The sequence below is a fragment of the Kryptolebias marmoratus genome, linkage group LG18 (genome assembly GCF_001649575.2).
Source record: "Kryptolebias marmoratus isolate JLee-2015 linkage group LG18, ASM164957v2, whole genome shotgun sequence".
Classification (NCBI taxonomy): Eukaryota; Metazoa; Chordata; class Actinopteri; order Cyprinodontiformes; family Rivulidae; genus Kryptolebias; species Kryptolebias marmoratus.
The window spans coordinates 14,872,489-14,923,396 of record NC_051447.1 but is presented as its reverse complement, the minus strand read 5'-3'; the positions used below and the strand labels follow the sequence as shown (position 1 = coordinate 14,923,396).

General features: G+C 39.8%; 1 protein-coding gene across 1 annotated transcript; it reads left to right on the top strand.

Annotated features, from left to right (window-relative positions):
• The first annotated feature begins 17,960 nt into the window (after positions 1-17,960).
• Positions 17,961-41,301, top strand: mdfic (MyoD family inhibitor domain containing). Its single transcript, XM_017424898.3, has 5 exons — positions 17,961-18,271; positions 18,560-18,737; positions 20,510-20,620; positions 33,841-34,227; positions 38,682-41,301. Exons 2-5 carry the CDS (start codon positions 18,644-18,646, stop codon positions 38,930-38,932), a joined length of 843 nt encoding a protein of 280 aa, XP_017280387.1. The 5' UTR covers positions 17,961-18,271; positions 18,560-18,643; the 3' UTR covers positions 38,933-41,301.
• The last annotated feature ends 9,607 nt before the right edge of the window (positions 41,302-50,908 follow it).

Below are 50,908 nucleotides of genomic sequence, written 5' to 3'. Positions count from 1 at the left end.
CCCCCCCCCCCCCCACCCCACCCATTGGATGTTCTCTCACATCTGGGAGAAGCAGATAAAGGTGAAAGTATTGGTAAAACCGTTCAATGAGATTTAACTCTTTACAAGTCTAGCGTTTGTTTAAAACCAACCATTAAAAAAAAGACTTGTTCAAACATTTAAAGCTGCAGTCGTTCCTATTCAGTGTTAATCATCACCCGCTGCCATGGAGGGTTAGGGTTAGAACGATCATGTCTGTGTGCGTTTGTGTTCATTTGTCTGTCTGTTAGCGAAATATCCCCTAAACCATTTAGCAGATTTTCTTGAAACTCTCAAAAATTACTTACTGAATGCATGTCTACAACTGATTCACTTTTAGAGTCGACTCGATTCAAGATGGTCACCACAGCTAATCAACCTTATGAAATGCAGAAATAACTGTAACACAGTCCATTTTACAGATATTGAGTTAAAATTTGGTGTGGTAGTAGCCGAGAGTCTAACTAATCGTTTTGTGTTAAATTTGGGTGCGAGGCCTTTCATTTCAGCACACATTCCAACCCTGTTTGCTGCAGCTGCTGCCCTTTGACTGCTTGACTTTCCTTCCTGACTAAATCTGTTTACAAGAGTTGTTCAGGCGTGGGGAGGATGTTTCTGGCTGCGCGGGGCATCATGCAAACAGGCCATTAAAGTTGTCACACATGAAGTCAGTGTCAACATGCAGGCGGGGGGAATTTGGCGTTGCGTCGTGAGGAGGTGTGTATGTGCGTGTGTGTGTAAACTCCACATTCAGCGGCTGATGGAAAAGGCTTTATAAACGCAAAGAAAAAGAGGGGTACAAAAAGTACTGTAAGCAGAAAGTAAATTACTTCCCAGTGTACTGTATGTGTTCTAACCCTGGGAGGAGGGAAGCAGGGGGGTGGGGGGGCAGTGCTTAAGTGCAGGTCAGCTCCATTACCTGAGTCCAGCATGTCTCTCTCGTATCCTGAACATACACATATAACCCCAGCTTGATGATATTCTCTCCCAATCTTCCTCGTTTCCATTGCAAACCTCTTTGATCTGTGATTTGCATTTTAACGCCCAGGGGGTAAAAATTATTTGGATGAGATTTTTCTCTCTCTCTCTCTCTTTCTCTCTCCCTCTCTCTCTCTCTCATTGCCTTCTTTTTGCATCTTCTCACTAACCCATTCACCGTACCTGGGGCTTGTAAACTCCTCCCTCCCTCCCTTCTTTCCTCTCCTCCTCCCTCTCTGATTCCCTCCTTCCCCAGCTCCCTTCGTCCCTCTTTCCCCGCTGCTCGGGATCTCCTTTTAATATCAGCTATGCCCCAGAACGAAACAAACAAATTAGCTGGTGGGAGGACTGTGTGATCCTCGGGGTGAAGCGCCAGTTCTGAACAAGGCATTCTGACAGTGAGAGCAGGGGTAAAAACAATTGGGAGATGGTATGAAGGTACCATATGTCTATTTTTTTGTGTGCTTTACCTGCTTGTTTCTGTCCAAGGATGTATCCACAAGAGCCCTTTGTACAGATGGCATATGGTGTGGCGAGACTCAACACAGAAAGGTCTCAAGTGAGACACCAACTCTATTAAAAACACATTCACTGAATACTAATAAATAACTTTATCCTGTGTTAAGACACAGCAAACTTCATCGGAGGAGCAATAACTTTATTTTGGTGATTGGCAACAAAAACTCACCTTTGTTTGTTTGTTTGTTATGCTTTTGACTCAGCTGTAAACGTGCAGCAGAGCCACTCATACGCCTCCCCAGGCCTGCAACTCAAGTAGTCACAGAGCTGAACTGAAGTGTGTGCGTGAAGTGCTTTTTGAAGCACGTGGCACACCACTCTTACTGATTTGCCGGCTTTCTGCGTGTGAGCACACAACGCTGTTGACCTGAGCCACTTCTCTTTGGTCGGAGGGGAACAGCAGTGGATTTGTGCTCCTAAGCCTCAACCAGTGTGCAAAAGGAACTATAAAGAATGTTCTCATAAAATCCAGTACAAAGGAAAATCGTTTATAGTGTCACGGTTTGAATCTTTTCTGGGTAGTGCTACTCTGGTTTTCCTTTGTGTCATTGTCAGTTTTAGTTATTCAGCTGAGGTTTTGTTCTTGTAACTGTCTCAACCACCGGAGATCCTCGGTTCTGTTCCTATCTCCTTCGATCACCATCTTTTCCTAATAATCAATAGCGTAGAGTTGCATAGGCTTGTTTTTAAAAAGTAGCGGCCACTTTAAGTGTCCATTTTATCTGCCTTGAAATTACTACCAACAATTGTTGAAACTTTTGAGATTAAACACAGAACACTGATAGTCTCATGAAGCCAAACTCTTGATTACAAATGACTTGGTTTTATTTTGAAAAGACTATTTATGTAAGTGAGTCTGTGCCTCATTAAGGGTAGTCAAATGTAAAGATAAAAAACAAGGCTACGTGGACAAAAGATACTCATTTTTGCAAAGTTATTTTACCTAAGAGCGTAACTTCATTGTAACCCCACTAAAACATGCTTTGGCTCAAACAAAAAGCCTGCAGAAAAACATTCCTATGCTCGTCTATGAGCAACAATATCGCCTTCTAAACCACGACAATCTGCTTCCGTCTCACTCCCTTTTTGATGTTTTGAAACAATTTATATATTTTTAATCATATCAAAGAAAAGGTGTGTGGCCATCAAACACGGGAGGTGTTCGCTCTCAGCCACGGGGCCCTCCCAGCCAGCCGCGCTGCATTCCTTATTCTATTTTATCTCTTTTAGTTTTTCTTTTTTTTTTTTTTGACTAATGTCAGTAACAGCTACCGGTAATAAAATGCTTGTTAGAGTTTGTGCCGTTGCCTCGCAGCGTCAGCTTTGATACATTGTCAGGCTGTTTTGCCAGTGTTTCCTGATTACCTCGCCGCCAACCGCATGTTTATTGATTGGGAGTTAATAAAGCAAGGGCCGCCGCTTATTTCGTCTTTGCAGAAGGTGAGCCTTCTTTTGATGTGAAGGCCCCTGTTTGGCATTGTGCGTGCAGCGCTGTGTGTGACGGTTCTTATTGTCATTGTTGGGAATTTAAAAAAAAAAAGAAAAAAATCAAGGTGTAAGAAAAATACAAATGGTGCCAATTACTTACATAACCTGCAGGCAGTCTAGGTGACTTCATACAGCTGTCTGTAATGCTGACGTCTTCTTCTACAATATATCTTTGCATCTGGCTGTCTTTATGTGTTCGTGCTTTCATGTCTTTATGGTCACAGTAAGCCTGTCATCTCTGAATCTGTTTCTACCTGCTTCTTTCTTTCCTCCCCCCTTCAGTTTTTCCATCCAGTCCATCCCCTCGGCAGTCAGTCTGGTGATTCAGTCCCTCACCAGCTGATTGTCTTTTGTCTCTGTCCTGTCCAGCTTCTCCCTCTGCTGTTTATTTCATTCCTTCCCCAGATGCAGGCTGCCTTGGATGATTTTCTGTCTCCTCCTTTGGGTGCCTTGTATCCCCCCCCTCCCCTTTCCGTCCCACCAAAGTGCACCAAGCCGCCGGTCATGTCAAATCAAAATAACATCTTTAAAAATTCAGTCAACGTTACCCCCTACAAACAGCCGGGGCCTCCTTGTTGTCTATTCATGTATTCAGGTGTACACTGTATCATGGAGGACATGCATTCTGAGCGCCAGGGACATGCGAGTTCCATCAAAATTTGATATATTCATTCATGGTCGCCTTTAAACTCTGTTTGTTTGCAGATAAGCGGCGTGTTTACCAGGGGATGGGGAAGCAGGCAGGCTAATGCAGATCGGTTTCTTATCGGACAAGTGGTGGCCCCCCCACCCCTGCTGGCCGTGTAGCCCCTGCTGGGTCCCCTGAGGAACGTAAGCCGTGCAATACGACAAGGTGATTCTGTCTTTCTCCCGTCCATCTCATCGTGTTTATCTTGATGTGCGCATGTGTTTATGCCGCTAATATATATATAAATATATAATATAAGTTGTACATTATATGTCCTCTGTCCAAGAATTCCTCCTGTCTCCTCCCTCGGTTTGTTGCTGTAGCTACATCACTGTTTAGTGTCACATTCTTGGGGTCAAACCAAAGTGCTATAGCCTCAGGCTTGCTCCGAGGCTTGTGTATCATTGTGTTTGCTGATCGCTTCCACATTCTAACATGGTCCGCCATGTTTTTTGCAATTTTTTTGTTGTTGTTGTTATTTATTCTTTATGATAAAAATGCCCAGAGGTCTTTGAACAGGAAGCTCAATCTGGAAATATAATGTAAAAAGCGAGTGCTAAAAATGTGATGTGCTGCTGTCGTCCTTCCTCTTTACCTTCAACCTCTTTCCCTATGTGGAAGTTCAAACCCACCCCCCGTGAATTTCGCCCCAATCTCTCACAACCCTCGTGCTCAAAACTATCCCAAAAATCTAATCATGTCAAAATGCATTATGAACATCAAAATACTTCTGTTTACAACATCACATTGGTGTCAATTAAATCCACTAAATTATTCAGACATTTATCCTCTTCTCCCCTCCACCACCCCTCTATGCCTGGGGAATTTTTAATCAAGCCTCTTATTTGCTTTAAATTAGCGCCGTCAAGTGTGTATTTGTGTAAAATCCCTGATATCATTAAAGATTTATCAATAGAAAATCTGTTTTGGTTGATTTTGCTGTTAATTGGCGTCTGCAACAAGTGCCCGTGTGTTGGTTTGGAGCTGCAGAGCATGAAGATCAAAATCTTTTTGGTTGCATCGAATCAACAGTTTAATCTGAACGCACACCAACAAGCTCCTTAATAATTCCTGAGCCGGCCTTTCTTTTCCTAACGCATTTACTTTGTTACCAGTGGAAGTGAGATCGTGATGAGTGGAGGTGAATAAAGGTACCCGTTGCGAAGTTATGACGACTATGAAAACAGCTGAAGTTACTGAAAAAAGGTCAACAATGACAACGTTCACGTAAGAGGCTTTTCAGATGGAGAAGTCCAACAGTTTTGATGCATTGGTGCATATTTACACTCATATTTATTGAGTAATGTATGCAGATAAAAGTATTTTGTTTATATTGAGTGCATATCCACATTTCAGAATTGCACATCAATATATCTGAAAAATTATTGGAGTAACCACTTCCAACCTGCATCATCTGATATTTCCATGCTTTTAAAGAATTTCACATAGAAAGTAAAATGATTACTTTTCCAGTATCTCTTTAGTTGATACAATCTCCTTCAACAGAATTTTTCTTGCTCTGCCTTATATCTTTGTTTCTTCCTCAGTGTTTTTTTTTTTTACACCAAGCTGATTCTGGACAAAATACAGTTAGTTGTTCCAGATTTGATGAGTCTTAACCTTTGCATTCTTGCAGATACAGACTCTAGACATGCCAAGTTGTCATCCAGTGCTCAGTCTGGATGGCTGAAAAGAATATCTTGCCCTCTTTGTTGATACAGATCTTTTGCAGATACCAGCAGTTAGTCTTACTGTTTCCTGTTTTATTTTAAAATTGTTTTTTCACACTTTTTCACACCCACTTAAGTCGGTTTCCTTCCTGCCATCAGAGTACTCTTTCATTTAGCTCATTGTCTTGCAAATATGGTTCATTGCTTGATTCCTATCAGCCTCAGCAGTTTTTCTTATTACCTACTAACTTAATATTCTATAAGTAGAGAGATGTTTTTTAAATTGAAATCTATTTTACCAGAGGTCTTTTGGCACAAAAATGCCTTCAGTGGTATTGCAGTGGTAGCAAAATTGACATGTTTTAGTTTTTAAAGCTGCCTCCATCATTTCAGTAACATTGGAGGACATGTTTGCAGCGTATGTACCAAAATCTTTTGGTTCTAAAAAAAAAAAATCATTAGATCTGTCCCATCAGTTGGTTTACTTTCACATTTTTTTCATATTTTTTTGTAAAAAAAAGGGTTTTTTTTAAAACAGAAACTAGTTAAATAGTGAAATGCTTACAGAAAACTGAAGTACATGTATGTGAAATAAAGTTTACTGCTTCCTGTTTTGAGGCACTTAGTTTGAATTAATATCAATTTTATATTTTGCTTGTCTCAAATGACCACAGAAACAATGAAAGTTGAAGTGAAGCTGAAGTGTGTTTCAATTTTTTTGACTTGTTATGATTGGGTAAAAGTAAAACCATTTTTAGCACTCAACAAACTAAAGTGAAATCACCCATAGCAGCATAATTGAATTAGCAATTAAGAAATAATGGTAGACCTGATGACAACCATATGGTTCTTTAAGGTCTTTGGGAGGTTAAACTCAAGTCAAAGGACAGATCCGTAAGCCTCACAGCCCCTGTTAGCTCAGTTTCTTCTAATAGTGTCAGTTTTGTGAGCACACCTCTTTTTCTTTTTCTTTTCGTCTTATGGATGTTGTATATCCCTTAGCAAAAAAGCAGAAAGAAACGACAGCAAAGCCATTTCTATTGTCCCATTTGCTTTTGAGTCGCTGTATTTTCGGGGGCACGTTTGAAGCATTTTGAAGTCATATCACAGATGACATGTTTTGTGAATATTTTCAAACAGCTCCCTTTTGTAATGGAAATGGCCGCGACTCTGTCAATAAGCAGAAAAGCAGATGCGTGCTGAGCTGGATAGCCTGAAACTTTTAGTGGTGCCGAGCTTTGACTGCTGTGAAGGATTGTAATGTTAACTGCTTGTGATGAGGGGTGGTAGAGGAGGGGGCAGGTTGTTTTAGGGCTTCACTGACTCGACTCAACCACACTCGATTTACAAATAGTCACACACACACATCTTGTGGGTTCTCACATTTGTGCTCCTTCACAACTCAGCCCCCCAGCATGTACACACAAGCTCGCTCGCATGCTTCCAGGCCTCCCCACAGCCCAAAAGAACCTGCAGCACATCTGTCTATGCTGCATCTCCTTCTCCTCCTCCTCCTGACGCGGCTCCTGCTCTGCTCCTCTAACCATGGCCAGGTGTTTGCCCACAGCCACGCAGCTCTTCATCTCCAGGCCGCCAGACCGACGCTGATGTAATTGCTCTCTCCGCTGATCCGTGAAAACAGGAGGGGAGAAGATGGAGGGGAAAAAAATTGAGAAAGAAGTTGTAAAGCCCAAAACAGGAATAAAAAGAAGAAGAAGAAAAAAAAACGGGATTCTGTAACATGCTTGCCCAGAGGTGTGGGTGTCTAGAAAGGATCGTGTGTGTGAAAATTTTAGAGGGTGGAGTGTGAAACTCAGCTTGTGTGTGTTTACGAGAAGGTCACTGTGAACTGCGCTCCAGCACAGCACTGATTTTTGCACAAATCTATCTGCATGCAGGTCTGGAAAGCAGCTCAGATGTTAGCGTGTACATGGTGTGCTTTTAAAGGTTCTGTTGTGATTGCAATGTAAATTAATGTATTCATGATATTTATATATTTAAATATATTTATAAGGGGTTAAACCCACAGGGGGAGGTGGCTTCCCTTTTTCCTAATGATATGCAAATGGGGTCTAACGTCATATTTCATCTCAAGCCCATATCTGAATGTTCTGTGGGAATTATTGCCTGGTACTTGATATAACTGCCAAGAAATCGCAAATAAGTTTGAAACTGAGGTTAAAAAAAAATGGGAAAAGTTTCGATGATGACTGGCAGTCAGTTTTCAGAAGCTACAAGTGTCTCCTGTTTCAAACTGTTATTCAGTATCCCACACAGCTGAGTTAATAATTCCACATGAGCATCATTTAAATTTTCCTCTGCAAAGCAACTAATTCCTCAAGCGTATCCCATTTCATCATGAAACAAACAACAACAGTAATGAGCAGAGAGTGCAACACTTAGCCGAGATCCCCCGGAGTTTTGAATCAAGTGTGAGATTAGATTAATGTCTTCCTCCCTATGTGGCTAACCTGTGGCTCGGTGATGAGACGACGCTGTATCAAATTAGAGAATCAGAGAGAGGGATAAAAAAGCCCCCTGCTGTTAAAAATCTAATTATTGCAAACACAATAAACAGCTTGATTGTTTTTAATGTCTGCCACTTATGCACGCCGTGGAGCGTCAGAGTCTGAAAGCATGTTTCACTCCGCTCAAAGATGTTATTTTAGGACTAAATGATGTTATTTAATCATTTATTTATTTGTGGCGAAAACTTGAAATTAGCACAACTAGCAACTCCAGTTAGCATATGCTGCCAAACCGCTTTTATTTTGAAGCCAGACTTACTTAAAAATAAAAGCTTTGATCAGTTTTAGGGCTGACGACATGAGGAAAAAAAGCACAAGTTTCAGATGATTTTGTTACTCTCAAAAGATGGCACTCTAAACTCAAATCTTAATTTCCACAAAGCCAGATTAAAATCTTTGCCTATTCAAAGTGAGAAAATATTTATCTAGACATAAATTAATTCTCGATTTTTAATTTGTATGTTCACTCTTGAAGAGAGTCCGTGACTTTAGCCTGGCTCCTTTTGGATGTCGGAACTTCAATTAATTGTCATTATGCTCTCATCGCGGTCCAGCTGATTGGTTTGCTCTCCGTTTACAGTACCCTCTCCCCAAATCTCACCCTCTTCAGCAACACTGACATTTTGGAGAATTCTTGATTAGCATAATTAGACAGCTTTGATGGGAGATTTACAAAATCCCCCTTTTCTTCTGTCCTGACTTGTTTCCATAGACGTCTTGCAATTTTCACATTTATGCTTTGAGTCCATGGATTAGAGGTGACATTTATGAGGGTATATTTAACCACAAAATACATAAATAATATCTTCACAGCTGTCTCAATGTTTACTGTATCACTGTAATATATTTTTGACCTTAATTCCCAATATGATTTAGCTTTTTCCCCCCCCTGTATTTGTGTTTTTATTAAAAACAAAAGCTGAAGATCGAGAGAGAGTGGGTGCATTAAGAGATGGAGAGGAAAATAAAGAGGTACAGACTCCGGCATGCTGTTATTCCTCTATGAAGGAGAGCTCCAGTAGTTTATTGATTTTCCAGAGCTGCTCTGCTCTTATTGTTATCCCAGGGTGCCGAGCGCTCTTCATCGGACACACGTAGCACTTCGGGCTGTGATCCTTGTCTGAGACACCCCAGCTCTCACCACAGGCCCAACCCGGCATCCCATTCACAGCCATTCATGCCGATGTCTCAATAGCTCCCACTCAGGAGGTAGCAGCCAACCATATGGGGAATAAGGGCACAGAGGCACATCCTCAGATCTTTTGAGCTCTGTGGTGCGGTGGAAGACGGGGAATTTACTCATTTTTCCAGATGAGAGAATTCCTCTGATTCCACTGTCTCATGCTGAGCAGGCTCTGCTGTGTGTCTTTGGTGGAGGTGAAAGATTTCACATCAACAAGTCATTTACCTCAGGTTTCTGACGGTGCTAACTCTTGCCACAGCAGTTGAAGAGGTTTGACATTCTGAATGTTTACCCAGCATGCATCAGGCCATGCTAGCAGGAACAAACAACCCCCCTTCCACCAAAAAAAACAAAACAAAACAAAAAAAACTGCATGGATTCATTGAGAAAAAGGGGAAAAATTACAAATCAAAGTTCTCATGTTGTCCACTACCTCTTATTCAAACCAGGTCTGAGTGAAATGATGTCAAGGCAGCGTCTCACCTTTAGCTTGGGTTTGTCTTTAATTATTGTCAGGGAGGAACACACAGCCCAGCTCATCAACTGGATAAATATTTGACCTCTATTCTATAAATTGGCATGGGGGGGGGGGTTTAACGGTGCTTCCTGCCCAAAGCCAGCCTTCATGCGCCAAGCGATGCACAGTGAATTGGCTCTCTGCAGGTGACTGCAGCTAGGCTCGGCATGAGGTAAATTAAAACTCACATTTCTGCTCCAAAAAAGACACAGTTCATACACTTCCCGAATTTGTCTTATTTAATTACAACCTATGCCAAAGCATAATTTTCGAAGCTTAGACAGGGGGACCAATTAATCAAGGAATACATATGTCTGTTGTCTGCGGGGTGTGTATGTGTGTGAGTCAAAGGAGGGTTTTTTTGCACCGATATAGGAGAATTGTATTTTTTTGTGTATTATGTATGTTTGGGTGGTTTTGCTAACAGGGCTCGGGGGTATTTGTTGGTAATATTTTAAAAAGCTCAAAGCAGGACAAACAAGGAACGAGGCTTTAACAAATAAGTTTCCCCACTGTGAGCTTTAACCACTGTTGCTTTGGCTGGGTTTATGCTAATAAAAACTCTGCGAAGGATCACAGAAACCCAAACCTCATTACATTTTTGATTTATTTCACATTGGTCAAAAAAGTTATCAAAGGACAAAAAAAGAAGAAAAAACATGTACCAGGAAAGAATCTGATAAACATCAAATTAGTGAACGTTTCATGAAGGCCAAATAAAAGTTACAAAGATCAGAAAAGTCATTTTAGATACAAGTTTGTTTATTACAATAAATACTTTTTATTGTAGGCCTATATTTATATGATGGGGAAGGTTTTGCCAGATTTCCATCTCCTAATGTTATCCTTACATCTTGGTACTCTTAATTTAAAGTTGCAAAGAGTAGTAACAACCCAATCAAGAAGCTCACACATCATCAGTTGTCATTGATTCCTTTGATGTGACGTCAGTATGCCCACATTTTGCCCATTTTCCCATCTTAAGTAAGGCTCAGGTGGCCAAAATACAATCAAATAAGGTTATTTGTACACAAATGGAGCTATAGTGTGATACACTTGTAAAGTGTTTTGGAATATGCCAGTTAAAATCATGTAAAACTAAGTTTGCAACACAATTTTTCCTGCATGTTAAGGCTGGTTAGCCACAAAACCAAACATGATACAACAGAATGCACTTAACTAGAACGAACGACAGTTGTTTTTTACCATAAAATATATTTTTTTTACAAAGAAATATGATTCTGTTGTAGTTATGTTTTATGCTTGTTATGGTAAATCAAGACAAACACCAAATGCAAATCACCAGAATACACCAACCTCAACATGACAATGGTTTTGGTGCAAGTGAAAAATTTTAATTGTGCATTTGCAAGTGCAGTTCAAACCTTTTTGTTTTAAATGTCCAAAATGTAGAAGTAGGGCTCCAAAGTATGAGGAAAGATGAAAGGGATTTGGTTTGTGATACAGTAATTTCAGTGTCAAAAAGTTCAACAGTGTTGAAGAGTAAAAGACGTGTCTGCCTTCAAGTGTATCCATGTCTGAGTACTTGCGTCCAACACATCAAGTGATATACATTTAAGGCCGCTGAAAAGCAAAACTTACCTTTCTTCACTTTCAACACATCAGTGCACGACGGGGCAGTGAGCCTGAACGATGGGTCAAACACTGTTGCTGTCTCAGTGGCTTTCAGTGATTGTCAATAAAGTTAAATTCATCTCAGATGGGTGTCAGCTTTGATCTCGAATTCTTTGACGAGCTGGCGGAAGGCATTTTGAACTCTCTCGAAGGCTGCGGCGCATTCAGACCTCTCACATGTGGATTTTCGCATCGCCTGGCGCATGTTATTGTGACCGCTCGCCGAGTTTTGTTTTTAATGTCAGTTTTAATTGTCAGTCACCTGCTATTCTGTTTCTTCAGCTGACAAATACATATTTATGAGGTCTGGTGCTTTTGTGAGCACATTTGTCGTTGATTATGTTCGCCCCTCTCACTCTGTGGTTGGACTCCAGATGTGTGGCTTTACAAGCACAAAGTTATCCACTCTCCAGCTCCCACAGTTCTCTTTTTTTTTTTTGGAGGGCCAGGGTGTTTATTTGCATTGAGACACTAATCAATTGCAGCAGGGGGCTTCATTCCGATCACAGAGAGATTTATCTTTAACGAGCCAATCAGTTTATTGCATGTTCCATCCATGTTTGCTTTGCATCCAAACAGAATACTTCCAAACCCAAAGTTCGATAAAAGGTTTTGATCAGACAGCCTCAAACAATCCTTTTTGCTTGAAGGTGGTGGTGGGGGGGAAGGCTTAACATAATGCTATTAATCATGCGAGGGCGGCAGGGTTCAGCTGGTGTAATGGTCAGCTTCTAAAAGCCTTACTTATTAAGTTCTTCTCACTCGGCATCGACTTCAGTGTAAAATCTTTGAAGGTTTGATCAGGTACAGGTGCTGGTTCTCGCTGTTCAAAGCGACACCCCAAACTCTTTCGCCTGGCCATTAAAGTCGACGCGAGGGCAGGTTGGGTCAACTTCTGCATTTCTATCAGAACCACAGCCGGGGAACAGCATAAGCTCATTAGGCCTAATTACAAATGTTCTGTCCTGAAGCCATTTCTCATTTTTCAGCTCTTTTTTTTTTTTTTTAGAAAAGTTGTAGCTGGTAACAAAATAAAAGTGAAGACTTGGATCCCATCAAAAAAGCAGATTTACTGGCAAACTGATACTGACTGCTGAGGCCTTGCCTAACATCAGCCTTTTGAAAAGAATAAATCAACTTTTCAGCATTCTTAGAAATAATCTTTTTCTTGTCATGTATAAACACCATCTGAAGCTGGATGGTTATCTCAGTTTCAGTATCAAAAACTTGGGCATCCAGCCAACATTGTTTCATCAACAAAAAAAAATTGGAATAATGTGCAACAGAAAGTTAAATCTCATCTTTTTGAATCTTAACTGACCAAAAAAAGAAATTCTGGGATTTTTACTGGCCATCTTAGTGGGTATATTGGTGGAAGGATGTTAGAGATGCAGCTGCCAAGAAAAAGACAAAGAGGACATATATGGATGCTGTTAGAGGACATGGAGGTAGCTGCAGTGAGGACAGAGGACAGAGTGAGACACAGAATGACTCGTTATGGTGACCCCTGAAGAAGGAACAACCAAAATTTGATTTTGCTTAGGCTGACTTTTTTATTTATGCCCTTTGTGGCACGTGATAATGTTTTTGCTTATGCCCATGTGTTGACTTCTCTGTTCTGTTAGCAAAATATCTCACAAACCACTGGAGGGATTTTAATGAAACTATCAGACAGTAAATCACTAGATGTACCAGTTCAAGATGGCTGTCGCAGCCAACTGACCAACTAACCCCACAAAAATGGCTATAACTCAGTCAATTTGACAGATATTGAGCTAAAACCTGGCATGGTAGTAGCTGAGCATCGTCCCCAATACATACTTAGAAGGCTACACATTGTGCAGTATTTTTGCTTAAAACTTTAGCATTAACTGTTGGCATCAACCATGTTTGTTCGTTAGCAAAATACCTCATGAAAGTTTCAAAAAGTAATCACTGGGTATCTGCAACTGCTGAACTTTTGTTGTCACACTAATACAAGATGGCCACCAAAGCTAACTGACCTTAGCCAATACACACACAAAAAAGGATGAATATTGAGTTAAAGCTTGGTGTGGTTATAGCTCCAAGTCGTCCCTAACAAATAATCTGAACACTAACATACTGTATCTTGCAAGATTTCACAATTTTGCATGAAAACTCTGATTTGAAAGGCAGCGGGTGACATGCATTCCTTGAAGAAATGCTTGCCCTTTAATTTTACTAACTGGCACCTGGCTCCATCTTGGTTATGAGGTAAACAGTTGTCTTAAAGTCAAACAAATAAAGCTGTTAGATAAGCATAACTAGGATCACAAAATGTATTTGAATAAAAAGAACACACAAACAATTTAAAAGTTTAATCGAGGAACATCATGGGAGCTTGCAGCTGCATTGTTTGTTTGGAGCCCGATTCCCTCTTTTTTTTTATTTCCAGGCAAAAGAGGATTAGGCTTGTCGGTGTTGTGTGCACCGACTGAGTTCCTCTTCGCCACTACACACTCCAGCAATCAGGCAGGCTGCCAAACAAACAGATGAAGTCAACAGAGAGACGCTTCCTCGTGTCTTCTGAGATGTGACTGCAACAGATGCGATGCTGACACCGGCGCTTGACACAGTGTGACAACCTACTGTGTCTACACAGCCAGCTTCACTTTGACTTATTCTGAAAAGACAAAAAAAAAAAGAAAGAGAGAAGGAAAAAAGGGAGGAGAGGGAGCAGGAGGGGATGACACTATGCACATGATCACACACAAGATAATGTTTGTCAGCAGCAACAGCAGCGTCGCTATGCAGGGTACAAAGGCTGACAACAGGGGTTGATTTCACGGTGCAGGCATGTTGCATGTTTTGTCCTTGAAAGATTTATGTTGGTCGGGGTGAATGGCGGGGAAGGGGGGCTCTGCCACAGAGGTTTGCCCTAATCCTGATCATCATCCACCATAAAAAGGTGAAAGGCAAGTGATAATGTTTTGTCCTGTCTGTCTGTGTGTGTGTGCATGTGTTTGTGTGTCTGTTAGCAGACTATCTCATGAAGCACGAGACGATTTTTTTACGAAACTTGCAGAAAGTAATTATTGCATGTAAATCTACAAGTGATTAAGTGTAGAAGTCAACCCAGTTTAAGATAACTGTCCCAGTCAATTGAACTTAATTTAACAAAAATGGCTACAACTCAGTCAATTTGACAGATTTTGTGCTAAAATGTATTGTAGTTGTAGATGACAGACATACTTCAAGTGCTACTTGTTGCACAGGTTCTTTGCTTAAAACCTTCGCATTACCTGTTGGACTCAACCCTTCTTGTCTGTTAGCAAAATATCTCGTGAACAAATGGACAGATTTTGATGCGACTCTCAGAAAGAAATCATTAAATGTACATTTACAGCTGATTAACTTTTTGAGTCAAACCAATTCAAGATGGCTGTCACAGCTAATCGACATTAGCCAAAACATAAATGGCTATAACTCAGTCAGTTGTATAGGGTTTGAAATGTTGAAATCACTGAAAGGCGTTTGCAAACATGTTCTGAGTGTGACATCATGCAATATCACATACGATTGTGCATAATCGTATTTTAAAGGTTTGACCAAAATGGCTACAATTTCATTATTTCTCAAAAAATTATGATCTTAGTTTCAAACTTTATGAAAGGTGGAGGGCAATAAGCATTCCTTCAAGGAGTGCTAGGCTTTTAATTTGAGAAGAAACCTTCATAAAGGTGAAAATCCAACTACCTAAATGCATTTTTAGCATTTTTAACCTTCCCCAGTCTCTCTTTCACATCTCCTCCCTGCCACCCAAATAGACCAACTCAAAGCACTGCATGCTGGTTAATGGAGTTCTTGAGCTCATGGGGATGGAGTGAGGGGAGGATCTGTATCCAGGTAATTACAGTCTGAGGGGCCACAGAGGTCCTCTGTGATTACACATCAGCCCTGTAATGGATTCAACACTTACAGATGTAGAGCGGGCTGCATTCCTTACTTTTCCCCCCATTGTGACAGCAGGGGACGGGAGGGTGGGGAGCCGGCAAGGTAGGGTGGGCTAGGTAGGTATATCTGCAAGATGGATTACGTGGGGTTTGCCGAGTTCAACATTGACACAGATTCATCGTAAATCATTATGCTGGGGACCCGGAGTGATTTCTGCATTAGGAGCAGAAAATGGAGTTCATGCAGTCAATGAGGGAGGGCATATTTCACATCAATCACCTCCACACTCATGTTACCGAGGCTTAAATCTCACTTATGCTGCTACCAATAGGGTTCAATAGCTATGATGACAATCAGCAAGACTCTGCGTTAACAGGACCCCACTGACTCTAAAGAGGGCAGAGCACAGGGCTTTGCTGCTATTCATTTTGAGTAAATAATATATGAATTGAAATTGAGCAAGAATGTTTCTGATAACAAGGCTTGGCATTATAATTCTGGCTTCGTTTTTTTTTTTTTTTTTTTTAAAGAAACTTCAAATGTCAGTTGCCAAACTTTACAGCTCTAGTTCAAGAGTTTGAACCACCTAAATGCATAGATTCAACCAGAGGATTTTCACTTTGTGAGGTGATTTAAATAAGAATACTTCGGAGGCTGTGTCACAGAAGTGAAGTCTCTTTTGAGCTGAAATGAAAGTTTAAGCTCTGGTTTATTAAAACTGGCGATGCCGAAGTATATTTTTCTTTGCCAGAGAGGAATTGCAAATGTTGAAAATGGAAAAAAAAGAAGCTCAAAGAAAATACTGTTTAGTTTATTTAAATATACTTAATAGTTTATATATATATATATATATATATATATATATATATATATATATATATATATATATATTTAAAATATTTACAAAGAGAATAAAGGAGGGTTCTATACGTAACAGCTATTTTATTATCAAACCCCATTTCTGAAGAAGTAGGGGCACTGTAAAATGTAAATCAAAACAAATGGCAGCGATTTGTAAATCTCGTAAACCCATATTTTATTCACAATAAAACATAATAAACATATCAAATATTTAAACCAACACATTTTACCATTTTTAGAAAAAAGACAGTCATTTTGAATTTGATGGCAGCACATCTCAAAGAAGACATGGCCACGCCACATCTAGCCTGTTATCAGGTCTCAGTTCAAAAGTCAGCCTCTCTGATGGTATGGGGGTGCATTACACATCTGAAAAAAAAACACCTTCAATGCAGAAATGTATATCCTGGTTTTAGAGCAACATATGCTTATATCCAGACCACCTGTTTTTTCAGGGAAGGCCTTGCAGATTTCAGCAAGACGATGCTAAACTGCATACAAACATCCATTATAACTGCATGGCTGAACTGAGCTGCCTGCAGTCCAGACCTCTCACCAATAAAAAAACATTAGACACATCATGAGATGAAATTTTCAACAAAGACACAGGACTGTGGAACAAATAGAATCCTCCATCAGACATGAATGGGACATATTTCCCTGTAAAACCTCCAGCAGCTGCTCTTCACAGTTTCTAGATGTTTACAGGCTGTTGTTAGGAGAAGAGGAGATGCTTCACAGAGGGAAACATGGCCCTGTCCCCATGTTTTTTGTCATGTTTCTGAGAAAATTACAGTGTATTAATTTAAACATTTGATATGTTTATGTTCCATTGTGAATAAAAAATAGGTTTATGAGATTTTCAAATCATTGCAGTCTGCTTTTATTTACATTTTACACATCTTTTCCAGAGTATATATAATTTTTTTCTTCCCACTACCACAAAGTTCTGTGACGTCTGATAATGACACAAATAAAACATGCTACATACATATTTTGGTCTGTGCTGTAGTTCATAAATCATTTTACATGTTAGAATAACTGTCCACCTTGTTTATTCCCTAAGAACTTGGAAAAAAAAGTTTTAAAGACTTCTGAACAAACTTTAACTATATATAAATGTCAGTATTAAACATTTACATTAAATACATCAATTTTCTCTCATTTCAGCTTTTTAAAATGTTGAATTTTGTCCATAACAATCATACAGCAGATGGTTTGCTGCGTTCTGTCTCAGTTTGGTGGAACCAAACATTTCGTCAATAAGGTTAACTTTTTTTAAATTAAATATATCCTTGAACAAAGTTAATTTATTATCGCATATTGCAATACCACTGAAAACACATTAAACCAAGCAAATGCATAATGTAGGTGGGGGGCTTATTAGTTATTAGAGGGAGAGATTTCAGGAGCAAAGTCAAAAGACATTTCATACTTTTTCCTCTTCTTGTCTTATCTGCTTGTTTTTTTAAACTGTTTTAATTGTTTTTTTTAATGTAAATTGTCCTTGTGAGTTTTGAAAGGCAACTATAAATGTAAGTTATTATTATTATTGCAGTTCATTCGGTTTGACATGCATGTTGGAGATGTTTTAAGTCATTGTCTCAGCAGTTCTATAACACATTTTAATTTATTATGTTTAATTTGCCTGCAGTTGCAGTTGTTTGGTTTATATGTTATGGTTTAACAGAGTCTCATTGGGATCCTGCACCCATGATTTAAAGTGTTTGTTCAGTTTTAAACTATCAAAGTTGGGTGCATCAAATCCATTTGGACATTGTGCTGAATTGTTTCTTTTTGCACCCTTTAAAAAAAACCCCAATTAACACAGTTTAGACTGAAAAAAGCTCCAATACATGCGTTTCTTTTTCAACTTTTTACCCCCTAATATAATTTTTAAGGAGGAAAGCTTCTTCAAGGAGGGCTTTGTTTTCCTCTCTGCCGCCAGGGAAACAGAAGGAGAGGAGAGAGGCTTCACTGGTTCCTCTGCAGGAATCCGGATATGATGAAAAAGTTTGAGTGTCCTGAGTAAACTGCCGCCACTGAGCGTCGAAGGCGTCGGGAGAGATCATGTTTTGGACTTTTTGGGTGTCAAAAAACAGCTGGAAGAAGTGAAACCGCAAACTTCGAACAACTTAAAGACTTAAGGCAAACTGTTGGACGCCGAGTGACTCGTTCACAAAGTTCACATTTCGCTACTCCTTCCCTGTCGAGTCGAGGGAACGAGGATGGGAGTAAGTCCGATTTGAAGGGAGTTGACATGTTGGAAAGGTAAGTTCTGCGTCACAAACAAAACAAAACTGCTAGCTTAAAATGTTACTTCGCACGCGCTCGTTGCTTTTTGCTCAACGGTGCGAACGAACTGGCGTCGTGCTGAGCCTTGTAGCAAGTTTACAAAAAAGAAGAAAAAGAAGAAAAAAAAACAGGCGAGTGAAGGGAAATTTCCACCAACTCGAGCTCGACGTCACTTTCTCGAGTTTTGCAACTTTTTTTTGTTTGTTTGTTTTATGTATGTGTTTGTCGCTGAAAATGACTTTTTTTGGGGGTTGGTTTTCACAGCGCCGAAGGCTGAGGAAGACTACAGGGAGGAACTACTTCTTCTACCGCGTGTTTCCTTTCCTCTGAAGAAGACACGACTGTCTCATGTCCAAGGAGACTGTACATCCATCAGACGGGCCAGCGGGGCCAGAAAGGGGCCCCCGGCAAGAGACAAGTCCCCTGCTGTCAGTGTCACACGGTAAGAGCACACAAGACAGGCCATTAATCAGTGGCTTTAGATATATATCAGTTAAATGTAGGTTAAAGTCAAGTGCTGAGGGTCCCAGAGGTGGTTTGTCAAGGTTTAATTTATATTTCATTAAGTTACAGTGATTTTGAAAAAAAAGAAACACCCAAAATAGGTGTTTCTTTTATTCACAGATTAGATTTTTTTTTTTTTTTTGTGGTTGGCAAGTTGAAATGTGTGAAAGAAGTTCTTGCTTTTTGCACATGAAGTTCTTCTCTTACTGTTTTTTTTTCTCTTCTTCTACTTCATGCTGCCAGTGTACAGCTAATAAAGCTGTGCTATAAATACACAGTGACTTATTCCTTTAACTCATTTTGATTGCACAGCACAACTTGGGGAACAAAAAAAAAAAAAACAACCCAAAAAAAAAAAAGAACAACCCAAAAAAGGAAGCTTAAACTGAAAAAGACTAATAGAATGCGGCATATCAGCGCTTATCAGTCTGCTTGCGACAATCTCTGTCTCGTTTTTTCAATTTTTTTTTATTTTTAAATTATATTAATGCAACTTCATCAGGATCTGTGCTTTAGTCTTAAGCCTTGATAATGTTTGTGCTTCCCCCCCGCCCCACACACACACCCTCAATAAAGTCTGAAGAAACACCCTCATGACTATTAACAGCAACCACAGCCAATTATAGTTTTTAATTAACTTTCCAGTTGCCCCTAAGATTATCACATGTAAAATAAGCTTACCCCCACACCCGCTTTTCATTTTTCTTCAAACAAGCAATGAACCGTTAACCGAGCATCATTACGGCACTGTCAAAAAATATCAAAGTAGGACAAAGTAAGCAATCACAAGGGCTGTTGGATTGTGAATGGATTTGTTTTAAATTTTCTTTTCTTTTTTTGGTTTGGCTGGACTTTCAGTTGAGCCTCTTTCAGAGGACCGTGGAGGTTTTGAGAAGAGATTAAATTATACGTACATCAGCCCCAATCTGAAATATGCAGTTTCTGTCCAGAACTTCTGGCCTGCACCTTTGTTCCCCTCCTTCATCTGTCAGTGCTTACAAACAGAGTTGCAGTCCTGCAAAGCTAGGGTTATAAGGGTTTTTTGCTAACTCATTCTGCTTTTATTTTTCGGCGGGACCTCGGCGTGTTCACTCTAAAACATTTAAGTGAAACCGTTTCAGGCCCTGAGAAAGCTGTGGGCTCCTGGCACCAAACCAGTGAATGAAGTCTTTGTGAATGGTTTATTTACAGAGGAAAGCTGCAGTGTGCATGGAGCAAAAGCATAACCGAGGTTTGAAGTCAAGAAGAGGCGAGTGCCTCTTCGTCGGGTCTTTGCTATCAGGCCGAGTGTCTTTTATTTTTTTTTGTTTTTAGCTTGCATGCTTTTTCCAATTTAGATGAATGCAGCCTTTATGGCGGCAAAAGAATTTTTGGCAGCTCGAGCACACCCGGGAGCAGAAAGGAGAGAAAATGAGATCCAGAGCTCTGGCAAGGCCTTTACCTGAACCGCCCCACCATGTTGAGCAGCTTGAGCAGGCGAGATTGTTTTCTCTGGCAAAAACAGACGGCGCGCACTCCAGCTTGACCCTGAGATTCTGTCCGCTTGAACTAACCCTGCAGCGAATATTCGCGACTGTTGTTCCAAGTTGAGTTGTTGGAGCGTAAAATGAAATAGTAAAAAGAAAAACAAGGCCCCGCTTGTTGGTCACTGTGCAGTTTTGCTGCTTAACTTTCTAATCAATATTTAACATCAAATTCTTGTGACCCTAGATGCTCGTGATGGTGAATCATCAGAACGAGCGCCGTCTCCCAGGAAACCACCCGCCGATGGAAAAAGTCACATGACCACAGAGATGCCTAATTATTGCAAGCCTGTAAGAAGTAAGTTTTATTGACCTGGGAGGAAACTGTGGGCGGACAGCGGCTCATCTTTGTGGTATTTTTTTTACAGATAAACAACGACCTGTTTAATTGGAAAGATTTAAAACAATAAACAGGTTTCACTATCAGGTGATTGAGTTTAACAGCAGCAAGTTGCAATGTTACTTTACATTTAAAAGGTTGTGATTATTATCACCTGCTGCTGAAAGCCAGGCGATGAAGTTTTTGTTTGTGTGTGTTAGCAATGAGCATCTGAACAGATATGAATGAAACTCTCAGGAAGTAATCCCTGGATAGACATCTATAACCGATTAAGTTTTGCAGTCAGTCTGATTCAAGATGGCTGTTACAGCTAAGTGACCTTATCAAACAAAAAATGTTGTACCTCTGATAATTTTACAGACACTGAGCTAACTTTTGGTGGGTTAGTAGCTGACAGTCATTCCCAAGATGTACGCTGAGCGCTAACTGATAGCACAAGTTTGTTGTTTAAAACTTGAACATTCAGCATTAACTTTTTAGTTAACCCTTTTTGTCTGTTAGCAAAAAAAAACCCTCATAAACCACTTGACGAACTATAATAAGACTCTAAAAAAGCTTTCAGTGGATCTGCATCTACAACTGATTACTGTTTAGAGTCAATTCAAGATGGCTGTCATGGCTAATCTACCTTAGCAAACACAAAATTAGCTGCAGCTCAGTCAGTTCAACAGATAGTGAGCTAAAATTTGGTGTGGTAGTAGCTGAGAGTCATCCACAACAGGTCACGTGGCCCTGGTGGGATTTTGCTATAACGTTATTTTCAGGGTTTGACCAAAATGGCTCTACTGCTGTCCTTTTTCAACATAAGATAACTTGAGTCTAAAACTCTACCAAGAAAGGTGGCAGGTGATTTTTATTCCTTGTATTTTATTTAGTCCTTTTTTAACAGCTGCAGTTTCACAGCATACATCTGTGAATCATGGTCGCTTAGACAACAAAAATAGTAGCTTTACTGTTTCCTGTTAAATAAGTTTTTAAATAGCAGTTCGCTCTTATTCTGAAACGCAGACCACGATCAGGTCGGGTTACAACGTGGCTCGTTTGGTACTTTTCTACTACTTTTTCCAAATCCACAGCCGTGTGTTTTGGAGGTAGGGAAATCCGGTTAGTCGTTTTGGCTCTAGCTGTTCTTCTAACTGCTGAAGGCTTTTTTTTTTTTCCTGAAGAGCAGCATCTTTACAATTGTGTCCTTCCATCAATCTGCCGCCTAACTATTTTTCTTGCAGACTCTGTCTTGGTTTTCTAATTATTTATTTCTTTATACTTTGAAAACTTTCTCATGACTCTGAACTAATCACATTGTTTTATGCAAAGTAGTGCACAGCAAGGTTCTGCTAAACAGCAATTCAGCATTGAACTCCTTGAGTTAGCAGTTCTAATTAAATCTAGTTGCACGGTAATTCCACTTGATGCTAAGATATAGATTGCAGGTCATGAAATGAAACGGACTAAAAGCTTTGTGTATGTGTGTTTCATTGTTCCTAAGAGGATTGAGATGTGTCAACATGGACTAATAGAGGCTGATTGCTTCCGTAATAATGGCTGTGTTTTCATTTAACACCGTTCTTGACAACAGCTTCTTTGTTTCTAAGTTGTTAACTTTTCCGGAGTACCCTTTTCCTCCTCCTTTCTTACTTTTTTTTTCCCTCATCGCTGGTAAGCTTAATTACTGAGCAGTGACTTGTTTACTGAAGTAGCACGGAAGGGAGAATTTTTAATAATTTAACAAAGTATGTTTTGAGCTTTTCTAGATTAGGTCAAGTGTGTTGTATAAAACTCCTGCACACAGGTATGCGTTTCTTTCGTTTCTGTTTTGCGATTCATGTCACTCCCTGTTGTAGAAAATCAAAGTTAAGTTACTTTATTTATGCCCTAATCTCTCATGGGCATGCTGCAGTTTTGCTGTGTTAAGGGGCCCCATACTTTTTTCGAGGGGTAATTGCGAGCCCTTCTCAAGAGGAACAGGAAATCAATAAGAAATCATCTGCCTGTCCACATGTCAGCCTTCATGGAGTTATTTCCCCCCCCTCGCTGATTTAAAGCTTGTGTACTCGATGTGGACGGTGAATTTTCTCAACAAGAGGAAGCCCATTATGATGTTTTGATAACGGCACAGATCGTATTTCAGTTACGATAACATTGTTTTGACAAGTTGTCCGTTTAATCACGCGGTCCGCCTGAAACTGGAACTCAGACATGGCAGGGGTTGCGCAATAACGAAAGTGGGCCTCGTAGGAATCAAGGTGCATTTGCAGGAAAGGGTACCAAACGCGGTGATGGGACACCGCTGAAAGTGGAGCAACAAAAAGCTGAACTTTTGTTAAAACTGTGTCAAACGTCCGACTGAATCCAAGATTGCTAGAAAACAAATAAAATTAAAAAAAAAAAGTAGAGTGCAGACACTATATTAGGGTCTTCATTGGTGAGCTGTTGCTCTGTGAATCTGCTCCTTGGGAAAGTCTTTCGAGGAGGGGAGGCACACATTCCTCAAGATAATCGTTTTGGATTTTCAAGCAGCCTTCGCTCTTCATCCGCCACCTCGGAATAAATTGCTACCACCTTGCACCAGTTTTAGGAGTTTAATCATCACGTCATTCACCAGATTGTCAAACACTTTCCTTTAATGCTTTTCTGTGGTTGATAAAGATGACCTTAGGAGCTTCTGAGGAGTAGGACTTTTTGTTTTTTTTATCCAAGTGAAACTCTAGTAAGAAAGGAAGGTCAAACAGCATGACTCTTTACATTGAAATAAAGGCATTAGTCTAGCCTTTGTATGAATTTCAAATTTGACTTTTTGGTAGCATATACAGATATACAGCTTTATTACCTGTGAAAAGAACTGACCTTTCGGAAGTGAATTTTGTGACCCCCCTAATAAATGCGAAAAGGGATTGTTTTAATGGGATAAGGTCATATATTTTCTTATCTTTGCAAAAATGACTCACAAATCAGGATTTGCGTACAAAATTATAAACTTTTTTTTTAATTCTGTATGTCTGGTGGACTTGAATTCAAATAAAACAAAGTACTAATTTATCATGGCTTCCCTTATAAGCTTTAATTTGTTTCTTCAGTGTTAAATCAGGTGTCTTGTGTGGTTTGCAAAGTGCCTGGAGTATTTTAAGGCTTTTAACCTTATGTCAGTTTGCTTTTCTCCGGGTCTTTTTTCCAGTTATTTCCATCACTGCATGCTGATTGTTGTTTTGCAAGATTCATATCTTTATTGTAATCCCCGGAGCCCTGTCTTTGCAGAAATAATGTGTCCAAAGCATAGACCTATTATAAACCGAACCATAATTTTCAAGTGATTACTTGCCAGTGGGTCATGGAATCAAAAACTGTATAAATAGAGTGAAATGCTAGTGTAGGGGTTGATTAAAATGGTCATTGTAATTCTACCTCTGTTGTAATTATTTTCTCATTGTCTTGGTGCAGATAGATTTCATATGGGAAATTTCAAGTGTGTTAATTAGCATATTTTACTCAAAGTGCCAAAGACTATTTTTTTTTTCTTGTAAGATATCCAAAGCACTTGAGCCAATTGATTAGATATGCATACCTCAATTCATGGACTGCAGTCTTTTAAGTGCACATTAGATAAAAGTGTACACATATGGATTTTGATTGTGGAGGAGGGTTGTACTTTTTTTTACATTTTTTTTTTCTTTATGAACAATTTTCTTTACTTTAACACCAACTAACCTGCGTGCTTTAAGAGTTCTTGTGAAGGGGTTGAAAAAGCTTTCAGGTTTTTTTTTAAGAAAATATAAAAGTCAATTTTTCTTTCTGTTAAGCACAGGTTAGGTAAGTGGGCTGTTTGACTTTTGTTTACCACCTTACTAACCGTGGGTACATATGGCAGTGTCAGTGTCTTTCAGCTACGTGCAAAAAAAAAAAAAGGAGGGGAAGAGAAGAAAAAAATCAACTAGTTCAATTGACAGAGGCGCAGGGGGTATTACAGGGCCCCTAACAGGGTTTTGGCTCCAACATTAAGGTTAAAACCCTTTTCTATTATGAGATCTCTGCTGATGTCGCCCCTGCTAGCCCTGAACCCCTCGAGCTTCCAACTCCTTGCCCTCTTCGTGTTTGCAGGTTCAGTGCCTCTCTGGTAGGTCATTCGGTGAGGCCCCTCTGATCAGTGAAGGGTGACCAGGGACCACGGGCTGGCTCCCGTCCAGACGTGCACAGCCTCAGCTGATGACACAACCGCCACTGCCGTCCCTCCTCCCCCTCCTCTTTCAGGCTCGAGCTAAAATCAATACAGGCGTCTCTGTGTTTTAAAAGCCACTCAGAGGCAGACGAGCACCTCTGTCCCAAAGGCTGATCTCTCAGCTTAAGGTCTTGATTGGCAACTCTAAGACGCGAGGCGCTGACCCACAGCTGTCCCATTAGCAGAGGGTTAATGCTGAGATTGATACTGAGCAAATAAAGGAACTAGGTGTGGGGGTATTTTGATACACTGCCTATCCCCTTTCTGACCCGGAGACAGACCTCAGTGGTGGTTTGGTTTCTTACAAAGCAGTACTTCTACTGCCAGATCTTCACCTCTGACTTGAAGTTTTATTTCGGTTTTCCTCTAAGGATACGCTTCGGTTTGTTGTGGAGTTTTCTTCACGTCTGCCGTTCTACATGCATATAACTTCTTATTTTACACATGTGCATGTCTGCGCGCCTGCCGTTGAATTTCAAACAAGCAAGCTTCCTCCCTGGAAGGAGATTTTGGAATATTTGAGTCATCGATGTAACTGAAACTGAAAATACCCTTTCTCCTCCTTCCCTCCGTTTTCTTTTCCTTCCTCTCACTCCGTCTCCATTGCTCTGATTTTGTTTTGAGTCGTTAGAAAGGAGAGGGTGGAGCACGATTTTTTTTTTTTTGGAGTATGAAGCCTGGCAGCTCCCTCAGGCCTGCTCTGAGTCACGTCATAATTGATCTTTCTAGAAATTGCGGTAGCTAGCCGTTTAAAGTCTTAAATCTAAGCAAGATGTGCAGCTTTAGAAAAAAATGCTGCAATTCTCCATTTGGTTGTTTTGATACGACGCCGCTCTTGGATAGGAAGGAACAGACGAAGGAGCATGAAAATCATTTGACAAAGCTTAACGCAGGAACAGACTCAAACAAATTCATGTCAGGAATGAGGCGAGTTGGAGAATGAGGCACCGTTTAGTGTCTCTCACTGCAGTCAAGTTGTAAGGTTTTGAACGCTCCATGCTTTTTTTTTTTTTTTGCTTTGTGTTGGATAAGTAGGGCTCAAATTAGCACTGTGCCAAATTCCACACAACAGTGGAGACCAGAGACGTCTGTGGGGGGAGCTTTTGGGAGGTGGCGGTGGGGGGACAGGATGACTTCCCCTTAGCGTAATTCAAGTAAAAGAAATTGGCATTTCATTTGGTGGCTCTGTGATTTTTAGATAGCAGTCAAACATATTAATCTTGGAAAATGTTCCATTTAGAAATCAAAGAATAATTGATGACACCCCACCCTGCTTTACCACCATAACTCCCCCCCCCTTCTCCACCCTTTCCCAGTACACACCTTACCACTTGTGCTGAGAGGTTCAGTTCGTCAAATCAAGCTCTCGTCTTTCAAGATGCCTTTGCTAGTGTTCGGTGTAATTAAGCAGAACAAGGTCCGAGGGGGTTATTTTTTCCACTTAATCAGCAGCAAAATTTGAAATTAGTAAATCCCCGACACGCTTCCTCCCTGCGTGTTGCACAGAGGCGGCAGCAGTAGTGAAAGTAAAAGTGTCACTTCCCCTGCAGCCCATTGGATAAGTTAAATTTAAATGAATGTGACAAAAATAAAAAAGGAAAGTGATAGGGAAAGAAGTGTGTGACCACTTAAAACCAGTTGAGCAATATCCCCTCGACTGTCCCAGAGTGGCGCCGAAAAGCAGACAAACGTGATGTTTCCTGTTTAAATGAGATGCTGCGCAATATGATCAGCCTTGACAGGTGAAGACAGTTAATAGAGTTCTGTTGCAGGCTACCACACACACACACACACACACACACACACACGCGCGTCACTTCTGCTGATGAGGATCCAATATCAGAGCAGGTAATTTAGCTTTCTTCAGTGGTCATCATCATCTGCACGTCAAAGTTTTATCTAGAATAAATACAAAACATTGTGTGCCTGTGTATGAACTGACAGCCGAAGGATTGCTGTTTGATGTCCTAAGTCACATTTTTTTAAATATCTGTTGGAACGAGTGACATTTCTGTTAGCCCGTGTCAGGTCGCCATCCAGTCTGCGTTAACGCTGCAGACTTTTGCGAGGCACCCTTAACAATCTAATTTTCCTATCAAATGCCGGTTCTTGGTTTCTGCCTGACAGTTTGCTCCCATTCTACTTTTTATATTGATACTAATCACATGGTAATAATGTTTTTTTTTTTTTTTTTCATTGTTACGAGACACTTGAATGTTGATCTAGTCTGTTCTTTTCTAACTAGTTCTTTTTTTGAAAATAAAGAAAGTCCTTGTCATGGAGTTTAGAAGGTCAGACGGTAAACGAGTCTTTGATATGCCCAAGGAAAATTACAATCAGAGCCCTTTTGTAATAACATTCATTGTACTATTTTCCTCTCTCTGTGCGTCCCCCTCACTCTCTGTGCAGTATAATTCCCTTGGTTTTGCGCCTATAAATACGAATGGGGAAGATGTATAATTTCTAATGAGAAAATATATCCCTTTGGATTGAAAAGCAGGGGCTTTTCCACACACTGTTTGTTAGGAGGAGAGATGATACCTCAGGCTGTTTTGGCGCCGAGTGGAGGGAGGTGGAGGTGGGGGTAAGAGGAGTCTGGCTAGGTCATTGCACATTTACAAATTAGCATTTCAATCATGCAGGTACATGGCTAGTCGAGCAGAAAATATACATGTTTTTTTTCTGATACAGGGCATAAAAGATAAACAAAACACTGTTAGAGGAATAAGCATTTCAGGTCTAGCTGCCTCTGGTTCATATCTAACGCTAAAGGTGCCTCCTCTGCTCAAATATTCTATTCAGTGTTAACTCACAAACTCATAGCATTGTGTAATAATGGCTATTAGGAGATGACTACAAGATCTGGATTGTGGTGTTTTATTTGGAAGGGCTGATGTGACATTTGAATAACTGTATGCCGTCTAACATGGGCATTCTAATAAGCCTGAGCAAACACCTTTCGACTCTTCTCTCCCTGTTTCTCTCTGTCTCAGGGGCATTAATATTAAAAAGGACTGAGCTTTAGAAACGCGGTGCCGGTGTGATTGTTCAATCTGCTCTACGCCTTACCTGCGACTTTTGATGTAGTGGTGTGCAAATGAGAATCTCCATGCTGCCCTGTTTGACCTTTTTGTGGTATATTTTCATGTTCTCAACTATTTTAGAATTCTTGTTTATACAGCTTTGTTTCAGTTGACATGTATGCATATTTCTCCCTGATAGGTCTGTGTGTGTGTGTATGTAGAACTTACAGTGGGCCTCCTCTTCTTTCCTCTCTTTTAGATGCAATTTCCAGTTCTCTCCTGTAGGACCTATTTTCTGTGACAAAAACGGCAGTGTTTATACAGCATACTCACTTTTGCATAAAGAGCAATCCTCCGCGCAGCTCTAGTGCAGCTCCCGCTCTCTTCAGGCGCTCTGCTGCGTGGTCCCCGTGTGGCACAGCCACTGAAGACTCGGTGACAAATGGCAATTATATTTGTGTGTTCTTCATGAATCCATCAAACACTGGCCTTTTAAAAATGCTCCCCAGATATTTGAGGCTGTCAGCTACTAGTAGCTGGGACCAAATTGGGATGCTGCTTAGACAGTCAAGAACCACTCACCCCCTAGTTTCCCCTGTGATGTGTGTGACAGTGTGTGCAGGGGAATACCATGTTTTATTCAACTACAAATGTACACTCTCAACAGTTGTTGATGTGCTGGAAATAGGGCAGTTACAAGTCTAATTTGAAGCTCACATATGTGTACATTGTGTGTGTGTGTGTGTGTATGTCCAGTTCTTCCTCCAAAATCTGTTTTATTGCGTTTGGTTGTCTTAGCTTTTCTAAAACCTTGTGGCACAAACACCCCACCCCTTTTATAAAGTTAGATTTCATACTTAAATACTGTTTGTACTTGGAACAGCAGTAGCAGTATGTCTGTGTTGCTCCTTTGGGAATTTATTAACGGCTTGAGGTGTCAATTTCATGAGTTAGTTTCACGCCTAAACATGCAATCAAGTTACCTCTTTAAAAACAGCATCTCCAAAAGTACAGAGAGCTAAATTAGAGCAAAAAGTAAAATAAGGGAAGTTGCAAATACTTGTAAAATATCCTAAACTTACATTACTTTTCAAAAGTTTTAAACTACCCCAAAACGGTAGAAACTTTTGTTATCAGAAGCCCTAGTTTCTTGTAATTCTTTAACGAGGGCTTGATCAATAGGCCCTCAGGTTTTAGCTTTGATTTTGGCTGCTTTTTCACTCATTTTCTGTCTAGTCCTTGTACCTGACCATCACAGCACATTGTGCAGTGTGTGCCTAAAAGTAATGAACAAGGATAAAAAGAACTGTCGCTTAAAAACTGTCTGCAGCAGATGAACTGTACCTGAAATTAATTTCTATAAGAGAGAAAAAAATCCAGCTGAAGGTTGACGCAGGAGTTGAGAGATAGATCATCCTTTAGTGGATCATCTGTTGTATGTCAGGTTTTCAGTTAATTGCTCTTTGGGAATCCCCACCTTGGAGCTGAAGTATTTTTTTTGGCTATGAAATTGTGCTGTCTTTGGTATTTATTTTACAGAGTCAAATAAAGAAATGAGAACACATTGTGTATTTGGGACAGGATGTTTGTAACAGAGTCCCTGAAGATCCTCTTTAAAACTGGATCTGTGTTATGGGTAGGCAAAACACTAGAGTTTAGACGCCCTTTTATGTTAATGTTTCCTGTGTCAGAATTGAATGGTTTAAGAAGAAAGGGGGGAGGAAAAAACCCATTCCTCTGACAATCATGAAGACCTAAACAAAAAATGACCCAGAAAATATTCAAAGTTTAAAGAAGAACTTAAAAAAAATCTTTAGTTGGCCAAATAAACTATTTATCAAAACTATAGTAAAAGATCACAAGGCAGACTTCTTTGGAGCAAAGTGTAAAGAAATGTAGGATAACACAAGACCTTTGCACAGTACTGTAGTTAGATTCACAATGTGATAAATTCTGATTTACTTGTACATTATAGCAATCCCCAAAGGCTGTTTAATAGCACTGCAGGAATCATGGTTTTTCATCATTTTGTTGTATTTTCAGTTGTAAATACCGCAAAATGAATATTAAGTAGGAAACTATATAGTATATATAGTGTGTACCATATAGTTTTCTTTCTTTTAATAAATACACGGTGAAAGTTTCAGTGTGGAGCACAATTCCCCAGTTCTTACCGTATTCCTGCTTTTCTCCCATTATCTCTTCATTTGTCTCATGGTGACTGTATAAGTCCGTCATTGCCATCTTTGACAGTATCATCATTATTATGATCAATGATTATGAATATTGCTCCAATGTGTCCATTCGTCTTCGTCGCCATGCTCATCAGGTTAAAAATAAAGACTGCGACTGTGTAAAGACTATCCAAGGACCTGCCGCTGGAGTGCAAATCTCTCCAGAGTTCAGCCACACTTTTGGGGCTTTGCAGTAAAACCCAACTTACCACTAATGTACTCTTGATTTTTACATGGTGGTTTCTTAATAAGTATTTATACTTTTGCAAATTGGAAAGCTTGACTTCCTCAAAAGGAAAGGTAATTATGCCTTACAGTCTACTATTTCTTTTAAAGCATTTTTTTTGCATCAATGTGTGTTTGCATGCAAGAATCCACGTGGCTAGTTCGCTTGAGAAAAATAAATGTTATTATGCTCATTTTCATACTATGGGGGATTCAGTTTTTTGTTGTTTTTTTTTTTAATTTTTGAAGGAATTGTCATCCTCTTGGAAAAGTTTTCTGTTTTATGCACTGGCAATTCTGAGTCCGTTCCTGAGTTTATTATTGCTGTATGATATCTATTTACAGAGTTGTATTGTGTGTATAGACTGAAGTTCCATCCATAAGGATGATTGTTCAGTGTTTATCTTTTCAAATATGTACATTACTGTGGTGTTCAAAAACCTGAAGCTTCCACTCATTTTATTTTATATATATATATATATATATATATATATATACACACAATTTAAAAAAACAAATTATTTATTTATTTTCCGCTTCAAGGAGCCAAAATGTTCATCAAGTTGTTTTTCTTTGAACAATCTTTGGACTTTTGCCCTCATTTTCCACCATACTCATAGTCTGACCACTCTCAGTAGAATTTTTTGAAATAATTACTTTTTTAAGCCCTGTATCATTGACAAAATCATTCAGCCACAAGGGAAAAACCTCCAAAATTTATGAGATGTATTAGGGTTCTGTCTTCACATAGCAGACAGCATGGCAAAGAATACATTTTGTTCCAATTTGTCAAGTGGAAAATGTAAAAAATGTGACAAAAGCATACTTCGTTAGTCTTGAAACTGTTTTTTTTTTCCTGCAACTAGGTGATCCCATTTACATTTCTGTTTGGGGACTCCAGTAATTTGGAAAGAATTGAAGGTCTACATTGTGACTGGAAGAAGACGACAGAGTTAGATGGAGGAGGATGTCTCTGAAAGAAGAAGAAGAAGATTGTGAATGGAAGAACAGATCCTTATTCAAGATCAGATTACTTATGCAAGACGTTTGTATTCCTGTCATCACTTTCCAGCTCATTCTGGTCAAACCCAAGGCTTTCCCAGGCCAGAAGAGATGGGCTGTATAATTCCTCCAGCAAGTTTTAGATCTTCCTTGGGGTTTTCTCCCAGTGGGAAAACCTCAGATGCCCAGAAGTCATCTTAACTAGCTGACTCCTTTTGTTGCGAAGGAGCAGCGGCTCTACTTCAAGCTCCTCCGGGATAAATGGCCTGCAGTTGTATAGGAGTTGCCCACCGTATCTCTAAATCTGAGCCCAGCCATTCCTATGAAGAAAACTGATGTTCATTATCTCAATCTTCCTAGTCATGATTTTATCTTATGATCATAGGTGAGGGTTGGAATGTCGACCAGATCAGTATCATTACTGCAGACAAAGCCGCACCTTGTCGGTTTACCTCTCACTCTATTCTGTCATTGCCTGTGAACAGGAAACAAAGATACTTAAACTCCTCCAGCTGAAGAGTAGAGGCTCACCTTAACCTAAAGGGATCATTCAATCTTTTTCCAGTTGAGAACCATGGCCTCAGATTTGGAGGAGCTGACTTGCATCCCAGCTGTTTCACACTCGGCTGTGAACCGCTCGATGACGAGCTGAATGTCATGTTCTGAAGCCGCCAACGGCACCGCATCATCTGCAAGAAAACAGAGATGCAACCCTGAGGTCCCCAAACCAGACACCCTTCCTTTAGTTAAAACAAACTGTGAAATAATGTAAGGAAAAAAATGGACAAATGTCACAATGTAAGGTTAATTTGCTGCTTGTATTTTCCTTTAAATCAACAACCTCGAAGCCCGTTGAAGCCACAGCTTTGCAACCTGGATTCTGATCTTGTTAATGCTGTCATTGTGCACTAAAACAAAGGCAAAATTTACACATTGGTAATAAATAAATCAAAACTGAAGGAAACCGTAACAGATGTAGCCTCTTGTGAGTCTCCTTGTTAGTAAGCTTTAGTCTTCCTACATTGTCATGGACAGGCTGCAAGGCTTTTGTCTTTGGAGAAGAAAATCCATCAACCTGGCCTTAAATCACTGCATAATGAATTCCATCGTGTGCTACCCAGTTGTCTAATTCAAATTGCATGGAATCCTGATCCCTAAAGTCTGTGTTTGTTTATTGAAGCCGTATGCAGAAGCCCGAATGAGGAGAAGGCAAAAACCCAGTGTGTGTATTTAATTGCTTTGTTTTACATCCACATTCATGTCCGGCCTCTCCCAGGGTGATGTGTTGTTAAAAACTGCAAGGCCCCATTCCCACACTCTGCTCTCTTGTTAACTGTAATTGCACTTGTTGGTGAGCTGACAGAAAGCAAATAAAGATGGAAAGAAATTACCAGCATCATTTTAAGTTCCACGTTTGCATCTACTTTGGAATTTTTTTTATTTATTTTATTTTTGGAGAAAGTTTTTTTTATTTTTTTGGAAACTCAAAACTTTCGAAGGCCTTCAGTATACAGTTGTTAAATATAGCTGAATAAAATTGTGAAATTCATAGATATATATAAAGACAAAATGACTAAGTAGGGTTCACTCAGACAAACTTAAAAAGAGATGAATTATTCACCAAATCTGGCAGCATGTGCACACGTACAGGCTCTGATTTGGAGAGAGAGGTAATGCAGGAGGAACTCCCAGTAGAGCTGAATGTGCAGGTGTTCCTCTCGGTAAAGTGCCACCTCCTTTACTCAATCACATCCTTTTTTTCCTCTTTTCCTTATCAGACAGGTTGCTGTCTCCTGACTTTCTGTGGCTGTCACACATGCACTCAAAGTCTAGTTGGGGCCATCTCTGAGCTTTCAGAGGAGGAAAAAGATCATTACTGTTGCAGACAGCAGCCATTTTATAAATTTGTACACTATCACAGGCTGCCTTTCCTTTTCTTTGTCACACTTAGACTGTCTCAAGTCACAGAGGAACTGTTCCCACAAATGTCTGTTTGACTACAGATCCTGAAATATATGGAGCTGAATGTCTCTGTGCTTCTCTTTGACGTTGTGGGTTGAAAAATTAGCCGTACGGTTCATATGATCGTTTTAGAAAGTGCTGTCATGATTTGTGGAGAAAGATTCAACTTCAGATATGAGTGTCTTCACTAAAAGAGCTGAGCATTAAAAGTAAATTGAACAAAATGAAGTGCAAGGTGACAAGAGTTAGATGGTTCTTTTACCTACTAAGGTAGTATTTGGGCCACATTCAAATAAAATCAATTCTTTCTTGATCAAGCTAGGAACTGTAGTATTTAGTTTCTTTTTTTCCAGCTCTTTATTGGTGTTTTATCTAAGAATATTCAGGATGTAGTTCTACAGAGGAAGTTCATCCTCTACCACCCCTTAAATAACGGGTCTAGAAATGAAATGCGGTATGCACGCACAACTCTTTATTAAACAGGAGTGAAAATGATATCCTCTGTCTTATTTTTCCCAACAGCCCAACCGCAGTCTGAGTCTGATCTCAAGTCCTCTGAAGTGGTCGACGGAGACGTTGCCAAAGACCCAAATGGCTTTCACCACGGCAGCATGGGCACACCCGCAATGAGTAACGGCAACGGAATCCACCCCGGCTTTGGTGGCCCCGAGCCCACGCGGACGTGCACCTGTGGTGCCAACATCGGCGCGAGGACTGCGAGTGGGTCAGGGCCTGGAACGAGCGCGGCGGCAACTGCGCCGATGACAGAGCAGCCCAGGAGGCAGCCGTCCACACCCGTGTCGCACAGGGTGCAGAGGAAATTGAGGTCCAGCTTGTCGGTCAACAGTGATGGCAGCAGACGTAGCAAAGGCAGCTCCACAGGCTCGCAGAAACCTCCTTTACCAGAGGGTGAGTATTTCCATATTAAGAAGGAACGAAAGCCATTTATAAAAGCAAAACTCTTTTCACACTCATACTAACTTCTCTAACTTCTTATTGTTGGCATGCTTCTTTCTCTTCGCCTCAACTTCTAATGATCATAAATTTATTTTAACCTGTGTAACAGATCAAACTGCAAGATTTAATCAAAAACAGCAAAAGCAGTTTTTCAACTAAATTGTAAAAATGTGGTCAGAAATGTCCAAAGTACTTCTGATTTTATCCTTTTAACTGATGCATTTTATATCTATATGCTTCTTTCTGCACATTCATCCTCAAATAAAAAGCACTAACCATTAACTTATTCAAAAAAAATAAAATAAAATAAGAAATTCTCAATTAAAAAAATTATAAAATAAACTATTCATCAAAAGTAAAAATATAAACATTTAGTTTAACTTGAGGTAAGGGGTAAAAGCACACTATAAAGTAGTTTGTAGTTCAGTGAAATGAGAACAGCATTAAACCAAATGGGGTTATTCTTCGGAGTCTCATGAAATAAACCCGCCATATGATGTGGATAATAAATTCTTACCTTCTCTCACCTTTTAATGATGACGGTGCATGACCTCTCGTATTTATCACTCCCGTCAAGCAAATGACATCTTATCTCTCTCCTGTGGCTTTTATTTTCCTTAACAATAAGTCAGAGGGTCCGTTTGCCATGCAGGGAAGCCGTCACTTTGTCAGGTGCAAGGCCGAGGTGAGTCCGGTAATGAAGGCGGCTGGCCGCTCCTTTTCCGTTGGGGAGATAGGTGCGACCGTCTAACGAGGCCTGAGAGCACGGGATGCCTATTATAAGTCATGGCCAACCTTTGCCAGGCCCCTCACGGCCCCTCACACCTCTTTGGGCCCTTTTTGGCTCTCCCTACATCCCGTCAGCAACACCTTGGCCCTCATTAACAGGGCCCCGTCGCCTCCTTCCTCCAGCTTCCCCGCTTCATGGTTGTGCGTGTGTGTTTATGGATTGTGTTCTCTTATCTCTTCCCACACAATATCAGAGTTCAAGCATATTTCTTCAAAGCAGATGAGCAGTTCTTATTTATTTAAACTTATTTTTGGAGTAAAGTCTTTTGCTGCTTTATCTAGTTACCTGACTCCAGGTTAGCATAAAAAATAACATGTATTTTATTACATTTTTATCTGATTACCATGACCAGACAAGGACATAATTTTAAATAAGGGAAAATGGTGGGTAATGAGGTTTTTATGTGTGTACTTGAAATATGCATCAAGTCGTATCCACATAAACAAAACCAAATGTCTCTCACATACCTACAACACTTTGTGGGTAAAGCTAGAAAGCAGCCACTAGAGATACTCCAGATTTGTCATGTTTGTAACATCCTAATTGGTGCAGAAAAATACAACTGCAGCCGCTCAACAAGTCTCATTATGGCTGTTTTTGTGTTGCTTATTTGAAGACGTGCAAGCTTTCAGAATCAATATGCTTGTTCTCAGCTGTTTATTTCCCTCTGGAAAACAGCCAAGCTGTTGTGTTTGAATGTTTACATGGATTAACATAATCTGTTTGCCTGTGAAATTAGCCTCCTAAACAGCCCTCTGAACACAGGATATAAAAGGCGTGAGCTAGTAGATGCTAGCTCCTGGGGAATCTCTTGCTTTCTGTGTTTCTTGGCGCGCGCTGCTGGCATTGAGGCCAATATGCGATAATACTGAAGGGGTAATTTACTACGCCGCTTTTGTGCATCGGGGTGGGCTGTCTCAGCTCGTGCCAGTTAGCTGTGTTTTTGTTTGTGTGTAATCAGTTTAGGTTTCCAAGCCGCTTTAGCCTCATTTAAAGATTTATTCTTTTCTTTTGCTTTATGTGTACTCCTAAACCCTTGCCTTTGCTGTTTTCCAAGCCATGTTTTGTAAGTTCCACTCCTAGCTTTTGACTTTTCCCTCAGTCATGCATTATAAACAGGCCTGCTTTTAAGTTGCATGTGGTGGACCTTCACCATCCAGCCCACATCCTCTGCTCTCGTTACCCACGTGTGCTCTCCAGTGGCCACCAAGGCTTTGTTTGATCAGTCCAGCTATTTTGCCCACTCTCTCTCTTTGTGAGTTTGAATGTTTTGCACAGCTTGCTGCTCTGAGGCCCTTCCAGCTTGTTTTGTGTCAAGCCTTTCCCTTCCCTTTTTTTTGATGTTGGCTTTCCAGATGTCTCGTAGTATTTCCTCAGAGGCGCCGGACGCTGCTTTTGGCCCCTGCAAGCTCTGGGCTTCATCTCTGCTCGTTGACATTAAACAGGAGCGTTGTCAGTCTTCGCTGTTCCGTCTGTCCTTTGCTTGGTTTCACTCTGCCTTTCTGTCTGTCTTACTGTGTTTTCATGGAGATGTGCCTTGCGCCCAGCTCTCTTGTGTACAATATATGACCCCCCCACTCTCCTTCCCCTTCTCCGCTCTGTCTTCTGTAAGAACCAGACTAATCGCTGGTGCTGAATTATACATCCAAGTGAATAGCTGAGATGGCTGGCCACTGCTTATTGCCTATGTACTGTGTTTGTATCACATTCGCATTCTGCTGTTACATTCTCAAAGCTGGCATGGCTATACCCTCTGGGTCCTTCAGAGTTTGTTAGGCTGAACTTTCAGGTTTTGTGCATGCAGCTGTGTCCAAGTGCACTCACTAGCTTTTCGAGGCAGTGCTCCACAGTGGATACCAGTAAATTGTGGAATGTGGCATTGTTGCACCAGTTTGCATATCCTCTCTTGATGTTCAACAGTGTGGGATATATTCTCATGCATCTTCCATCACTGCCTGGCCTCAGATAAGGATAATAAGATGCATTCAAACTTCACACGCGCTTGCTCGTTTCATACTCCCCTTTGCTATCTTGTTTGTATCAGACGGTGCTTCTGGTCAGCTCTGCAGCCGTCAGCACTGCAAAATTAGGGTAAAAAAGAAAAAAAAAACACCCTCCCCTCTACTTTGATTAATCAAACATGAGCGTTCAGAGGGCCTCGGCTTGCCTTCGCATTCAGTCCTCCACACTCTCCACCTTTTTGCTTTCCTTCTAACCCAATCAGTAACAGCCTCCTTCTGATGGCTGGAGATGGGCTGATGAAAGTTATGCAAATGTGCCCCTGTTTGTAATGCTATTTTTCTGCATCCATCCACATCATGTCTTTTTAACAGTCCAAAGCAGCTCTGGACTTGGATCAGAAATGAGACGGCTGCGAGTTCGTGCGCTGAAGAATGTTTAGTGATCTGAATACAACAACAGAAGTTCTTATGTGGGGAAACTCGTTCACATATCCCATTTAAATGCATTTGTTGCTTTGTTTTTGTGCTTTTATTGGGAAATGTGACAACTTTCTATCCCTTCAGAGTTCACGCTTTAATGACACTTTCATTTTTCTCGCCACAAAATTGGATGAGGTGAAGGGAATCTAATCCATTCTCTAATTTTTACCGTTGTCTTTGTGCTCTCTGGGCAACTTAAACCGCAGCAGAAACTACTGTAGTAATCACACTTTTTTTTTTTTTTTTTAAATACTGGGTGATGAAGCGTCTTCGGCTGCCGTAGCCTGTTTAGCACCTGTAAAAGTGCGAGGCAAAGATTTCAACACAATCCGGGCTTTCTTTTCTCTTCAAAGCTCCAATTTTTTTTTTATAGAGAGAATTCCTCCTAAAATCATTTATCAGAAAGGTTGAGTAAATGTTTAGATCTAATAAATATATAAATATACTTTATATGACACATTTCTTCTTAAACAGAAGCTTTGGTTACTAAAACTCTAACATTACTAACATCCTGTGAGTTTTTCAGCTAAGCTTTATACTTGTCCTTTTTTGTTGCTTTTTCAAACCAACACTGTTTTGATAAAACAAGTAACTAATTTTGCTGCTTCGAATCAGATTTATGATGCCCATTAGGCACATTTGGAGCTCAAAGGAGAATTCTCAGCCGCAGTGAAGAAACAAAACCGAAAGCTTGAAGCGGCAACACAAAGAAGGGTCTGTGAGGAGGTTAAATGTTAATCAGAGGTGTGAGCATTGCCGGCATTAATTCACCTATTTGTCAGGGTGAGACTTTTGGACTCGGATAATCATCTTTGTTTTATCAGCCTTGCGGTTTGCATGATAATGCCACAATTATTTAACAACCTGTTAATCAAAACAGCAGGAGATGAATTCAGTTTTTAAAATTTTCTTATTTTCTTTAACTCGCCCCAGTTTGTTGTCATGCTTCAGCCATGGACTTGCTTTTTTATCCAGCATGCATCTCTGTCTTACATGCTCTGCACTTCCTTTTCTCCGTTTCTTTGTGAAATTATCATTCTATAAATTTACTGATTAGTCTTTTTAAAATAGTGTTTTTCTTTGTGTGCTTTATTTTTTTTTGTTGTTGTTGCCATTTTCTTCACTTCCTTTACGCTTGACAACGTGGCGCCCTGACCGGTTTGACTTGGACCCAGACTGCTGCGTCCACTGCATCTTGGCCTGCCTTTTCTGCGAGTTCCTGACGCTCTGCAACATGGTGGTGGCCCAGGCCTCGTGCGGTGCGTGCACGTCGGAGGCCTGCTGCTGCTGTTGCTGCGCCGACGACCTGGGCGACGACTGCAACTGTCCCTGTGACATGGACTGCGGCATCATGGATGCCTGCTGCGAGTCCTCGGATTGCCTGGAAATCTGTATGGAATGCTGCGGAATATGCTTCCCTACATAGGACTCTTCAATAATCGGATGGAATCCTGAATATAGGGAACAAACTGAAGGAAACTTTTGCTTTTGTCACTTTGAAATAATCGGAAAGATGGAAGTGTGTGTGTGTGTGTGAGAGAGTGATAGTTGTGATGTGAGTTTAGAGCATGCTTATAGGTGTGTTTTGACACTGGGCTTCTCTACCAAAACCAGCTCAGCGCAGACGAAAACTAAATCCAATTTATCAACATGTCAGTTAAATCTTATGTGTTTTAAAAGTTTCCTATCATTTCTGGAAACGTTATTACGACTGCCTTTTTGTTGTTACGTCAGGATTGCGATTTGAATGCATCTCATTTTGCTTCTTTTAGTCATTTCGAACAAACAATCCAACATGTATATATACTTTGCTTTTTAATGCTCTAAAACAAAGGTTGCATTCTCAGTACTGTACAACACTGTAAAAGGTTTGTGATGGCTAATACAACCATTATTGCATGCTGTAGTTCTTCAAAACAGACTTTGATGTAGACATCTACTGTAGCACTCTAGGACAGTTGAAACTGGTGAAATTTTTACAATTCAGGGCATCGACTTACCTTCATCACATAAAAGGTAATAGTGTCGTCTGGAATAAACTGACTAAGCTTTTATTTTAGTATTATATAGTCTTAAATTGCTAATGCACAATAGAACTGCACAGATGAATAATAATCTCATAGTGGTTTGTAAAACTTCAGTGCTAAATTGTTTTTGAAATCTCTAAAGAATGTCATCTCACGTCCCCTGGTTTGCTAGCATCTTTAGACTTTGTTTTACTGGAAATGAAGTTCATTTTTATTGTAAAACTGGATAAATCTTTGTATTCAAATATCTGAAGTGTGCGGCTTATATTTTGCAATCAAGAGTTTTTGTTTAACGTTGCCTGTAACTGAATTTGTTTCGTCAGCTGGATAAAGGTAGTATCTAACTGGGCTGTGACTGTTGAAGACTCGTTGGTGACTCAAAATATGGAAAATATGGAAATATGCCAACTTTCAGTTTCACTGGACTCTGAGCGTTTGGGACCAAGTGACCAGCGAACTGCAGGGCTTTGTTTGGCACGGCCGGTTTCTGAAAATCCCATGTTGTTATGTTCATGGTTTGCACAACTGTCTTCTAGGCTGTGGACATTGTTTCATTGTCCACCTCTGTCCACATTATATCAACCTCATCCCACTTTGTACCTGCCTTAGCTGCTGCCCTTGTAATTATGATTTAATCTACTGGAATACAGTTTAAACGAAGATAGGCAGATTTAGACCTTTTTTTTTAAAGATAATTATTTCTTATCAGTGTGGTTTTTAGACCAGGTTTTCTCTCAGAGGAGAGCTTTTGTGCAAGTGTCAAAATACAGCTCTTTCTCTCTTGAGACAGTTTTGGAGACATCCTCAACAAATTCAAGGAGGGTTTGAGACAGCCATGATGACTGCTTTAAGAGAAATTTTGTTGCACAAATGTTTTGAACATATTCAAGCAACAAAACTGCAAGGAAAATGACAACCAAGGCAACCGTTGTGAGACATTCTGGAGACTCTCTTGCAAATGCAAACTGGTCACCAGCAGTCACAGCACTGTGAGATACAGTTTTAAAGTGTAAGTCTATTTTCCTTTCGTTTTGTGTAAGTATGACTGATTGATCTGCATTCGGTTCATTAGTGCAGTGATTCAAAGACTGATAATGGTGACCCTAGTTGCTATATAAGTAGCTTTTTGGTATCAGGCCCAAAAATGCATAAAACCAAAAACAGAATTTTAAAGTGTCACTTGTAAATGGTAAACTAATGCAGGGAAACGGCAGTTGTCTTCGTATTTTCTCTTCCTAAATTCTGTTCATCTCAAGCCGAGTTTCTAGTGAGTCACCAGCAGAGTCGTTTTCTTGTCTTGGAGATCCGCTTTGATGTTGTTTAAGTGATGATACTTAACGCTGGCCCCTCATTAGCACTGCTTACTAAATGGTAACAAAAAAAAAAGTCTCTTTCTAATTCCATCAAAGATAATGTGCTGTCACGCACAGCTCGTCTTAATAGCACAGTGTTAGGAGGACTTTGGATAGACACCTCTTCAGTGTATAATCTGCATAAAGTAAACCTCATTTTCATGTTTATGATTAGCTAAAACCACAAGTGCGTTCAGGAGTGTTATGAAAACACTATGTAGAAAATGTGAAGATTATATATGAACAAACTATAGAAAATGTCTACTTTTACATTACTGTTTTTGAGTTTTGTCTAGTCCTTTCATCTTATGCATAACTGCTTATCTGGAGTTCACAGCTCAGTTTATTAGTTTTGCACAATATATAGAATCTTGAAGAAAACCATCTTTCCAAAATAAAAGTTGCAAAAACCTGTTTTTTTGTTGTTCTTTTTTTTTATTGTTTTAAAAAAAATGCAGTATGATTGTAGACATTTTACATTTGAAGTCATTTTAAGTATTTTAGCTTTAAGTCTGTCATTTAGCTGTTTAACTATTCTGCAGCTTTTCAAATATGGAAATATACACATTGACTGTGCTTTTTTATACACCTGCAGATTTACTGATTCATCAATTTTTAATGATGTACAGCATAAAAAACTGTTTTTAAGGTATTTAAACTTCATTGAACAGTGCAAAAAAAGATAAATTAGAAGATGATAATTTATTGCTGTGATTCCCCACTTGGTACCTTTTTTTTATTCTAAACTTTAAAAATTTACAGTCTTAAGAAAACATACAAGTCTATATTTCATTGCTCTCAGAGTGATGGGTTCCAGAGAACGGTTTAGGTCTCAGAAACTTGCACTTTGATACAATCACTATCCTGTAAGAGTCAACAGTTTATCATAGATAATCTTCAGGCTTTATTTGAGATTATAAAGAATACTGCAGTCTGCAAACTACAGATTCAGAGGCAAGGAGGCAAACCATAACACTCCCACCGCCGTGTTTTACAGTATGTGATAGGTTTTTTAATTTTTAATTATTATCATTGTTTTCTTTTATGATGTTGGCTTTTACTAAACAACTGTCACTATGTCAAAAAAACATTTTTTAAATTTAACATTTTTAGTTTTTTGCATTCCTATTCCAAAGTACTGTCTATAAGTACATCCAGGTTTCTACCTGTTATTTGGCTAAATAAACCTGGGCCATATTGTGCCTTTTTTGATAACAAAGGCTTCTTTAAATCCTATTTTTTATGCAAATCCAATTAAAGCAATTTTGTTCTGTTTATACATATTTCAGCCATAGCTCTGGCGCAAACAGCTACAGGGATTTGTTGACTTGGGAGTGTCTTGAGATGCCTTTTTTGTGAAAGAATGAGCTCTGGGTCTTTTCTTAAAACCTGCCAGATGAACATACTAGTGGGACTACTGTCTATGCTATTCTGCAACCATTTGACAGTGGGCTTTGATAATCTTTTGTGAGTTTTTGTGCCACTCTAATAAATTCAAATGAACTTGTGTGTCTGTTTGAAAATGTGCTTGGTTTCACATCATGGTGTCCCACGTTCCTCCTCTTCCTGCCCTTTCTCTGTAAGAGTTCGAACACGGAGACGGCGTCAACATGGGTACGTAGCCAACAACATTCAGTGACATCCTCAGGGAGCAAGAACCTCCTGCTGGGTGGGACAGAAGTCTGACCTTTAGCCAACATTACCTCCCATTAACCCCTCAATTAACCTCCGTGGCAGCCCCTCTGCTGAAGAAGCAGAGAAAAGAATCTCCTCCTTATTTTGCCTCATCATTTGACGCCTGGATTCACCCTGACCTCAGAAAATTGCTGTCTTATTTCACTAATGCGTTTGGAAAAAAATATTGCTGTCTTTAAAGTCTGTAATCACGCAGTTGTACTTTTCTTCTTTTTTTGAAGTTTTTTTCTTTTTTACTTTGTTCTATTTCGACAAATTTAGAAAAAAAAATATTCAGGTGGAGTGCGCAATGACCTTTTCACAAAGTCTTCCACATTTCTACTCGTCTAATCAATCCCCCTCTGATCGCTCGCTGTGTGCTGGATTGTAATGTCACAATTAGGGCCGCTTCATTGTTTCTGTTTTCTGTCTGGGAAGAAAGTCTGCACTTCTCTGATCACAAGGTCATTTCTTTTATAGTTTTTAAATAAATTAAAGCACGGCTACGGCCTGCTCTTCTGTTTAGCCACATCCATCCATTCGTCCCGTCTTTCTGCTCAGATTGGGCGCAGTTTTCTTTTGCTGGAAAACAAAAGTCTGTTAGATATGGTGGAGGAACAACAGTGAAATACAGCAGACACAGGCAAATTTGTTTGTACCATTTTGTTAAAACAAAAACCCACAGTGGTCACTGAAATAACTTGAAACAGACAATAAGGTAAGATTTACTGAAAATTAACTAACAACAATCAGACAATGATTTTGCTTTTGGTTCAACAGAATTATTTCAAAAAATAAAGTTTCTGCACTATAGGGTGCAGTGGATTAAAGGACGCATTGTCAATGAATGGTCCATTTTTGAACTTTTGTCATATATAAGGCGCATCGTCGTGCACCTCCATGCCGCGACACTACAAAGCGCGACTATAACTGAGCCTTAATTCTGCAAGCGGTGCAGCTTTGTAGTTTACCAAAGTTGTACTAAAACATAACGACTTCTTACCTATATAAGGTGCTCCGGGTTATAAGGTGCACTGTCGGTTTATGAGAAAATTGAAGGCTTTAAAGTGCACCTTATAGTCCGGAAAATGCGGTTACTTAAAAGAGATATAAGAACAATTTGACAACAGAGACATGTTAAACCAAGGCTTGTCCTGTAATTAACATCATAGATGTCTTTAATCATCATCATCATCCTATTTAAAGGGTGAAAAGTAGTCACTGTGCTGTTTGGTATCATGGTGTGTAACACACTAAACATGGACCACAGAAAGCTAAGGAGCTTAGAAAGCAAATTAAGACAAGCATGTAAAAGGTTAAAGGCTTTAAGGCCATCTCCAAGCAGATTATTCAGAAGTTTAAAGTCCACAGGACTGGAGTCAGCCTCCCTGTACCGGACCGCAGATACAACAAATAGTAGCCAAAAAGCTTTGAGCAACTTTCAAAATGGTTACAGGTGAACTCCAAGGTCAGGTACATTAGTGTCAGATTGCATCATCGATCACCAAGGAGGACACCATGTTGAAATAAAATAAATATAATACATATTTTATATCCCAGTGTCAGAAAGTTTGACTAAAACCAGCGAAAAATCAAAACATTGGACAATTTTGAAGTAGCATTCTGAGTCTAAATCCTCTTGAACCTCTGTGGAAGGCTTGGTTTAAATTAATTCAGGTGATTTTCAGTCATTTTTTTTCTTATTACTTGGGTTAGTTCCTAGTAATTTCACTAACCATTGTAGGTTTTTCTTGCTTTAACAAAAGGGTACAAACAAATCCATCCACGCAGGTATAAACATTGTTTAGCTTAATTCATTTTAATGTCAGATATAGAAATAGTAATTTTATGCTGATCAGATAATAATGTTTAATATGAGTAATTAAACAGAACAAGGGAGGATAATATTTTACCCTTTAGTTTTCCTTTTTTATTTTTTATTTTTGGTGGAACAATAATTTGTTTTTGTAAAAGAAAAGTGAAAATGTGACTGCATGTCCTTCCCCCCCATCCCTTCAATCCATAGGATCCATAATAGCAGTCATTATCCAGCTGCTATAATTGTGGTTATTCATTTTGATTCTTTTATAATATTGTTTTGACTCATTAAAGATAATCATACAATAAATGTCAGCATCTGTGTGCAGTTTTCTGCTCACTGAGCCCATGAGAAAAACACGTGCTATGTTGCAACTGATTCTGAGCTATTGCATAAAAGTTTCTTGCCAAATTTTTCCATTTTAAAATGATCTTGTATGCACAATCATGTTTTTTAAGTGCTTATTTTGTGTACAGCGTTGCATCCCCCCAGTCTCTCCACAAACGTCAAAGTTTGAAAAGACTTGACCTCGCTGTTTAGAGTTGCAGCATGACATTAAAATATGATGAGGTGATTCTTCAGAGGGATGTGCATGGAGGAAAAAAAGGAGAGGCGAGTTCAGCTAATGTCACTTTCAATTAATCACCTCAGGTAGTGGCCCCATTAGCCCCCTCGCACATGGGCCTGGTTTACAATGCAAATAGGGTCATTACCTGAGAAGTGTAATTGGCTTTGACAAGAGGCCGAAGAAGCCTGCCTTCCTACACCACGTGTTTGCTTATTTATTTATTGCATCCACCAATTTTTTTTTAGATAGTTGCCAATATAAGAAGAGTTTGAAAATTCTGTTTGATGCACTAGCTTAATAATAAAAGAAAAAGAGTTAGTTTAGTTTTGGTAAAAGCCAGATTTGCAACACATCGAGTAAAGTTTGTATAATTTTTTTTGCAACCAGCAACTCAAATCCAACACTCCCAAATTACATCAGTCTCCGAACAGAGCTTCAGCAATGAAATGTAAATGATTTCCAAGGGAAAGATTTGTATTCTTTGTTCCCGTCTCTTGCCAGAAATGCAACGTGTGATCCTGCTCATACTTTAAATATTTTAAGACCCCCTTTTGCTAAAGCTTAGCTGCCGTATTGTAGATGGGCCTCCCGACTGCTTCTAATCTCCTTGTTACCTGGAGGCGTCACCGCGGCGATGCGAAGATAACATGTGGCAGTTAGTGAGATCACGAGACTGGAGCTCGCGAACGCCCTGTATGGGGGCGCGGTTAGGTTCAAAGTTTCTGTGCCCTGAGAAGAAGGCGCCTTTGACGTCTTGCCTGCGAGCATGCGAGTCAGGAAAAATAAAAGAGAAGGAAAACACCAAGATCAATCCAGAAAATACCTCTTTCCTCACATCCCCCAAGATATTGTGGCATTTTAAACCCTATGTGCAGGTGGAAGCTTTCTATTGATGCTCCAGTGTTGTGGTGTGTTTGTGTGCTTGTGTTAAAGGAGCTTTCTTCAGGTTTTTTGATGCGTGTGCGGAGAAACGCAGAGAGAACAGAGTCTTGGACCTGTAAATAAGACATCAGCTCAAAGTGTTTACTCTCAACTTTTTCTATTTGCCTTTCGCCTCTGCACGTGAGAGGCAACGGACCGTGGCAGAGGCAAATCGAGAGGGACGGGCGGGTCAGGCATGCCTGTTTATTTGCTTGTACGCGCTCCTTGAGCTATAAATTAGATGTCACCATTGTTACATGTCATTCGCTGATGTCAGCCTCGCGAGCAACACTTTTGATTGTTTGTTCGTAGCATCACCTAAATGAACGGAGACTCCGCTGGCCTCCAGTCATTTGGATGCCATGCGTGATTGGCAGGTTGGTAGGCTGGCATGTTTCCTCGTGTAGGTTGGGCAGCATAGTAAGGGTTCAGTCTGCTTCCTTTTGCTATTTTACGTGAGGTTTCCTGGTGAAACCATTGACAATACGAATAAAATCGCAAAGACATTTAAATGTAACACTTTTCTCTCCTGCGTGGTGCTATTTACGCTCGCTATTTTGGTTGGAGAAGTATTTATTATAGGGCAGGGATGTGTTTGGAACACCAGCTTTCCTTTTCCAAGCAGAAACAGAACATGAAATCAAAACCCCAGCGATTGCAGGAAATATGTAGGACTTATCTTTCCGCTCGGCACATTCTCTTCTCAATGACTTAACATGACTGACAGGCGAAGCCTCGCACACAAACAAACACAAAAAAAGCAATGTGGAACCATGAGGGGGGAAAAAAAAACGATCAAATAAACATTGTTGCTGGGCTTTTATTTAGTCTTTTTAACCTTTTTCTTTTCCAAATAAACACAGCATCACTTGTTTGTCAGATCTTTAAAAGCCTGCTTAAAAAGCACATTTCAAACCCGTGACTTTGTTATTAGGCACGTCTCAGCAAGGCTCCTACTCAGCGGCAACAGCAGCGGCGGCGGCAATAAAAACCCCCAGATGTTTTGCCTCCAATTTTTTTTTTTGCCTGTCACATTCCTCTAATTGTTTCATCTGCTACAGATAAACACATCTCCTGTTGCATCTTTGTTTACTCGCTGCGCAGCAAACAGCCACGGTGACAGGTTGTTTGTGATGATATGTGGCGCGCGGAGCAGATTAAAACGAAGGGTAACTCCGCGCTGGCAGAGGGTTGTGTTCACATGCCGCAGGGAATACGATGTGTGGGGAGAGCTTTTAGGTGTGCACCAACAACATCTGCTGGCTTTGTTTTTCTTTTTTTTTTAAACAATAGAACAACATAAACTGTAAATTAACACAGGTCTCTATTGTAAGTGCATTTTTACTATTGCCATGTACAATTGAGGATATAGGTTTCGGCTTTTATGGGGTATGACAAACAAAGTATTTTTTTAATAACCTTTTTGCTTTGCATGCACAAACACCATTTCTCCCTCCACAAATTAAAACTAATTTGTCCGATTTTCCTCATAAAGTAGAAAATTTGGACTAGAAACAGAAAAGTCAAACACACTCGACCTGTTGCAGGTTTTCCAAAGTGAAGTCTGTAATTGTCCAGTTGAAATAAACACAGACTTCACACAGACTTGGCTTTAAAATAGTGGTACCTTCACATGTGTAACCTATGCCATGGCATTGCTGCATTCAAAAGCAAATACAGTCCTAAAATCCTTGACAAATTGACCCGAGAGTTTTTCAAAAGCAAGATGAAACGTGGATTAACGGAACTCAGCAGGTAGGTAGTTTCTAAACATCTTGGGGAACAGAACGTCTGAATGTTTCTGGCTCAGACCCTTTAGTTTATAATCGTAGGCACTCGATGATGTTGAGTCTGCCTTCTGCTACAGCCAGATGTTTAAAATCTTCACTCATCAGTCCAGAACACCTGCTGCCTTTTTCTTTCCTTTTTTTTTATCCCCACTTCTTATGTTTTTGTTCATAGTAGAATTTTTTTAATCTTGTTTCAAGTCTGAGGTCTTGCTTTTTGGCTGCATCTTTTTCATAAAGACCACAACTTCTCATGCTGCTCCAGGGTACACCTGAGTCCAACGGTTTCCTGACAGTTCTGAGCTGATGACGCTGCTGAACATCTTCTGATGTCTTTTATCTGCCTCACTAAGTTTCCTTAACCCACCACTACATTGCCTGTTTTTTTTCTTTAAAAGAACTTCAACAGGACTCTTGAAAACTCATTCTCCTCAGAAGTCTTTGCCTGGGAGAGATCTTGCTTAAATACTAAAACTGCCTAAAAACGATTAGCATTAACATCTGTTTGGTATATTTAGTGAATGATACACCTGATTATTATCCTACTAAACCCTTCACTTTGTGAAAGCCAAACACTAAGTAAAATTCAGCTAAAGTTCAGCATTCAGTAGTAAGGCTTGTGAACATCAAATCTTTAATTTTAATAATTTTTTTATATCCAATGCTGAGACCCCACACCTATCAGTAGTTATTTATTCTGTAGTATTAGTTATGTAGTTCTATTGTGTCTGCTTGACTTCTTGGAAAACGAATCAAAGGTTGTATAGATGCACATACTTACCTTAAAAAAATACTAGTATATGGTGTATACTAAAGACACAAGACATGCAGGTAACTTGACACTTATTCATTCTTCTTGTTTTCCATCTTGCTGAATAGTCGATTTTTGTTAAATTTGCTTTTATTTTTTCATATCTCTGTATGTACAGTTAGCGTGACATGGAAATGTACTGTGCAGCATAGATTTACAGACGGGAGTACACTTTTAGAGTCTGCCATGCCATGTCTGGAAATGTTTTTAGTAACACATTCCATTTATTGACTGAATCCAAGAGTCCACTGGTGATAATAAATACTGTATATTTGCTCCCTTTTTTAACAGAATACTTCAGAAGAACCACCTAAATAAACCAAGCTGCAGTTTTGAAGCTGTCTAAAAGCATAAGTTATAGCTCTCTCTTATAGCTCGCACAGAACAAGTCAGGAGGAGGAGGAGGCGGCTCCGTGTCGAAGGTGCCACAATTCATATTCTGCAAGGTGATGAAGTGCCGATATCTGCCCTTAAAGAATCTGTGCCTTGCAGATGTATGTGAGATTTATGTGTCTTTCTTTCAGTTCCACCCCATCCCTCAAAATTCAAACCTAGTGCAACAAAAGGCAGTTTGAAATATTCTCGAGACGATGGAGCTCGCAGGTTAAAAATGTATATGCAAATGCCGTCTACATTAGAGCATGCACAGGTTGTTAATAAATTAACACATGGCAGAAATAATTCAGTTTAGCGTGATAATTCTTGGGTGTGAGCTGTCAGCTGTCGCATTGTTCCGGATAGAAAGTGACGCTGAAATGGCAACACGAGCAGTGAACTGTGATGTTTTAGTGTACCTTCATTCTCGGTGCTCTAACACAATAACTGCCTTTTGCTCGCCTCACTCTGCTTTTTTTTTTGTCATTTCGGGAGAACAAAAGGTTTAATTAAGAATGCTTTTCAAAGAGGAGTTGACATGAAGCATGCACACACACCCACATTATCTGAGATAAGGTGTGTATTTGTGAGGATAAATTGTCTTTGGAGTCAAACCTACTGAAGCACTTTGTATGTTCGTGAACAAGATGCATCTTAGCTGTTGTTTGAGTTACTTTTTTCCCTTTTCCCTTCGAAAACAATGGTGCAAAGAGTGTGATATGCCTCATGTTATGTCTTCTCTTTGGTAAGCTGTTGATTGCAGGAGGACATCTTGACGTTCTGGGCAGGGATGGTTTGTGACAATTGCATCTTCTGTCTTTGCCTCATCCTGAAGATTTGCATAGCAGGAACCCAGGGAGCTGACATTCTGTTTGTGTAGCTCAAAGTGCAAAGGATATGTGAAGTGTCAAGTGACTTGCCGTCAAGTTTTTAATAAGTACCATTTGTTCAATCTGTTGTTTAAACAGGCCAATCGCCTCTCTGTGTCCTTAAAGACTGGATGCCCCGCTATCTTTTAATTAAGTCTCGGACTAATGTGCCACTTAATTGACTAATCTGGGAGATTTTGTTTTCTCTAATTTACTTGAGAAAGCATCACCAGCTAAGCTTTTTAATATTGGGTTGATGGAGTTGGATATTAAGTGGATGCCTCAGAAATGAGTGCAGGACTAAAGATGGCACTAAAAAGAAAGAGAAACAAAGTTATGATTTGATGTTCTAATTTTAATTTTTTTAAAATTCCCAGATCTCATTATGCACGTGATTGCATACCTTCCTTATAATAGCAGCTGTCTGTGTTACTTTTTTGTGGAAAGAAAGCTTCTTTTGTAGTGGGATGCAAGAAGGCCTAATTGCTCCTGCAGCCTGGTGAAACAAAGGCAAACTTAACAGTTGATTTTTCCAGCAGTTTTGCCAATTGTTCACTGAGGAACATTAAGCTGTGGTCTGACTTTTCCAAAAAATGTGCATGGGTTTAAGAATGGGCATTCATACCTAATTAATTTGCCATTTGACTTTTTTTGAACCAAGTGCAACAAGTATCTGTCTTTAGTCCACTTAAAGAAACCTTTTCCAGCTGTTTACAAAAAATAAGGTCATTTTGCTTATCATGTCTTATGCAACCCATGTGCGTTTAAAATTTGCTCTAGATAAAAATGTCGCTTAGATGCCTAAAATAAGAACTGCACAGATAAGTTGTGAAAAGCTGCAGCCAGCTGCAGTCCGACTATCAAGTGGACGAAAGCAGGGAACAGTTCAAGGAGGAAGTGTAAAGCTGGGCCTGGTGTCATGTCGCCACATGGAAGGGTTCTGATCAAATGGAAAAGTGGCGTCAGTGCCGAGTGATAGGACAGCAGAGCGAAAAGGCCTGTAAACAATGAGTCACCCTGCCTGCTAGCAAAGGAGGGTAGAGGGAAGGAAGAGGAGGAAGGCAGCTAAAACTGGTCTGTGTTTGTGTACAGGTGCTGGTCATAAAATTAGAATATCATGAAAAAGTAGATTGATTTCAGTAATTCCATTTAAAAAGTGAAACTTGTATATTATATTCATACATTACATACAAACTCAT

What these genes read in the sequence shown, in the direction of transcription:
- mdfic (XM_017424898.3), top strand. Translation starts at nt 18,644, where the DNA reads ATGTCCAAGGAGACTGTACATCCATCAGACGGGCCAGCGGGGCCAGAA. An exon ending in CCTGCTGTCAGTGTCACACG is followed by an intron (nt 18,738 to 20,509) that starts GTAAGAGCACAC and finishes TTGTGACCCTAG; the next exon opens with ATGCTCGTGATGGTGAATCA. An exon ending in GAAACCTCCTTTACCAGAGG is followed by an intron (nt 34,228 to 38,681) that starts GTGAGTATTTCC and finishes ACTTGGACCCAG; the next exon opens with ACTGCTGCGTCCACTGCATC.